The 71,206-nt window shown below is 43.5% G+C and overlaps 1 protein-coding gene and 1 pseudogene across 2 annotated transcripts in view; both read left to right on the top strand.

Annotated features, from left to right (window-relative positions):
• Positions 1-8,085, top strand: part of LOC311216496 (ubiquitin carboxyl-terminal hydrolase 42-like) — a 9,364-nt pseudogene extending 1,279 nt beyond the window's left edge. Inside the window, exons 3-14 of the transcript in view lie at positions 492-602; positions 762-864; positions 1,069-1,136; positions 1,293-1,363; positions 1,873-1,955; positions 2,852-2,963; positions 3,341-3,481; positions 3,676-3,776; positions 4,240-4,381; positions 5,062-5,769; positions 6,149-6,237; positions 7,239-8,085. The product of the transcript in view is annotated as a ubiquitin carboxyl-terminal hydrolase 42-like (transcript). The remainder of the gene's footprint in view (positions 1-491; positions 603-761; positions 865-1,068; positions 1,137-1,292; positions 1,364-1,872; positions 1,956-2,851; positions 2,964-3,340; positions 3,482-3,675; positions 3,777-4,239; positions 4,382-5,061; positions 5,770-6,148; positions 6,238-7,238) is intronic.
• A 55,531-nt stretch (positions 8,086-63,616) lies between these two features.
• LOC311216495 (ubiquitin carboxyl-terminal hydrolase 42-like) lies at positions 63,617-70,680 on the top strand (the record flags this gene model as incomplete). The annotated part of the gene is made up of 12 exons (XM_084298022.1): positions 63,617-63,845; positions 64,594-64,794; positions 65,387-65,497; positions 65,657-65,759; positions 65,964-66,031; positions 66,188-66,258; positions 66,781-66,863; positions 67,754-67,865; positions 68,243-68,383; positions 68,578-68,678; positions 69,142-69,283; positions 69,964-70,680. The coding sequence occupies 12 exons, from the start codon at positions 63,617-63,619 to the stop codon at positions 70,678-70,680; spliced, it is 2,079 nt and encodes a 692-aa protein (XP_084154148.1).
• Positions 70,681-71,206: the final 526 nt, after the last annotated feature.

Raw genomic sequence — 71,206 nt, 5'->3', positions numbered from 1 at the left:
TAGAAGCTGGCTTTGAGCACTGTATTAGCAGTGGGCTCCGAATAGCATATGGAGTGCAATTAATGCACCATGGTTTATTTATTTAGTTATTTATTTGATTGTTTGTTTGTTTGTTTATTAAAGGATCATTTATTGCTTCATGGGAATAATGAAGTGCATTGGACAGTAATGCATTTAGTAGTAATTTTAGAGAGTAATACATTTTGCAGGCTGTGGAGTTCACATTCCTGTCAGCCTTTACAACTGCGACTTTGCAGTAGTCTTTTAGATTTCTCATCACAACATGCATTTGAATACAGGCTTAGTGGATATTTTTATTCTGTAAAGTTGTGTGAAATGAAATGTTACAAGACTGTTGGGACATTGGCATCTTGGGAGAATAGAATGTAGCAAGGAGAGTGGATATTGTATCTATAGTTTAAATTGTACTTAGATGTTTGTAGTTGTGGATATTTCGCTGGACTGGGATGCTTTGTTCTTTCACTCTTCAGGTCGTGAACAAGATTTTTGCATGATGTGCACGATGGAGACTCACATTAACCAGGCCCTGCGTTGCACTGTTGATGCCATCGAGCCTACGCATGTTATCAGTAATCTCAGTCGTAAGTGGCTTCAGATGTGTTTCTTTTCGATAGCTTGTAATCTTCAAATAATCATTTGATGTGTCTAAGTGGTTTTAACACTCAAATGAAGAGAGATTTTAGAAATACAAGAACGATTTCATTTTTAAATGAGGTCAATACTATCATCTTCTTATTTAGGAATAGGACAACATTTCCGTTTTGGCAGTCAAGAAGACGCACACGAGTTCTTGCGCTATACTGTTGATGCTATGCAGGAAGCGTGCTTGAACGGAAGCACCGAGTAAGCATAAACAAGTTCACTTTCATACATTCTCTAGCACCTTCTAGTCCTTTATTTACTCTCAGAAATGATCTCTAGCACCTTTTAGTGCCTTATTTACTATCAGCAACGAAAGTCTACATCATCCTTGGTTTTCATCAAACTCTTTGAAGAGTTAACTCTGTGCCTTAAATCTTCTGAGGTCTGATTATAATTTATTTCCAGATTGGACAGATCTTCTCAAGCTACCACCATCATTCATCAAATATTTGGAGGATTTCTAAGATCGAGAGGTACTTGAAAAAATATTCCTGTCCTTAGAACTGATCTGTGTCTTTTGTCGGTAGTAAAGCAGTCTGTAGTTTGTCTAAAGTAGTATCTGTCAACAACTTGAATTTGGACAGTTAGTCTCCTTCACATAATGTTAAGCATTTATATTTTGCTTCCAGTGAAGTGCTTGAATTGCAAAGCAGTTTCGGATACGTATGAGGCATTTCTTGATATCACTTTGGATATAAAGGTAAGATGTTTTCTAAATATAATTCATGATGTTTAAGTACATGCATGACTTTCTAAATTAAACTTGTTTAACTTAAAAAAACAAACCACATATAAGAGCTTGGTGGTGCTAAGGAAGTGGATTGGACTTTGTCCTTCCATGGAACCCATGTAAATAGTCTCCACATTTGCATTGGGTTTAAGGGGAAAGAATTCTCTTTCTGCAAAAATTATAATGCTGTCATACTTCTTTGTTGTTCTACCTGAATATACATCTAATTGTTAGACTGATGAATTTGTCCCCAGTATTGATGACAAAGCACATTATAGATGCTGTCTAGGCAACTGGAAAAGTATTTGTTCCAAAGTCAAATGCCTTCCAGGTGAGGTCAATGCTGAGCATGCTCTTTCTGCCTCCTTCTTCACAGTAGATCGCTTGAGTATGTTAGTAAGATTCTCTTATAAACTACTAGTATGTCTGTGGAATTCTGAATTACGGTGACTTTACGCTCTTCTTTCTCACTGCTCTAGGCGGTTTCATCTGTTAGCAGAGCTCTGGAACTCTTTGTGAAACCTGAAGAGCTGGATGGAGAGAATTGCTATAAATGTAGCGAGTAAGATTTTGACGTCAGTTTTCTATGTTGCATGACTCTGTTGGACTACCTCTAAACTTTGGATCTACTTACAAGTTTTGTGGAAGTTTATAAAAGACTTGGATTTTTGTTTCTTTGGAGGGGGGAAGTCTTGTTCATAGGCATTCCCTATGGGTTTGCAATTCTCTGGCTTGTATTTTGCCATCAGAATTCAAAAAGAGCTACTTTTGTTCTTTCTATTTATTAGCTCTCGACAGTACTTTTCTTGATGTAAACTGCCCAGTTTCCGTTGTTCTCTGGGCTAGTGGCTAATTTTCACTGCTTACACCGTAGGTCCTACCTTGGAGCGGGCAATGTGTCAAACTGAACTATTTTGTTTCAAAGGATGGCAGATGGTTTCAGTGTCTTTCCAGACAAGCTCAGTACATGAAGACTTCCTACTGTTAAATGTTTCCCTCCTGTAGAATGACCATGTGCTTCTGTTGTATTTTTGATGTTGATAGTCGACCTATGTTGGAGATTATTTGCAATTTCTAGTCCTGGGGACCAAGGCTCTCTCGTTCCGCTTTCAGTATTTGTATTTCCCTTGAAAGCTGAAAGAATGTATCCAGGACTGGAGTTCAAATAGCCACTTTTGTAGACCAAGAAATGGTACCTTGCCATCCAACCTGGTAATACCCTTTCGTGAGAGATTCCTGTTCCCCCTATGCTCTGAGTTGTTGGGAAAATTTACCTTCTTCTGTGTATTAACAAACCTGACACGCAGTGCGTGGGTTTATGAAAAGAAAAAAGACCAACCTATTATGCAAGTAAATATCATTCAAATAGCATAGGCATGCGTGAGACATTAAAAGGAGTTTGTTTGGGGGGCGAAAAAAGAAGATGCCTTCAAACACTTATCTCTGCTTGTTTTTAAGGTGTAAAAAGATGGTTCCTGCGTCCAAGAGATTTACCATACACCGTTCTTCCAAGGTTCTCACAATATCACTGAAAAGATTTGCAGATTTCACAGGTGGAAAGATCAACAAGGTATATTTACCACTGTAATGCAACTATATCATTGTGTAATGGGACATCCCCCAAAGCTGAAAGTTGTTAATATTTTCAGACAATAATTGTAGACTAACGACTATGGCTTATTCTTTCTCTTAATATCAATAAAGTTCCCGCTTGACAAGAAGCATATGCTTTCCTCTGAGAAGGCTGATTCATCAGGAAACAGTTCTCTGCAACTTCTAGTCTTAACCGTTGTTTATGGGAAGACTTATTTGTAGTGAATCAAGAAATATATTCTAGAAATATATTCTAGAAATAAATTCTAGTCTGTGTTTTTTGGAAGTGTTTTTCTCCGGCTAGTCCACGAAGTACTCTGGGATAATTTTTCTATCTTCTTGGTGTCTCTTTAGGAGGTGAAATATCCGGAGTATTTGGACCTGAGAGCCTACATGTCGCAGTCAATGGGAGAACCACTGCTCTATGCCTTATACGCGGTGCTGGTACATCACGGTGTCAGCTGTCACTCAGGACACTATATATGCTATGTAAAGGTAGAAGTCAACAGCATTTCTAACAGGGTAAAGGTTGTGCTGGCAAACCAATTAAAGCATGACTAGCAGCTACTGTTTCTAGGGAAAAAGATTTCATTATATTTTTATTTGACATGTGTGTATTTTGTTCCTATCCGTGATTTCAATTGGAAAACGTGCAATTCACCTAAAGAAATCGTTGTCTTTATTTGCAGGCTGGTAATGGACTTTGGTATCAGATGAATGATGCTAAAGTAGTGCGTACTGACATTAAAAGAGTTCTTGGTCAGCAAGCTTACATACTTTTTTATATCAGGTAATAACAAATCTTAAAATGTGTTCAGAAGAGATTTACTTTCCTGTTATTGATATTTTTCTGTTTTGCAAGTGTTTTTCTTGCTATCCCAGGAGAAGATTATTATTTGTCTAATTCAGTTCTGTCTAACCTGAAATTCTCTGTGTCGTTTATTATCTTTTGTTGCTTGGCCTTAAACTGCAGCACTTGTGTAAATTGCTATCTATGTGTTATCTGTAGCTGGCTAATTTAGAGAAGGAGAGAAATGAAGGTCATCTGTGGTGTAAGAATGAATTCTTGCTGTGCAAGTGATAGTCTTAGTAGGAAGACTGTTCTCTACTTTTCAGTCTGTAGTCTTGGCGAAGCCTTCTGTAGAGAAGGCTTCCATATCGTATGAGCTGTTCCTCTAAAATGATAGGATGGGATTTAATCCAAGAGTAGGCTGAAAGAAAAACTAAACTACGATCACTGCTCTTTTCTGAAGGCGCTATGATTTGACACTTGGAGAACGTGCGTTTTACTTGCCAGCACCATCTTATCCCTGTTCATTCCCTCCGGGTCAGCAGGGGGCTAATAGTAAGCAGGCTGGATTTATGGGACCACGACTTCTTCCTCATATGATTAAGGTAATTCAGGGAAGCGGGAGGGCAGATAACGGCACCAAACTGCTAGTGGGTTTGGGGTTTGGTGTGGGGTTTTTTGTTTGGTTTTCGGCATCTTAGTTTTGTTTTCCTTCCCACGCCGCAGCTTTCTTCACAGCCCTCATGCTACAGCCAGAGTCATTCAAACAGTGGTTACTGCTAAATTGTGCAGCCATGCGACTCCATTACTTTATAGCTCCAAGACAGCTTTCTAAAGCACAGAGAGCTACGCTCTTTGACTATTTAAGCAGAGTGTACTAATCCTCAAATCATTTAAAAGAGGACTTGTTTTTCCTATCATCGTCACTTTAGCTAAGACAGGGAAAACTCATTGTCTTATTCCTGAGCACCAGAACGATTACTTCAGGCTTTTCAGGGTATGTTCAAAGGGGAAAATAAATATATTTGGGAATAGCAGCAGGTAATGTTAAGTTGCTTGGCTGGTTTTCAAAGATGATGTTAATTTGATACCAATCTGCAGTAAACCAAAAGCAGGAATTGAATATGCTTATTGGACTTGCATTTATCCTTAAAGGGCAGCGTGTTTTTCTTTTTAGGTGTTAAGACCATTTGTAGAAACACTCAGTAGGAGAGTTTTGTGTTTCAAAATGTTACATGCAGTGTTTGCGTTAATCCATCTTGCAATTTCTTCTTTTTAAATACAGAATTCAAGCCGTTTAAATGGAAATGGATCCATAAAAGAGGACGCAAAGACCACTGGTATCACCCTAAAAAGGCCATCTTCAGCACCACCAATGGCCTGTGTTCAAAACCAGGCAATTACCAGGCCTTCAATGACTGATACGTCAAGAAAACAGAAGATCACCATCAGTATTCACAATAAATTGCCTGCTCGTCAGACTGTGTCACAGCCTGACTTTCTTAGCAGTGCTGTGGAGGATGAAGATCTCTACCAGGCTGTTCCTTCATCCACAATTACAAATTCGGTAATGCAAATGAAGCAAATGCAAACAAACAAAAAAGTTTCTGATGAAATTTTTGTGGAGCCAACAGTGAATGAAAATCCTAAACTCAGCTCTGATAACACAGTCCCTTATGGTGCAGAATCTTCAGGAAAATCTGAGGAGGAGTCAAAGGGCTTATTTCAAAGGAATTTGAAATGCAATGCAATGTCCTCTAATGGAATTTTGGTTGGAAAGGTAGTCCGTACATTGCAGCATTCCAATTCTTCCTGTCAGAATGCTGACAAAGGAAGATCCCAGCATGAGCTGCCAAAAAGAGATTCACTAAATGGTGCTATTAGGTTAGTTAATGAATCTAAAGAAAACGGACTGAAACTTGATGATTCCACTTGCCGAGTTGAACCTGTTAAACCTTCTGAGATGTTCTTTTCTAAAACAAATGGATTGCTTGAAACATAGATTTGCTCCATCGAGAATTTCTCACCTACGATGTATTCGGGAGTGTTTATTGTGTTCCTAATTCAGGTGAAATACTGAGAAAACACAGCACACATGTGATCGTAAGACTTTGTGGTATTATCCCCTTAGAATTTGCAGACCTGAGCTTATATTAGAACTTGTCAACTTAAGCTCAGCTGAGATAAAAATTCCTAAGTTTCATAAAGTAGATTTTGGGGGGTGAGTCGGGGTTATCTTTGAAGTGTAGATAATGCATACAACTCACAGCGGTCTTGCTTACCATTTAATGGAGAAATTCTGACAAGACTAGTCCTCAGTACTACTACAAATAGTATTTTTTTGTCTGCTGACTTGTGCGTTTTAATTGCAGATGCCTGGAGCTATGCCTTCAGTCAATCGAGAAGTCATCACGGAGTCCTTCACAGCCAGCCAGCTGAACAGCTTGTCAGAGGAAATGAGGTAAAATGAGCACAGTCTGATTAAGACAAGACTTTATGGAAGTTCGTTACAGTTTTATCTGTCTACTAATAGTATTTAATGGAAGGATTTAAATTAGTACAATTCCATACTGTGTGTCCAGTGTCACGAACAGAACTAATGATCAGCACTGAGCATATCACTCTGATGCAGGTTGGTGCCTCAAGGAGAACTTGTGTTCCTTTATAGAATGTTTTTCCATTTTTCTCCACTGTCTGGAGAAACACTGGCTGTTCCCCGCTCGCCCCTATGCCTTTTTTCTCAGAGCATCAGGTGGAAGGAGACAGATGCGTTTGCTTTTTTAGTGCAATGGCTTCAGAAGCAAGAGGGGAAAAAGCACTTTCTCTGGGAGCTGAAGAAGGTGTCCTAATCACAGGAGAGGTTTCTAAATGGCATATCTTTGCGAGCGTTCCTGTAGTCCGGAGGTTTTTGTTTGTTTGCCTTTGGAAGGTTTTACTCTTAATATTCACGTCCTTCAGCAGAAGTGAGAAATGGGTTTTTATTTTATGCAGTGTTGCGGAACCTCCGAAATCTCCTGGGAATGATGAATACCTCGCCCAGTACCAATGTGATGACCGTGGAGACAAGGAGAAACCAAGAAGATCAAAAGAATGTGACCTCATTTCAAAAGAAAATGTTTTGTATGGCAAAGACTCTTCTGAGCCTGGTGAGAAATTGCGGCAAACTTCCTCTCTCAAGTCTGACACTGAATGTAGCTCTAACAATCTTTCTTCCTTAGCTATTGCAGATAGACGCCAAGATACAAAGGACAAGACTAAAACCACTGACAAAGAGCATTACCGAAGAAAGAGGGAACATGCTCCTAGTGAAGAGAAGGAGAGTCAAAAAGCAGGTCCTTCCAGCAAGAGGAGGTGTTCTCAGAGCGTGGAATTTGTTGAGCAAAAGAGTCACAAGCAGGAGTACTGGGAGGGAAGCAGGTACAGATCTTTCCCTCGTGAAAGAAACAGCCCTGAGAATGGCAGAAGAGCAGTCAAATATTCAAAGTACAGATCTGGCAGCGGAGGAAGATCAGAACAAGGTAGCAATAGGTACTACCGATCCAAAGGGGAAAGAAGTTGGAGCAGAGAAAGATACTATCGAGACAAAGCACGGAGATGGGAAAGATGTAGCTATTACAAGGATTACTATTCACCTCATGCGACAGGAGACAGTAGAGAGAGAAAGTTCTCTCATGGCGATGCAGCCTTTGACAGATTGACTGCAACTTACTACAGCAGGTCACATAAGCATTATCATTACAAAAGCGGATGGCCTCACGGTTCCCTCTTGAGAGAGGAAGATGTACGTCGCTTTAGCACACCCCGAGCAGACTTGCATCGTTGCTCGGTACCTCAGCAACATTCCAGAAGACATTCTCGTGAAAGACATGCGCTTCCACCTGTGTCAGCTCATTTGGAGAACTGTCGCCAGAAAAATGAAACAGAAGGAAACAGAAAAAGAAAATATACCCGTGCAGAAGGTAGTGAAAGTGAAATAGAAAGGAAAGACAGAAAGATAGAAAAGGAGCTTTTAGGTGGTGAAAAAAATGCAAAAATATCACAAGTTCTGGAAGAAAAAGAAGTCTAAGGATAAACATGGAGAGAAGGATTCCAAGTAAGCAAGGATTCCAGCATACTCTGCATTTTTTATCCTAAGTCTTTTCTGGGTGCTTCTCATGTCTTCCTTTTTTTTTTTTTTTTTTTTTTTTTTTTTTCTGGTAGTTTCTAAGTTATTTAGATAGCATCAGCTGGCTGGGGATCATGTTGTTAGGTTGATCAGTGAAGACAGGAAAGCTCTTGCTGAATTGTGTCAGAGCACTAGCTTTGGACCACATAGTTTGAATCACATCCGTACACCATTCCAGATTAGGTTAAAAGATTTTTTCTGCTTGCACATATTCCAGAGCTAGCCGTTGTTAATGATCTGTGTACAAACCAGGACCTATGGTCCTTCAATCTGACGGCTTAAGTTTGCTGCATCTAAAGTAAGTTGCGTGTGCACAAAGCACCACAAAATAGCTGACATGCTGCAAATCATCACCTGTGGTAAAATAAATCAAGTTTCATATAGGCAACAAGTGCCACATCTTTTTTTCCCTTTTTAACTTGCATGTTTCTTTCAGACTTCATGATTTGTGTTTCTGTGCGCTTCACTTTGACAATGCCAATCGCAAGCGTAAGAAAAAGAAGAAAAAGGAGAAGAAAAAGGAGAAACACCAGGAAAACGAAAGGCTCCTTGGAACACTTAGATCCTCGTTTCCAGAAGATAACGCGGGAGAAGAAGGAAGAATCCCATCCTCCAGATGGCTCTTCATGTCAGTAATGCAGAAGTGAGAGCAGTAAACAACCTTACAAGGAAGGGAAGACTTCCAGTGCAGGCGAAAGCAAGAAATACAGCTCCATCACATCCAACGACTATACTAAAGGTAAGCGGCCGCAGCATGTGTGAGGAATTCCTTTTATATTAATCTCGAGATTATTTCAAACAGTCTTGAAGTGCTTGATGACTTAACAGTCTGCAGATTTATTATCAAATCAAAAAAAAACCCCACTTGGTAGACTATTTTTTTCCCAGTTTTGAATGGCCACTAGGAAAGAAGGCCTGAAATAAAGAGGTTAAAGGCAAATGGTTTTCATTTGGTTTGATGATGAAGTGGCAAACAAGAGGAAGAGTTGCAAGCTCCCTTCTTAAATTCAGTCCAGCCAAGTAGGAATAGGTATTTAAAAAGTTCACCTTCTCCAGCACAAATGGGGAAAGTAAAATAAATAAATAAATAAATAGAGCAGTCCTAAATCATCAAAACTGGCCAAAGAATTAGAAGAAGCACTATTTTTCCAAGGCTGCGATGTTTTCCATTCATCTCACTGGGCCAGCAGAGCACTAGAGAGCTGGATGCACTGAACTCCTGGCTGATACCCTAAATGACCTGCAGGAAGATCTTCTTATCTCTGTCCCCCCGTTTCTCCTTTCAATCTCTGTTCTGTCTGTTTGTATCACTAGCTATCAAAGCGCTACTGAGATATGCACGTGCAGCACCCAGCACAACCTTGTTTCAGGCTCCAGTGGGACCTTTAGGCATTACCATCCTATAAACAAGTCACAGTGATAGTGAGTGTAATTACAGTCGTCAAACTATTCCAGCTCCACATCATTAGCCATGCCCTGAGCTAAATAACATTTAATCAGTTTGATATGTCATCTGTGGCTTTCTTCACTGTCACTTGCAATCCAGCAAACTCCTTCCTTCATGTTGCTAGATTAGACAGAGGGTTCTTAACTGCAGACATCCACTTCCCTGTTCAGGAAGCAGTGAGACCTTTCATCTTCACCCAGAATTAAGATGATATCCAAGCATCATGAGACACAGCGCGTATGTCTCCCAGGCCCATCCCATAAGAGCAGGACATTTACCTCACATGAGAAGAAGACTTAATGCAGAGGCAAAGCAAGATACTCGGTGTCAAAGCCATGTCTGGATGATCATTAAAGACAGACCAAAATTACCCAGTACAGGAGGAAAATCTATCATTCGAAGAAGATTATGGTCTCTGATTATTAGTTTCAAAATTAGTTTTTTCTTTGGATTTCCTCTGAACTTAAACTTAGTTTGGAATGCCTTTGGTTTTGAATAGTTCTGAAATTGTATTACTTCTCCTAAGTAAGTTGATAGTCTGTTCTATTTAGGTGAAATTCAAATAATATAGTGAAGGATCTGCCATCAGTTTTACTGTGTGCCAGGCTGAGAGCCTTCCTGTACTTAAAGGCAACCTATAGGAAAGCTGGGGAGGGGGTCTTTATGAGGGCCTGGAGTGACAGGACATGGACTAATAGCTTTACACTGAAAAGTTAGATTTCTGATATATGTTAGGAAGAAATTCTTTACTGATTTCGGCAGGGCAGAAAGTCCTCCCAAGAAGGGGAAGGAGCAAGAGGAAGGCGAGGCAGCCTACCCCAAGGTAGGGCCATCCCAGGGCACAGGAGGCTGTTGGAAAGGAGAGCAGAGAGAAAAGCAGCTGGAAGCAGGTGATCCCCATCCCTGGGCGAGCTGCGAGCCATGGGACAAGATTGCAGCTGTCCTCCAGGCGAGCACATTGTCAGCTGGCTGCTGCGCTGCTGGGATAGCAGCTGCGGGAGCCTGGCAGCAGAGGGCAGGGAAGCCAAGCAGCTGGGATCCTTCTCTGGGGAAGGGGGCACTGAGAAAGCGCTTGCAAACGGGGCACAAGCCCTCAGCCTCTAGAGGCGGCGCCTGTCAGGCGTGCAGGAAAGGGATCCCTTCTGGGAAGATGCTGTGGGCTTGCTGAGGCTCGAAGAACAGACGGTGCTGGCTGCTACCAGCGTGCTGCAGCAGCGGCAAGACAGAGCCGTGGTGGTTTTCCTCAGCTGGGCAGCTGAGCTCCAGCACAAGCGCTCTCTCCCTGCCCCTCCTCCAACGCCAAGGGGAGAAAAGAGGCTGGCAAGGGCTCAAGGGCTGCCAGAAGGACAGGGAGATCACTCCACAAGGAGCGTCACGGGCAAAGCAGGCTCAGCACAGCCTGTTCCAGTCCAGCCCGGGGCCTGCTCCTGCGGGGGCTCTCCACAGGCCGCGGCCTCCTCCAGGCCACAGCCACCTGCTCCACCGGGGGCTCCTCCAGCCACAGGGGGGCTGCAGCGTGGAGATCTGCTCCACGGGGGACCCATGGGCTGCAGGGGGACAGCCTGCTCCACCAGGGGCCTCTCCCTGCACAGGCCGCAGGGGAAGTGCTGCTGTGAGCCTGGAGCACCTCCTGCCTCCTGCTGCACGGACCTTGGGGGCTGCACAGAGCTTTCTCACTCCTCCCTGAGCCAGACGCTGCTGGGCAGCAGCTTTTGTTCCCTTTCTTAGATGCAAGACACCTTCTTAAATTCAGTCCAGCCAAGTAGGAAAAGTAAATGTGGACAGCTGTATCTTGGCAAAGAAGATAGTAGGGAGCAAGGAGGTTCAGCAGTCAAGATGGAAGGTGATGCCATGAGGCTTACAGGCTAGTAATGTTCTAGTGAAACCCAGCCTGAAGAAGAAGAAACCTGCCTGACTACTTGATGTGAATAACAGACTCTGTTCAGCTCTTTCCTAACATAGAAATGGTGCTGACTGCTTCTTCAGAGTAACAGAAGTTCGTGATACTACTGAAATAGTTGTGGTTCAGATGTAGATCTGATTTCTCCTAAGCACACTGAATTCACAACTGTTGATCCTCCAGAGGAGGCTTTGCAATTGAACACCTGGAGAATAGGTAAATTTCCCGCTGTTGTTCTCCTCTCCTCTTGTTTTGTTTTGTTTTGTTTTGTACCTAGTAGCATAGGCTTAAGACTCTGAAGAAACAGGCTGCTTTTTTTCATTTCCAGCACTGGCTGTTCCTCCTGAGCCCCGCCTTCTATTTTTGCAGTCATAGGATATGTGAATGTAAATTCGTGGAGAGAGGTAGAAAACTCTTTCAACTGGTGTTTTTTCGGCTATGTGGGGAGAACAAATAGAGTGGCTTTGAATATTCTGGCTCTTATTCAGAGCAGCAGGTGGAGGGAGACAGATGCGTTTGCTTTTTTAGTGCAATGGCTTCAGAAGCAAGAGGGGAAAAAGCACTTTCTCTGGGAGCTGAAGAAGGTGTCCTAATCACAGGAGAGGTTTCTAAATGGCATATCTTTGCGAGGGTTCCTGTAGTCCAGAGGTTTTTGTTTGTTTGACGTTGGAAGGTTATACTCTTAATATTCACGTCCTTCAGCAGAAGTGAGAAATGTGATTTTATTTTGTGCAGTGTCGTGGACCCTCCAAAATTTCCTGGGAATGATGAATACCTCGCATAGTACCAATGTGATGACGGTGGAGACAAGGAGAAAGCAAGAAGATCAAAAGAACGTGACCTCATTTCAAAAGAAACCGTTTTGTACGGCAAAGAGTCTTGTGAGCCTGGTGAGAAATTGCGGCATACTTCCTCTCTCGAGTCTGACACTGAATGTAGCTCTAAAAACCTTTCCTCCTCAGCTGTTACAGAGAGATGCCAAGATACAAAGGACAAGACTAAAACCACTGAGAAAGAGCATTACCAAAGCAAGAGGGAACATGCTCCTAGTGAAGAGAAGGAGAGTCAAAAAGCAGGTCCTTCCAGCAAGAGAAGGATAAAGTTGAATACAAAGAATACAAACTTGAGCTCCTGATTGGCTTCATGCTGAACTCTGTGCTGTTCTTGTCCTAATCTTGGTCTCTCCATAGATAATATGGTTTAAATCCAAATAGAATCGTGCGATGAGGAAGATCTCACTGCAACAAATTCAACATCTAAAATCAAAGTTGACATTTTCCGTGATTTTCTTCCTGAGCAGAAGATTGCAGTACTCCTTTTATATTAACGTAGAGATTATTTCAAACTGTCTTGAAGTGCTTGATGACTTAACAGTCTGCAGATTTATTATCAAATCAAAAAAACCCCGACTTGGTAGACTATTTTTTTCCCAGTTTTGAATGACCACTAGGAAGAAGGTTATTCCGGCATCAAGAAAGTCATGTGGAATGTAACAAAATTTACTGAACCAGTAAGTAAAACTGATATTTTTCTATTAGTTCCATTGTTTCAACTCTTCAGACACTTATGGATGGCATAGATAACAGAGGGGAGATCGTGGTAATCGGAGCTACCAACAGACTGGATTCTATAGATCCTGCTTTACGAAGACCAGGACGCTTTGGCAGACAGTTCCTCTTCAACTTGCCAAATAAAGAGGTGAGAACTTAAATTCAACGTTAGTGCTACCATGGCAAAGTCCAACTTTATAGGAAAAAAAAATAATTGACAACTTGAACAAAAGAGTGATACGTGGAGACACTGCGTTGTTCCATGGAGGGCAAATCTGGTACTGGATATATATGGTCAGGATGATACCACCAAGTAGTTAGTTCTATAATCAAACCTTTCATTCCCAAAGTTGTACCTGTTTGCTTAATTATTTAGTCCACTTGGGTGTTTTCATCATGAAGTTGTGTTTTTGGTCTCAATCCTTCACTTATGAATGAATAGGGGACGTGTTTGCATTTGATTGTGCCCCTGCTCAGTGGTAGTAGTTTGAGTCATAATTCTTTTCTTCTTTATAGTAATTGTAGCAATTGGAAGCATTGTGCCAGAAGTGCTTTCTGTGAATTTACTGACTGGAAAGCAAATGTGATGAAGTAATGAGACTGTCCCAATGAAAGCTTGCTAAGCTTTAGAGAAGTTTTTTGGACAGCAAAGAAATGTTTCTGGATAAATTTTTCATTACAGTATTTTCCTCTGGGTCCTTAGGTCTCGTAGTTTGGAAACTTGTTATTGAAGCTATAAATGCCTTTTCTTTCATTGTAGGTTCCTAGAAAAAGTTCAGTATAACAAATAAGAAATATTCAATTTCCTGGTTGACAATGCAGAGTGTATATTAAATAACTGTAAAATACTTGAAAGTTGAGCAAGTAAGAAAAGTGTATTAGTAGATGAGGGGTTTTGAGGGAGGACTGTTTTGTTTTTTTGTTGTTTGTTTGTTTGCCTTTTGGTTTGTTTGTTTCTTGCTGGTATTTTTAAGGAAAACTTGGGACAAGCTAAAATGCAATGATTTTGCCTCCAGGCTAGAAAAGAAATTGTCAAGATTCATACTCGTGACTGGACCCCTCAGCCACCGGACATGTTGCTTGATGAACTAGCTGAGAAATGCATTGGTAAGACTGAAACAGAAATGGATTCTTGCTTGTGACCAAGTTGTAAAGAACCTTAGCTTGTACCAGGCAGTACCCATGCTCTTGTGCCTTGTTGCACAACTAGTCAACGAGGCAGCTGGCACGCCTTCATAGCAATCTGAGTGAGATGCTTTCATCTATTTACTCTTTGTTGTCGTTCCTCTTGTTGTTTGAGAACATTAAATGGTTCTGGGGCATCTTCCTCAAGAGTATAGTTTTTGATGAGGAGTCTGCTTCAGCTGCATAAGCGCAGGATATCAGGCAGTGAGCAACATGAAACTTCCCTGCAGAGCGGTAGCACTTTAAATTCCCTGTTAAGCTGTTTGGTTTTGGCATTACAAATTCCTTAAATGTTGCATGTTGTAAACCTGGGCCTTGACTGATGTAACGTTTGATTTTTGTTTGTTAGGATACTGTGGTGCAGATATCAAATCCCTCTGTACTGAAGCTGCGCTGTGCTCTCTACGCCGATGCTATCCTCAGATTTATGCAAGTAGGGAGAAGTTGCTACTAGACGTTAATTCTATTAAAATAAAAGCAAAGGACTTTTTCATGGCTATGAAGAAGGTTGTTCCATCTTCAAACCGGATCAAGGCTTCACCCGTACAAGCACTATCACCCATTTTCAAGCCACTTTTTCAAAGATCAGTAGAGAATATTTTACAAGTTGTGCAGAAGATCTTCCCGCATGCACAGCTTGCACTAAAGGAGGACCGACAGCAAGGTATAACCACAGCATCCACTTCTTTATAATTCTGCTAAAGCAAAAACTTGTGGTTTGTGCAATCAACTTAAACCTTTCAGACGTAATGGTGGTAGAATTTTATTATTTGCATGTGCATGTCTTTCTTTTGGGCAAGTCTGGAATACAACACATAGGTTTTATTGTGGATTCGAAACTGAAATGCCAAATGGAAGTTCTGAATGACTCAATACACAGTAAAGGACGATGCGTTCTCTACTGAAGCATCCTGCTTCTGACGGCAGCTAAGATAATTAGCATTTGTAGAGGTTGACTTGAGGTTTGAAGTATAAGGCACCTATTTTTCTTTAAAAAATCAAAACTCAGATCTTTGGAGGGGAAGCATTTCTAGGTCAATGTTTCTAATTCCTTTCTGAAGAATGTCAGGACCAGGATACAAGTATACCTGGTCTAAGCTAAATATTGTTTTAGCTATCGTCATTTTTAACCAGTCTCCTAATTTAAATGTTTGTGGATCGTACTATACACGTGAGATCAATTAGCATTGATACTTACTAGATGAATGGAATTCTGTGGCCATCACATCCTTTATCCCCGTGCTTTCATTGTGGGAACCTCCTCCAGAAAGAAATGGTCTTGTTTGTTTGTTTGTTTGTTTGTTTGTTTTTTATCTATTTAGCAACTGCAGAAATTGTTCGTAATCTCCTTTATTCTAAGGGGGAGAAAAAAATCACCAAGAGTAGCGTACCTTATACGTACACATCAGTGGGACTTAGTACAGCTTTGTAGGGCCTTGTGCCATCTCCTTAGATCTGTGGTGGGCTGAACTCTAGGAAATAGCTTTCAGTGTGTGCTCTCAAATGAAGAAAGGGTTTTGGCACTGATTTAGAAGCTGTATTAATGGAAGAGAAAGAGACAAAGGCTATTCAGGAAAGTTAACAAACCTCTTTTGCCTTTCAGAGCATTTCAATCCTATTTTACAAGATGATATGTTTGACAGTGATGACGATGCATCCTTGGTTTCTGGAGATGAATTAAAAGATGGAATGCCTAACGGACCAGAGAAAAAATGCCTCTGTTTCAGCAGGTAAAGAAAGATAGATCCCTGTTACGTTTAAATTCTCAGGTCTGCTGAGTCTTTGTAAACAGTTCCAGCTGTTGAAAGTGCGAGGGGTGGTAGACGAAGGGGCAACATCAAGTTTGTGTGTTGAAGGGGTGCTTGGTATTCACAAGAAGAAAGGTTGGAGGGACTAAAGTTGTAATGAAGTTGCTCTGAATGACCAAATTGAAAAGCCCAGGCTTCTCTTCGTAAGCCAAAGTGATCCGTAGACTACCAGAACACGTTGACTTAATCCATGGCATTCTTTGAAAGACTCAAGACCACATAAATGTGCTGTCTGTCCTTTTAGCTAAAAATACCCCAACTTTATGGGTTTGTGTTGCCACCTTTTGCCCTTCTGTTTTCCAGGATTGTTAAACCAGTAGTGAATTATGTAGCAGAAAGAAAACTGAGAAATGGCTTGTTAAAACACCTTGAGAAAAAATTGAATGGTGTCTTTATTTGTTAAGCCACCAAGTTGTGTTAATCTTGTGATATTTTAGTATGGAAGTCATGCAAGCCCACAGTTGGAAAGTTAGATCATGTTGTCACAGCTGGATCTGTTATTTTTCTCAGTTTCTATTGCTGTGCTGTCCAGAAGATTTTCTGTCCTCTAGAGCAAGGCTAAGTCTCTAGCATCTTTGATTTAAGCCAGCGGAGGTACAGCCTGATTGTAGTGGGGAAACAAATGCTCCTCACCAATTTATTTCCTAGTAGTAAAGCAAGATTGCAGGGATATTAATTTGCAGTCTTGGTTTAGTAAGGAATAGGAAACACAAGGGAAGAAGATGAAACAAAGGGAAGACGGTGAAACAGTTGGAATGACTGAATAACTTAACTGGAAATCTTACATGTATTTAATGTACCGCTGCCATTTGGAGTATTTGGGGAAGGAAAAGAAAGTCTATAGGAAAATTACTTGGAACATCTGTGTGTCTATTCAGCACCTCATTTATAAGCTTGTTTTCTTAACTCTTGTTCTAGGAGTGCTTTCTGCGAACCAACATCATGCCAGCCCCGTCTGCTAATAGTAGGAAAAGAAGGGTACGGCCAGGTTTCTTACGTGGCACCCGTGGTGTTGCATGCTTTGGAGAAGTTTCCTGTTCACACCCTGGACCTTTCTGTTCTGCTTACAAACGTTGCACCGCCAGAAGAAATCTGTGGACAGGTACCTTTTTTCTTTTTCTTCTCATCGGATTCACTGACTGTATGTAAAGGATCAATCGAGTTGCAAGTAAGGTGAGCAAAATTAATTGGTAATGGAGGTGGCCTTGTTTTAATGTGCCCGGATGTTTGCTTCTGTCTGAAAATCCCCTTTTCTTTTAGACAGCACCACAAACAATCTGGATGTTGTACATGTCGACATTTTCCATACCCAGTTTTACAGTGAGGCTGTTGCTAGCAGCTCAGGAAGCTGGGCGGTGTTGCTAATAAACATCTCTTTGTGGAAAGAAATGCTGCTCATGTCACTGGGATCCAGAAAGTAGTTCTCATTGCCTCCTAAGACTGTGTGCTCCCAGTAGATGGCTCTGTATCAGACTGCATGTCGGCTACTTTTTGTAGCTTTCTTCTAAATTATATTAGTAAGGCAACCAAGGTTTGGGGCTTCTGTTTGTTTTGTTTTCACACGGACATAAAAAACTTGTGCTGTTGCAGTATGTGCAATAAAAGCATTAACATTCAGAAAACACTTCATTTGCACGGTGATGTGGTTTTAACTAGAAAAAATGAACAGATTTGGTGTTTTTACTTTTAGGCAGGAAATCCATTTTCTTGTTTGGCATCACTACCTTAAAATATTTTTACCTTTAGTGGAAACGTTTGAGAGCCATACAAGTAAGGACAGACATGTTACACGACTGAATACTGATGGGTCCCATAAGAGGGACTTTTCCTTTCTTTGTTATGCGATGATTGTGGCTGTGGCCATATAGCTACGGTGTCTAGCCACTGCCTGAATATATCCTTCCCATCTTCTGACTAGAGTTCTCCAAATACTGATAATCTGAAAGGGTGCACAGAGAAATTCCTTATGTGAAAGGATGCTTGCCACTCTGTTCACGTAGTTTCATTTCATGGGGCAGTCAGATGGCTATGTAGCTATGTATTAAGAGGTTATTGTACGTGTTTTAGTTTTCTTACCCAAGCTTTCCTTTTCACTAGCTGATCCAAAATGCTCAGAAGACAGCACCAAGCACAATTTATGTCCCAGATATCCATTTATGGTGGGACAACGCTGGACCTGCCTTGAAACTTACTTTTCTAACTCTACTACGTAACATTCCAGCATTTTCGCCAGTTTTGCTGCTTGCTCCATCTGATGTACGTCACTCAGATCTCCCAGAAGAGGTATTTGTCAATACTTTCCTTACTATTTCTTCAGTGTCTTGTAATTTATGAATGCTTTCAGCATCAAAATGCTGTGCTTTCTTAAATGCATGCTGTTATTACTCAGGCACCCTAACAAATCACTTAAAATTTGCTTAGAGAAAAAGATACTGTGAAAGCATCTGCTTAAGGTTTTTTCTGAGTCAAGCAAGTGACTTTCACCCCCCTTCTCACACATGCAAATAATAAATTAATACAATAATTCTGGTGGCTACAAAGTGGTTCAGTCAAGAATATGCAGTGCTTGAAATGACAAGAGGATGTTTTTACTGAAGAGATTTCTTCTGACAGTCTGCCATTCCATGCTATGTTGGGTAAACTGCTAATAATGCAATTTAGTAGAGAATTGAAACACTTTGATTAAAAAAAAATAAGTAAATCAGTTTCTTTCTTCATATAGGCCAAAGCTTTCCAAGCTGGAAATCTGAGTTCCAATTTCTGCTAAAGTAACTTTGGAATCAAATTCTAGTTGTATTCCTAAATAAACTGTAGTAAAAGTAGGTGCAGAACTTCATTGACTTCTGAGAGTTTACATTAAGGGAAGGTGCCCAAAACAGGACCACGCTGTTCTCATTCTGATGATTTGGTCTCAGTCACTGGGGGAAGAGAACGGGTCTTACCTAGACGTGTTTATTATCAACTGCTTTGAAAGTGCTTGAGTTCCCACAGAAGTTTTTGTACAGGCTGTAAATTCCTTCTAAAATAAGTAGTGAAATTCCTCACCTACCTTTTATTACTAGAACTTGAAAATGGAGGAAGACGTAGAGGTACTAGCTACTTCAGACACCTTTTGGTAGAGAAATAAAAACTCAGCAAAAAGCCCTCACTTGTCTGCTGAAGCCTTTCTCTTCCCTCTATAGCCATAAAGGTTCTAAGTAAAGGATGCAGCAAGGCAAGTAAATACAAAGGAGGCGCTGTTGGATGTGGTGAAAGCCATTACTTTATCAGTGTAGCGTACAATCCCTTCAGCGAGCTTTAATTCTACAGGTGATTCTTAAAGGTGATATTTGAATTTGCCGTGCCAGCCTGTGAAAATGTAGCCTTTTAAGGCCAGGAAGATAACTTTTTTCAGTTTGTGTTCTTCAGGTTATTCTTAATTTGAAAAGGTACTCGTCTTTTTGGAATAGAAGATGAGTTTTTTGTGGCCTTATATCTGAAATGTCTCTCCTCCTTCTGCTTTAGATCCAAAAATTATTTAATACGGAATTTGGAGAAGTGTGCAATATTGAGTTGCCTGGTAGGGCAGAGAGAGCATCTTTTTTTGAGGACCTAATTCTAAATGAAGTGGCTAAGCCTCCTGTAAAGAAAAGAGGTGAGGAGGATAGGAGAAGTACATCTAAAACTTTCCTATCGAAGTTACTAGCTCTTTGGGCTTTGCTTTGGTGGTCATTTTCTGTCAGTAATTTGTCGTATGCTTGTATTTGAGTACTGTAAATTGGCTAATTCTTCCTGATGAATTGAAGTTGATTGGACATTGGAAGTCGTGCCTGTAGCACCACCAGCTGAGCCTCAGAAGCCACAAGAGGAAGAAGTAGGGATGCTGGAGGAGGAAGAGGAGGATACCTTGCGTGACCTTAGAATTTTCTTGAGGGACGTTACTCACAGACTTGCCACTGACAGACGTTTCAGGGAATTTGCAAAGCCTGTTGACCCACAGAAGGTAAAGTAGTGCTGATCTGTGTGTGTCTGTAACTTCTCAGTGTTCGTACTTCTCAGCGTTTTGGGGAAGGTTCAACTTTGTTTTTAGGGCTGCACTGTTAGGATTTTGCAAGAAGCAGAGGCAGTGCTTTTACTTCTGCTGACTCTCAAATGTGTCTTATGGGATTATTCGCTGAAAGCCCTGGTTTCATTCTAAAAAGCCAGTCCAAATGCCAACACAGTTTGCTCGTGAAAAAGCTTTGATATGTAGGCGTGTCACAGCACTGAAAAGCACAGAGATCTTTCCTTATAATTACAAACAGTATTTACAGGACTACTTGAGTGAAGTCTGAAGCCCTTTCTTGGACTGTCAGTTCCTGTGGGAACAGGAATGGGAGCAGCAGTTTGTCAAAATAAGTTTTGAGATCCTGTTCTCTGTTTCATCTGGAACTCCTCAATAGGAATCAACCATAAGTGCAGTGTGTTTTCTTTTTCCTCCAATTGGCTGCTTAGATGCCTTTTTCTCCTTAATTGATGAGATAAGCCTAAACTAGGGGCGTATATTTCAAAGACAGATGTAACTTGAATATACCTGCGGATCAGCAAAGTCGTCTTCATGTGGGCCTCCACTGGCTTTTCTTCCCCTTTTTTCCTAGGTTCTTGAGCTGTGAAAAATCTAGACAGATACATATGTCCTCATCTGAACTGGTCATTAGTCTCCTCTTCTGGTCTGAGGGAAGAAATGAGCACCTCAGGGCCCAGTTATCTCATTCTAAAGTAGATGCCTGCAATAGGTACTTCACAGGTGCAATTCATGCACCTTTTCCTCAATGTCGACAACAAAGAGAATGCCGGATGGCTTGCTCAGCTTTCACTGTTGTGATTTTCTGAAGCAAAGTGAAATGAATCTCCCACCCTCAGTGTTTCTTCTCTACCATGCACGTGCTTCTGACCTCCCTACTTCTTGTTGTCCTCTCGTGGCCGCGCTAATGAAAAATGAAAAAGCCCTTCCATTTTTGAGAAGCAAACTGGTAAATTTCAGCATCTTCTGATGCATCGCAAATGTTCAGAGTTTTTAGGAAGTCGTTTATTTAAAGTCTTCAGAATAATTTTGGTAGACAGTGTGCAAGGTTAAGAAAACCTCTGAATGCTTGTATTTGATCTGCAGGTACCTGACTATGCCACAAGGATTAAAGAGCCGATGGATCTTTCAACAGTTCTGACTCAAATTGACTCGCGCCAGTACCTCGCTGCCGGAGACTAGCTGAAGGACATCGATCTAATCTGTAACAATGCCTTAGAGTACTACCCGGATCAAAGATCTACAGGTGAGGATGTGCTTTTTAGCCCTAGTTTAAAAAATCTGTCGAACGTATAGATGGATAAATGCTGTGTGCGGACAATAGACTTCGGATGGATTAGATGATTTTGGACGTCCACAGAGTACATCTCTTACCACATTGTAAATATTTTATCATTTTGCTACTTGGGCATGGAATTGTGATATAAGTGTTCCCCAGGAACTTGTGTTTTTGTTTTAATTAACTTCAATGTTGTTATGCTGAAAGTATTCACTGAGAGAACCTTTCGGAACCAAGCTATGAAGAAAGCAATTTTCTTCTGTGATCAAAACAGTTTCATTGGTTGGTAGACAACATTCAGTTAAAGTCTGTAAAATTTCAGATCGTCACAGCGCCTATGTTTTGCAAGACACTGCATATTCAATGGTGAGGAACGAAATGGATACAGAGTTTAGACGACTTTGTGAACAAATTAAAGAATCTCGTGAGAAAAGAGGTACGTGCTTTAACGCTAAGGATTTGAAGACTTGTCTCTGCATTTGTAACTGAAAATGCACGACGAAGATCTTTGGTATCTATTCTTTCTTGCAAGGTCGCACCTCTGCAGCGTGTGCTCCATGCGACAACTCCAAGTCACCACAGCAGAACCCTGCTACTGAAGACGAGAAACCAGATGAAGAGAGTAATGAAAATGAGGAGATGCCAGCGGCACCTGTAGATGCCAGTACACCCATTTCTAATGGCAAGTTGCATTTTATTCAGCTGCTCTTGTCATTCATACCTTCTCCGTTCTTGAGGCGCAACAGGTGTCTCTGATGCCTGGCTCTTTATGGCAGAGGTAGTTTGTTTTCAAATCGACTTCCAAATGGGAGAGAGAAATCCAGAGGTCATTCATTCAATATAGTGATGAATTAAAGTTCAAAGAAAGTTGGTTCATTTGATGTACTCTTACTGGAACTTCATTTTGTAAACAGAACGACTCCCCACTCAAGGATATCACAGCTTCCCACCCATACTAAAAATGATAGTACTCACCCTTGTAGGAGCAGCAATGTGAAGAAGGTCAAGGGCAGTAAGAAGGGTTCGAAACTTTGATATAACAAGCCTTTCACTTTTTTTGACAGAGCTCCTAATAAGCATCTTTAGCAAGGTCTGGAGATGGGAGAAAAACTCAAACTAGATTTTAATTCTAGGATGTATAATGTCAAGCTTGACTGTTCCTCTGAACAGTCAATTGAATTTAATTTTTTTTAATTTAAATTAATTAGTTTAGTTTTTTTAATTTAAATTCAACTGAATTTAAAGTTTTGAATTTAAATTCCAATTGAATTTATTGAAAAAATTCCAATTGAATTTAATGTTTTGTTGTTGTAGTTTTTCACGAAACACTAAGTTTATGTGAAAGGTTTTGCTGCAATATCTTTTTGCCAAGGATATTAAGCTTAAGTTATCCACAAGAAAACGGTGGGGAGAGGGAAGCTTTAGTTTTGAAAGCTTTTTTTTTTTTTTTTTTTTTTTTTCTCTCCAGGTTTTTCTTGAGCACAGCAGCGTTTCAGTGTCTGCCTGCCATTAGTTGCCCCACTACCAAGTCAGGAGGGTCAATTAAACTTGCGTGAGGCAGAATTTCTTTATCTGAATCTACGTGGTTCACATAAATATATTCTTGTTTCCTTCTTTCCCTAGGATTATTCTTCTCCCAGTATTGAATGTTTCAACGGACACTGTTTAAGATCAATGAGCAAAAGCATCCTGCGGTGTTCAGTCTCCAGCTTTGAAGAAAGTATGGCGATACTGAGGGGAAAAGACAAGAGAAGACGCTTTTCAAGGTACTGTATTTCTATATGTTCAATCTCTGTTCGATTTGTAGATTGAAAAGCAAGAGAGAAAGCGTGTGCAGTGAGTTGTGGCCTGATAAACCTCCGGCTAAAATCAGCAGAGGCCTAAGAGCATGCTGATGGCGTACCAGTACCTTAAAACTAGAATCCCTCTTCTCAGTGAAAGTCTTCTGCTTTTCTAAAAAAACCATGTTTTTTTCCCCAACCCCTTTGAGGTGTTGTTGTGGTTTAACCCGGCCGGCAGCAAAACACCACACAGCCCTTCTGCAACCCTCCCACCTCCCTCTCTGGGATGGGGGAGAGAAATGGGAAAGTGAAGCCTGCGAGTTGAGATAAAGACAGTTCATTAAGACAGGAAAATAATAATGATGATGATGATGATGATAGTACTGCTACTAGTAATGTGTACAAAACAAGTGATGTACAATGCAGTTGCTCACTACCCGCTGACCAGTGCCCAGCGTAACCCCTAGCAGCCCGGCTGCCCCGCCCTATCCATGGTGCAGCGTGTTGCCATAAGGCATAGAATTCTTTGGCCAGTTGGGGTCGGCCATCCTGAGTCTGTCCCCTCGCAGCTGTTGCTGTGCGCCGATTCTGATCGCTAGTAGGACAGTGAGACACCGAAAGGTCCTTGGCTTGTTGTAAGTACTGCTCTGCAGCAATCGAAACATCGGGGTGGTATCAGCACTCTTCTAAACATCCTTTCACACATTCTAAGCCAAAACATAGCAACCTACCCGCTACTAGGAGGAGAACTAACTCTGTCCTAACTGAAACCAGGACATGTATCTTTTCCACTTGGGTGCTATTGCTCATAATTTTGAGAATTCAACATGAGCAAGCTAGGAAATGTGGGTACATACAGAACCGCGTGTATATGGTACGCAACAGACTTGGGATGTGGATTCTGCGTGAGGCCTACAGGCTTCTCTTTGTATACCATGGAGCATTGGCTTGTAAACATGGTGAAATTTCCCATCCTTGATGGGTCTAATACAACAAGTCTTTTCTCCCTTCTCTGCCCGGTCCTCTTTCTTAATGTAGGCAGTTGAGAAAGCCAAAATTGGAACGAAAAAAAGAATATAACACAGGTAAGTGGCTGTAAGTCCCCGGGATACCTATTTGCGCTGGTTACTGAAGAGGATGGCACTTGGTCACTCCATGGCTTTCATTTGGCCCCAAAGCCTTCTGTAGTCAGCTGAATTCACTCCTCAGTGACTTTTCTGTGAAGAGAGGTAGGTGCAAATAGGAGATTTTATGAATTCCTTGGGGAGGGAGCAGTGTGAATTGCAGCTTGGTAGGCACAAAGCAAACTGTTCTAATTGTGCAAAGGAAATCGATACTTGATAAGTTCAAACTTAGTTTTATAGCTGGCAAGCACAAAAGTAAACCTTAGCTGTGATCCTAGCAGCACAGTGGTGTAGCTCTTCCCTTCCCCTTGTCCTCTTGGCTCTTTTAATGACAGTGCAAGCAACAAACCTGTGCCAAAGGGTGCTGTATGGCAAACAATGGGCAGGCTTTTTTCTAAAAAGCACGAGTTTGAGTTATCTGGTGTTTGGGTGTTTCTCTTGAAACGATTCTTCCCTCCTTGAGCTGTTAGATCCTAATGCAGGAAATGGAAGTGCTGCATGCATAAACAGAGTAATCAAACATACACCTCTTAGGAAGAGGCTTGCAATGTCATAGTGTTTGTTTTGAGCACTGTTAGATACAGTTTGACATGACTGGAGTGAAAACACCTTAGAGAAAGGTGTTGATTGTTCTCACTTTTCCAAGACAGAAATAACTGGAGTAGATTTCCCTCCTGCATGGAACAAAAGTTGCACGTTTGTTTTTGTCTGGCTAGCTTTCAGTCTCTTTAAAAATTTCCCTACAGGTCCCAGTTTTAAGTAGACAGTTTAAACGTGCAGAGCGATGAAGAAGTGGAATGCAGTGGTTGTGACACCAACTTCTGATCTGAAATGTAAAGAAAACTCAATCCACTTCAGGGTGCCTTTTTTGTTTGTCTGTTTCCATTTTACAAGAGCAACGGTGAAATAAGGAGAATCCCATCTTCACTGTTTCAAAATCCTTTGTTTCTGCGTTTCAGTCACCAGAACATTGAGGAGTAGAGCTGGTGCAAAAACTGTGAGACGAGTCCACGGAGAAAACAGGGACGTGGAGCTGCGCCGCAGCTGTAGAGTCGGACACAGTCGGTACTCGACTACTAACTCGTCCATTCTATTTGACAAACTTATGACAAAGTAAGTCATCTTTTCTTGCAGACCTCTTAGAATGATCTTTCTTAGCAAGCCTTTGCACTATGGCATGATGTTGGCCTCGACTTGCTCTTTATTTTGACAGCAAAGAGGTATGGCTGCTCCTGGCATTTCCTTCATGTTTACAGGGAGATACCGTTACCTGGCTAGATAAACAGATTTTCTTGAAGGTGCTATTTCAGCATATAAGAATTGATTTAAAAAACAACAACAAAAGTGCTTCATGGCTTGCTAGTTTTGTAATCTCACATTTCTCCAGGAATACTTGATTTGCTGCATTTCACCATTGCACTCGTCAGCGCCGCTGATTCTGGTTTATCACTATTTGCATTGCAAATCTCCTTGTCCAAAGCTTTAACTGATGTATGCACTGCTTGAAAACAAAACCTGAAGTTGCAGAGCAGTAGACTCAAGTCATTATGCTAGCCGCTGTGTAACCATACTGCTTTCCAAACATAAGATGTCCAGCTTATTTTGTTTCTATGAAGAGTTTAAACGGCTCCCGTTAAGCAAAGATGTCCCCACACTGATACTATTAAGCAAGGATTCCACCTCCTTTGGCTGAGGTCTGCTCCCTTACTCACATTCAAACATTCATCCAAGTAGCCTGCAATTCCACACTCTCGGGGGAAAGTCCATAGAATAGAAAAGGTTCCTCCAGTCTCTTCCTCAGCCTTTTTTTGAAGCATGCAATAAAGCAAAACATTCACAGGCTGCCCTTCCATGCAAAACAAGGCAAATTAGTAAGACAGGAGCCACAAAACTGATTGTCCTTTAAAGTTAAAATGAGATTTGAAATAGATCGAGTTAGCAAGTGTTGTAAGTCTGTAGCTAAGTCTGGTTTTGCCAATGCAGCACAATTCCCTATCACGTCGCCAGAGCTGCTTCTGTAGCTCCAAGAAGCAAAACTGCTTTGACAAAATACTGTGTCATCAAAGCATTCGTTGGCTCAGTAGGCACGGCTCAGGTTCAACAAGTTTGTGAAAAAATGAGTACTAACAGAAGCAGCAGGGTCCAAAGAAACACTTTATGTCCCCACTGCGAAATGAGGGGCTTTACCTTGAGTGTTATGCACACTGTCAATAGAAAAGCACTGTAACAGAATCTGCCACGGCAGTTTGCATGTTACTGAAAGACCATCAGAGTGGGACTGCAGCAAGATCATTGCGAAGTTGCAAAAAAAACATGTGGGGGTGGGAGTTTAGTTGCGTTAGATAACACAATCTTAGATAAAGATTTTGGTCTTAACGTAAAAGTAAGGATGTCTACTGATCTCTTCAACTCCAACAACTGAAGCCCAAGTCTGAAAAATCGCCTTTAAGAATGCAAAGAAAATATTTAACTCTTCTGTATGTTCATACTTTGCTATCAAGCAAAGGAATGAATGCTGATGCCTTAACTATGTAGGGCTGTAGCTTACAGAGAGACTACACCTTCCTGTTTTTTTCCCTTTAAAAACGTTAAATGCATGTGAAATTATTTGGGGGTGTTTTCACATGCAAAGCCGAATGCAGTGCATGCAAGCCCTGTCATCTTCTTCCTCTAGTAGTGTCGCGTTAAGGGGTGTAGCCGATTGACCGTCATGGGTCCCGTCGGATTCAGGGTGCTGAACTATCACGGTCACGGATTCACCAACAACGCAGTACGGCCTCGCTCTAGTCGCATTCAAGGAGAACTCTCACAGCTAGGAAGAATGCAATTAAGTGCAATTTCTTACGGCGACAGGTACACAGGTTCTTTGGATAAATTCACTGTCTGCAAAAGCAAGCTAGCATGCATGAAATGCACAGGTACACAGCCTAGGTATTAAGACATTAAAAAGCATCAAAACTCTAGAGATTTCTAAGATTCCACAGAGAGGCCTGGTATAAGCAAGCGTTCAGATCTTACCCCACGGCGTCCCAATGGAGTGGGGGTGGGGGAGTGAGAGGCTCAGCCTGTCGAGTGATGTCAGAAGGAATCCTTCCTGATAGTATCTTCCCTAACATCCCCTTTCTCTTAAAGCAAGTGATATTATTTTCTATCTTTAAGGTGGAGCTTGAGTGACTCTAGTCATGCATATCTTGGTTGTGCTTGGTAGAAATGATCTCACTTGCGTTTAAAGGTACAGGCTCTGAGAAATTCCGAGGGCATGCTCAGTGAGGGGTGGTTGCACCTTGGAGGCGGGTAGCTTTTGGGATGGAGGTGTGCTTATGATGCCTAGTCGCTTAAGGCAATTACTCCACAAGTAGTAACTTAGTGTTGATTTAACTACAGCATATCTAAAACACAAGAAGGATGTTAGTATGGAAGAAGCCGATGAAACCAGTCCTTAAATCTTACTACTTATTGTGCGTGAGCAGACTGGCGTGAGTTTTAGCTATACTGGCAAATATCAAACCACACCTGTGTCGTCCCAAAGCTGGGAAAAAAAAACAAAAACAAAAACAAGGAAATGTTGAAGCAAATAGGGAGGCCTGTAGCTTGTGCAGTCTTTTAGCTGAGAAAATAAAGAAGGAGAGAGACAGGTAGCCTTGAGCTAGCAGAAGCAAGGAAGAGAAGGGCTAAAAGGGAAAAAACAGGAAGGAGAACACCAGCTCCAGACTGACCTATAGTAACCTTTTTCTCATTAAGTGTCATTAGCACATTAAAAATCACACCTGTTAAAATGCTAATCTATGCTAATGTGGGATTCGGTGTGTGTCCCCCCTCTCCTGTTCCCCCTCCCCCCCGGTATTCCTCTGTAATGCACAAGCTCAGTGGAGATAAGTTAGGTGAGCTGTAATAACCAATCCAAAGGAGCCAAAGAGAGAGTTTTCACAAGTTTCCTGTGTATAAATGACGGTGATTCGAGTCAGAGGTGTGCTTGCTTTGCGAAAGATGGCCAAGTACCTGACTCTGCAGAGTTCTATAAGTAATTATACAATTAAAAGACCTTCGTGTGCATTCCGACTCTGGGTGCTTATTGGCGCGGTGCACTCTGCACGAACCTGCGGACAACATCTGTACTCAGTGTCATGCCTACAGACAACCCTCTGCTGTTTATTTATTCCTGCATATTTTTCTGTGCATTCAACACAACCCCTTTGGCACAACTAGTTAACCACGTAGCTGCCAGTCCACCACTCAGTTGCACTTGTGAAGAGGAAAAGCTATTTCCGTCTACTGTAGGAGCACATCCTCTAAATGCAGGCTTCACTCAGCTGGTCATTTACTGCAGGACAAGATTTGAAAACTGTTGTTGAGTTCTGGGTTTCCTGCTTACAGGAAAAATTAAGTGCTAGATCGCCCTCTACTCCGCTTTGTCTGCTGCATTTAATGGAGATTAAACTGATTTCGTTTGCTCCTCCGTTTATGGACAATGAGCTGAAGGAACAGGTACAGCACATTAGCCTGGAATGCCTTCCCTCCCAACCAAAGTAAACTGGAGCTGTAACTAACACAAGCAAAAGCAAGGCTTCTGTGTTTTAAGCTGAATAAAGTTCCAAAAAAATCATCCTCTGGGATTTGAAGCTTACTTCACATGACATGCCAACGACTCTTTTCCCTCCATTGTAAAGCGGATCCCTGCTGTTAGTTGCTCTAGAAGCAAAGGAATCGTCGGTTTGGTTAACAAATAGCCGCTTCTGCAAACGAGAAGTGTTGTGCTGTCTCTTCCCTTTGAATGACTCCACACTTCTCATCAGCTACTGGATTGCTGACCTAGAATCAGAGAACATCCCAAGGTGGAAAGGACTCCCAATAATCACCAAGTCCAACTCGTGGCTCCACACAGGACCACCCCAAACTGAGACCCGATGTCTGAGAGCATTGTTCAACACTTGTTGACCTCCGTCAGGCTCGGTGCCATGAGCAGTGCCCTGGGCAGCTGTCTCAGTAGCCAGCCACCCCCTCAGCGCAGCACCTGAGGCGCACGGGGCTTGGCGGGGCGGCCCGGGAGGGGAGGACGGCGGGGTGAAGTGGCAGCTCCCTCAGAGCCGTCTCCCCGCCGCCTCGGCCGCATGTCGGGGCTTTTTCGTGTCGGGGCTTTTTCGTGTTGCGCCCTCGGGCTCTCGCCGTGGGTGAGATGCTGCTCCCCAGCGCGGACCCCTTGCGCGTGGGGCCTGCCCGCGGCGGCGGCGGGAGGGAAACCCCAACCCCAAAGCCCTCCCGGCAGGCCGATCCGGCACCGACAGTAAACACACGCCGGAGGAAACGCTCTGGTTTTAGCCGTGAGCAGCGCGGCCAGAAAAGGCGTCGCGTCTACTTCTGCAGAACTAGTGGCTGATGCCATTTCTTTCCCTTCTGTAGGATTTTAATCCATTACAACTCTGGAGTCTTTTTAATATAAAAATGTAGAAGACATTCTCTGAGGGGAATCAGTTATTTATTGATTTCCGGAGTTGCGCAATTATCTGTTAATTAGTACCTATGATCTAATAGATAATTGTTGCAATTATCTATTGCTGGCATTAGTAACGGAACACTATTACTTCACTGCCTGCGTTTTTCTGTTTCGTCTGCACAAAGGTACCCAGAACTCACTGCTACTTTTCTTCTGTCTTTCCAGGGCTCGCCCTCTACCTCACTGTCTACTGCACCAGTCATGAGGGGTTTGTTGTGACTCTATAATGAGCCTAGCTTTTAAATACACCTTTTCTGGGCGTTACTTGGTGATGGCAAGTTAATTTGTGAGGGCTCCTCAGTCTACATCATGCGGTTGCTTTTTCCAGGTGAAAAAGCGGAGCCGTAAGTGGCAGTACACTAAAGCCCTGGCATGTTGAGATCCAAGAGGAGAGATGTTTGGCCCTCCTTTTCACTCCTGGGAACCATATACCTCAAAACCCACAGAGGATGGGCTATATCTCAGAGAAATCTTGGGAAAGGAGAGCATGAAGAGCATGTTTGCAAATTTATTTCTCCCTGGGCTTCTTCTGCTTCTCCAAGAAAGACGAGTTTGAATATAACTTTGGCAGCAGTACTTCTGGTGTTTTACTCCTACCACATTTAAAACTCCTACGACAAACTGAAAAGTTAGACTAAAAAGCAGCTCTTTCCGTTCTCCTTTCTAAAGTTGCACGTTTTCCTCATGCAAAACAACAGGGGAATGTAAGCTAGAAATGGAAATGCTGAATGTAAAACAAAACAAAACAAACCTCAGCCCTCCAGGACAAAAGCCAATAACTGCTACAAAGTCCTTTTTAAAATGCTGATTAGGTTTCAAGGTGATACCGCTTTAAATAAGCGTAGTTGTGTGTCCATAGGCAGAAGCTGAATAATGACAGGATGAACTTCTATACTTCATGTTTTGTTACTGTCTTACTGTAGCACACAGGGACTTGTTACCTTCAGGGAAACCACTAACCTCATGGAGGGTTTAAAACATAAGCTAGTTTGTTATACCAAAATGACGGAGAGAACAAAGCATAAAGTGCTTTCAGATTTCTAGCACGCCTTGATTGCTGTCCATTAAACTTCAGACACGTTAAACAAAACACAGTAAATAAGAAAACTCCTAGTCCCACAGCTGGCAAATTGTGTGCAGAGGTTGTAATTAGAACTTTTTTGCCCTGATGTTTTACATTTAAAATTGATTTTAAATCCATTCTATACACACTTTCCATTCCTGAAAAAACAATACGCAAACCTGACAAATGCATTTACATGAGAAATGAAGTCGTCCTTGTCCGATTGGAAGACTAAGGTGACAGCTCCTGGGCTCAGGGATAAGCTCTGATCTTCACCAGTGACAGCTCCTTTTTTAGGATTGAAAGGGAAAATGTTTCAGCAACACATTGGAAACATACTTAAGGGACAAGAAACAAAATCAAGACTGCAGTGAGAAGGAGAACAGAAAAACAATACTGGGGGGAAAGGAAAGGAAAGGAAAGGAAAGGAAAGGAAAGGAAAGGAAAGGAAAGGAAAGGAAAGGAAAGGAAAGGAAAGGAAAGGAAAGGAAAGGAAAGGAAAGGAAAGGAAAGGAAAGGAAAGGAAAGGAAAGGAAAGGAAAGAAGAAAAAAAGAAAAAAAGGGAAGGGAAGGGAAGGGAAGGGAAGGGAAGGGAAGGGAAGGGAAGGGAAGGGAAGGGAAGGGAAGGGAAGGGAAGGGAAGGGAAGGGAAGGGAAGGGAAGGGAAGGGAAGGGAAGGGAAGGGAAGGGAAGGGAAGGGAAGGGAAGGGAAGACCTTGATCTTTATACTGACCAATGAGATAAGCCTTACACATTTTTAAGTTTATTTTTGACAACTGATTGAGGTGTTACCAGGTATTAAGTACGATTCAAGAGCAAATATTAACACTAGAAAGAAGAAATCCGATCCACCACCACTGTTTCAAAATACATCCATTTCTCATTTGGAGATGACGTCTCTCTGGCAAGATAGTAGAAAAACTGTAAATACCGATAGAGCTTCCTCTCCCGATGTTCCATATACATCCCCGCTGTGGGGCAAAATCTGCAGCTGGTGCAGCTCCCCGCTGTGGGGCAAAACCTGCAGCTGGTGCAGCTCCCCGCTGTGGAGCAAAACCTGCAGCTGGTGCAGCTCCCAACTATGGGGCACCAGCTGCAGCTGGTGCAGCTCCCCGCCGGGGGGCAGCTCCCCCACACCGCTCCTCCCTGTGCCCCCGTCCATCAGTGGGGACAGCCCATGGTGACGGGGACACTGGTACCCCACCATGCGCTGGGGCTGGGGCCCAGGGCCGTGCTCCATGGGGAGCTCCTGCACCCTGCAGGCACCTGCCTGTTGCAGGCCCCCGCCCAGCGCAACCCCCCGCCACCCCTCGTCCCGGGGCCTCCGCTGCGGGGACAGGCGCTCCCCACGCCCCGCACCCTGAGCAGCAGCCAGGGGCAGCTGCCGGAGCCCTGCTTGCACGCCGTGGGGCTCAGCAAGGACCAGGGGACCCCGCTGCCCGGCCCCACTCCCCCCGAGCCTGCCCAGGCTCCAAGGACCGCCAGCACCCAGACGGCGACGCCTGACGGTGAGTTTGGGGCTGGCACAGCCGGCCACTGGGTGCCCCACACCCAGGGGCCATGGGAAAGCTGACATCGCCCGTCTTGGGGGATTTTCTTGCTTCGTCCTCAGCGGCGACAGCCCCGCAGGTGCCTGAGGAGCCCCCGCAGCTGCCCGAGCTGGGCCCTGATGCCTTTGCCGAGGCCTTTCCAGAGCTGGCAGGGGACAGCCAGCAGCTGCAGCACATGCAGGACGAGCTCCTGGCTGACCTGGACATCCCCATCCCCGGCATGGAGGAGCTGCTCAGCTGGCTCGATGCCGTGGAGCCCCAGGATGCCTTCCCCGATTTGCCCAGCAGTCCTGCCCTCAGCCGCTTCCTCTCGCAGCTGCCCGACCTCTGCGAGGACATCGAGGAGCCGAGCACGCAGGGACTGGAAGCCACAGGAGCCCTCGGTGAGGTCCCCTCAACCCCTGGGCTGCGCCCCGAGAAGCTTGAGGGTGGGCTGTCGCTGCAGTCCCCCGTCATGCCAGCAGTGAGCCCCCCGCTCAGCCCTGCAGCCAGTCCCCTGCCCAGTGCGCTTAGGAGCCCCCTACCCAGTCCACCCCTGAGTCCCCCCAGGAGCCTCCCTGACACCCAGCTCCTCAGTGCCCTTAGTAGACCCCTGCCCCAACCCCCCCAGCATTCCCTCAAGACCCGCTCCAACCCCAAGGTCCCCAGTGCCCTTAGTAGACCCCAGCCCCAACCCCCCCAGTGTTCCCTCAAGACCCGCCCCAACCCCAAGGTCCCCAGTGCCCTTAGTAGACCCCAGCCCAAATCCCCCCCGAGTTCTCCCAAGAAACGCCCCAACCCCAAGGGCCGCAGTGACCATGGGAGACCCCTGCCCAAACGCCCCCTGGGTCCCCTCAAGAGCCCCCCGCCTGCCCCTGCGTCCACCGGCACCAAGCGGGGGGCCAAGCGCCCTGCGCCCAGCAGCACCCCCGGGACAGCGCAGAGCTGCCAGCACAGGAGGCCGACGACAGAGAACCCCCCCGGCAAGGAGAGGAAGACGCTGCTGGGCCAGGCTGGCCAAGGCCGCAAGAGACCGTGCCAGGGGAAGACGGGTGGCAGCAGCACGGTGGCTGGCAGCAGCAGGGAAGCAGGCAGCAGCGGGCAGCAGCTGGCGATCAACAGCACCACGGCACCCAGCAAGAGAGCGCGAAGCCCGGGGGCTGCAGGGGGGCAAGGAGCAGCGGCACCACCTCCCCGCAGAGCGCGGCTGCTGCCGGAGACTCCGAGTGGGGAGCCCCGTGCCGTGCGGCCCCAGGACAGGCTCTGTCCCCAGGCCAGCGGGGCCAAGACGCTGCAGCGCCAGCAGCCGGGGACAAAGACCCCCAGCGAGACTTTGCAGCCGCTGGGGGCCAGGGCCAAGGCGCTGGGGCCAGCGTGCCAGCTGGCCTGTGTGCAGCCGCAGCCCACCTCCAGCAGCCCCAGCAGCATGCCCAGCGCCCCGCCGACAGTGCCAGGCTCCAGCGCTGTGCCCGCTGCCCCCCGGCCCCCAGCTGGCGGCAAGGAAAAGGAGGTGCCAGCACCACCAGGCAGCACAGCATGAACAGGGAACGCTGCCATAGAGCCGGCGCCCAGAGAGCTGGGCCTGCCAGCCGTGGGGGGCCAAGCGCAGCGTCCAGCTCTGCCCATGCAGCCGCGCACGCTGCAGTGTCCGGCGCAGCCCCGCGTGGACTACGTGCCCTGCGTGGGGCCTTGGGCGGGCCGCGACGCAGCGCCCACGCCGCTGGAGGAGCAGGAGGAGTCGGTGCCCATCACGCCGCAGCAGCGTCCCGAGCGGGAGCGCCTGAAGAAGCTGGCCCAGGAGGAGCGGCAGCGGGCGGCCCACCAGACCAAGATCGGCCCCGTGCAATTCTTCGTGCAGCGGCAGAAGGACCACGCCATAGCCTACTATTACGGCTACCCGTGACCGACCTCGGGCTTCTCCTCGACGGCCCCTGCAGCACCCAGGCAGGCACAGAGACCTCTGCAGGCACCTGCTCCAGCTTCAGCCACGCTCCTCAGCCCTTGCCCCTCTCGCTTGCCCTCTCCCCTCTCTCGTGCTGGAGCTAGGGGATGGGCTTGCCACTCTCAGGGATGGGCAACAGCGCCAATGGCAAATGCGCGCGCGCCTCACCCAGGAAGGTGGCAATGGCAAGCTGGGGAGATGCTGGCAGCAGCTGGGCTGGGAAAGCTTGGCCATGGCAACTGCTGCTTGGGACACCAAAGGGCTGAGAGACAAGACTTGGTTCTTCTTTCGGGGCATTGCTCTTCTTTCCTGCCTTCTGGATTAAATTCCTCTCCTTAGGTGGTCACTCAGCAAGGCCTCTGCCTGCAGCTCTTCTTGCACTGGCATGCCAAGGGGATAAGAACTGGGAGGTCTTTGGGACAGCAAATGATCAGTGGGATGGGAAGTGATGATGGGGATAGCAATTCACTGGAATGGGAAAAATGGGTTTTATTTGTATTAAATTTAAATTTTTTAATTTTCATTTAATTTATTGGTTTTCTTATTTAATTAAATCCACTTTATTGACTGTGTTGTACAGTATGGCATTGTTTTATTTTTATAAAATTATAAGTATTTAATAGTATTAAATATTTTTATATATTAATATATTATAAACTATAAGTATCATTATTTATTATTTTGTTGGTTTTTATTCTTTTTCTACCCTATTAAACTCTCTTTATCACAACGCACTGGTTTGGACTTTATTTTTCCTTCCAAGTCATTCTGGATTCACTCCGGATGGGGGGACACTAGCGAACGCCTGTGTGCTTCAGATCCAAGGTCACCTTTGCCCTCAACTCAAGATAAATATTTGCATCTGTTGTTGTGAAACAAAATTAACAACAGGAACAATAAAGTTACCTACTTGCTAGCAGCAGCTCTACATTTGCTGGGGTCTGCTCTATGCATTTTGAAGACCATTCCATGCTCTTCAGCCCCTCCAGGAGGAAATGTATGGTTCTAGGAAAATGCGTCTTGACCTAATGCAAAGCTGTGACGCAGCCTGCAGCCCCTGCAAGCCCTGGCATTTTACCTGCAGCCCCTCCAACAACTCTGATGTTCCCTGCATCGACTTCAACCACTGCGGCAGGACCTGAGGCCCCTCAAAGCATTGTCACTCACCCTGCAGCCCCTCGAGCCCCTGGCATGTTCCCTGCAGCCCCTCCAGCCCCTGGCATGTTCCCTGCAGCCACTCCAAGCCTGGCACAGGCCCTGAGAGCTGGCTCCGGTGACGACCCTGTTGCTGTCTCAGGCGCCAATACACACAAGGGGAAGGAATGCATGCAGAAGTCATCTCGTTTCGGCAGGGCAGAAAGTCCTCCCAAGAAGGGGAAGGAGCAAGAGGAAGGCGAGGCAGCCTACCCCAAGGTAGGGCCATCCCAGGGCACAGGAGGCTGTTGGAAAGGAGAGCAGAGAGAAAAGCAGCAGGAAGCAGGTGATCCCCATCCCTGGGCGAGCTGCGAGCCATGGGACAAGATTGCAGCTGTCCTCCAGGCGAGCACATTGTCAGCTGGCTGCTGCGCTGCTGGGATAGCAGCTGCGGGAGCCTGGCAGCAGAGGGCAGGGAAGCCAAGCAGCTGGGATCCTTCTCTGGGGAAGGGGGCACTGAGAAAGCGCTTGCAAACGGGGCACAAGCCCTCAGCCTCTAGAGGCGGTGCCTGTCAGGCGTGAAGGAAAGGGATCCCTTCTGGGAAGATGCTGTGGGCTTGCTGAGGCTCGAAGAACAGACGGTGCTGGCTGCTACCAGCGTGCTGCAGCAGCGGCAAGACAGAGCCGTGGTGGTTTTCCTCAGCTGGGCAGCTGAGCTCCAGCACAAGCGCTCTCTCCCTGCCCCTCCTCCAACGCCAAGGGGAGAAAAGAGGCTGGCAAGGGCTCAAGGGCTGCCAGAAGGACAGGGAGATCACTCCACAAGGAGCATCACGGGCAAAGCAGGCTCAGCACAGCCTGTTCCAGTCCAGCCCGGGGCCTGCTCCTGCGGGGGCTCTCCACAGGCCGTGGCCTCCTCCAGGCCACAGCCACCTGCTCCACCGGGGGCTCCTCCAGCCACAGGGGGGCTGCAGCGTGGAGATCTGCTCCACGGGGGACCCATGGGCTGCACGGGGACAGCCTGCTCCACCAGGGGCACAGCCTGCTCCACCAGGGGCCTCTCCCTGCACAGGCCGCAGGGGAAGTGCTGCTGTGAGCCTGGAGCACCTCCTGCCTCCTGCTGCATGGACCTTGGGGGCTGCACAGAGCTTTCTCACTCCTCCCTGAGCCAGACGCTGCTGGGCAGCAGCTTTTGTTCCCTTTCTTAGATGGGCTCTCCCCCAGGCGCAAACATCATCCTTTTGCTCTGCGTTCTGGGCAGCAGCGGGTGGGTCCCTCCTGGAAGGAGCCTCCTGGCAGCGGCCCTGAGCTCCCATGGGGTAGCTGCTGCATTCTCCTCACAGAGGACACCCCTGCAGCCCCCCGCTCCCACAGCCTGGCCATGCAAACCCAAGCCAAGACACCGAGCGAGCCTCCCTGATTGCCAGCCAGCAGCTGGCTCAGCCTGGGACCCCAGGCCAGTGCCCACAAGACTCTCCTGGGCCTTGAAAAGCAAGCCTTGTGGGGACGGAGCACCCGCAAAGAACAGACTCACACAACAGGACTCCTTGCCAAGACCGCCTCACAGACACCTGGGCCTTGAGCGGGTAGCTCACCTTGAGCGAGCTCATTTCCTTCCCAGTAGCTGAAATGTGCCCTTTCGGGGGCATTTGGGGGCTACAGCGTGCTGCTGAGAGGGATGTTGGAGCTCCTGCAGGGCAGTGCTTCCACTAAGGCAAGGCCTTTTCTGCATCTTCTACTGCCCTGCAAGTGAGGATGCTTGGGGCACACAAGGAGCTGGCAGGGGACACAGCTGCAGGGATTGCAGGGATTCCTAAAGTCATAGCCAAATACAAGAAAGACAGGAGGACGTGATGCTTTTGATAGAAAGGAGCTGGGTTTTGGGTCAAAATCCATCCCTTTTTCTATCCCGGAGACCCCCAAGGGCGTAGGACAGCAGCACTGCAGGGCAGCAAGAGATGCTGTGCATTTCTCTCATCCCCCTGAGACAGCCACTGGGTGACGATGGTGCCAAGTGTCTGGAAAGAGACCTTGCTTTCTCAGGCCCAGGTGTCCAGCTGCACACTAAGGCTGTCCCTGGCTTCCAGGCGCAGTTGCCAGGCCCAAGGCCGAGCTCCCCTGCGAACCCCCAGCCCAGCAGACCTTGCTCCTGGCATTGTGGAGCAGCCATTTCACGGCAGCCTTTTCTCCTGGCAGTCAGCTTAGCGCCGAAAGCTCTGTCACTGGGACAGCCGAGAGCCGTGGTAGCTCAGCAGAGAGTCACTGTCAGCCTTGGAGCTCACAAAGGTGGGTGGCCACAAGTGCCCTGAGCGTCCAGCTCGCAATGAGGACTGCTGTGGCACTCAAATTGTCACCTGTTTGCTGCGATGCTGGGATACCTGCTCCGGTAGCCTGGCATCAGAGGCCAGGGAAGCCAAGCAGCTGGGATCCTTCTCTGAGGCAGGGGACACTGAGAGTGGAAATGGAAATGGGGCACAAGCCCTCCGCCTCTCAAAGGAACCCCTCAGATGTTTAGGTATAGTAAACTTATGTATATCTGTGTGACTCTAGACCACAACATGTTAGTGTTCTGGTTTGTCCACTGCTTTGTTGTGGGGGCTTTGAGTTGGCCTCTACTCTTTAGGTGAATGCTGACTTCATATCTATGGTGCACTTTATTCTTAAAATGGGAAGTTTCTACCAATTTCCTGTCCAAAGTTCCTCATAAGCCAACTGCAATCATCATTTCAGATGTATCTCCCAACTTACACATTTCCTAATTCTCCTTGATATTTACTCAAGAAATGCATTTTCACAGAGACATCATATTTTTCTCTCAGCTGGCATCTGGCTGAGCAGAATGATGTCCTTTAATTCCCTTCCACACAATAGGCAACTTGTTCCTTTTGTCTTGTGAACACTTCCTCCTAAGTTCAATGTGAATACAAGTGGCAGAATTTTGCCTCATGTCTTAAATGTGTGGCAGGGCTGCCCTGTCAGGTATATTTATACTGGAGAAAAAAAAAAAAAAAAAAGAATAGCCATACATACCATATAACCACTTAACTTCTTCAGTTCTTCCGTTAACAGTGCATGAACATGGGGTTTTGTTGTTTTATTGTTTGTTTTAAACTCCTGACTGCCATATAGCAAACATGACAAAAAACAAACAAACAAAAAAAAAAAAAGCAAAAAAAAACACCCTTTGTTGAGAATCTCTAAGCATGGCTCTACTTTGTATTATCAAATGTCACTTCACCTGAACCATTTCAATCACAAGGGATATCCTTCTGTCAGGCTCGGTAGGACTTCCCAACTTTATGTCACCTGGAAATCTCAAAGCTCATATGTAATTTTTAGTCTTCGGCCACCACGTCCATACTGAACATACCTAAATTTGAAGTCATCTCTGCTCTGAATAGGATGTTGGGTTTTCAGAGCTCCCTTCCAGCCTACATTTCTCCATGAGTCTTTGCCTCCTTAGCAGCTGCAGTTTCAGAACTGTCTCTGAGAATCACTACAGGGAACCTCTCCTTTGCCGGTAATTCCCCCTTTGAACAGTGTGAACAATTGCAAACTCCCTTGATTCACTTGCAGCCCCAAAGCCCAAATCCATAGCTAAGGTATCAGAAGCTCACAGAAAGTGAAATAGATGTAGTTCATCCCCTGTGTAGGGGAGCACTGGTCCTACAAAGGCAAGCTACTAAATTCTCTGGAAACAAATTAGCTTTAATAAATTATCTTGTAAATTCCACATTACCCGCTACTTCCCTAGTCTTATCTCTTCTTGCTACAAAACTTTGCCCAGCATTGATGTCAAACTAACAGGCCTGCACTTGTCTGGATCACTCTTTACATTCTCCTGGACAGAAGTATATTTGTTACTCTCCCATTCTGGGGACTAGCCCTGATTTGCACAATTGTGATATATTTTTTCTACTTGAGTTGTTGTTCTGTGTGCCAATGCTGTTAATAGGCTAGGTAGATATCAGCTTGTCATTTTTCACTTGAATCACTGTAGATTTTTATTTCACCTCAGATGATGTTGTGCCTAGTGCCCTACCCTCATTTGCAATGGGAATCCTGTCACTGCCCTTAATATCACATTGTTGTTGCTGTTAGATGCAGGAAATAAGATTTGCAGCATTTGAGACATCATTAACTTTTGATCTATTTTTGCCTCGAGTATGCAACTGTCCTAATTTGTTCTCTTTGTTCCCCCTGGTTTCTGTGGCTTAAGTATCATTTACTATTATTGTTTAATTTCCTATGTGAAGGAGGTTTTGGGTCATTCGTACTTTATTTTTGCAGTTTTTAACCTCTGAAATGTACCTTTTCTCATTGCTTTTTTCCCATCTGAATTTTGAATTTTAACTCTGCCTTCTCTGCACTCCAGTCCCAGAGATGCTTAGTCAGACTCAATTATTCATTTCCTTAGATTTCAAAGTTTGTATTTGTAAGCCTCAAAAATTTCATTCTAAGCCTGGTTTTGTTTTATGTTTTGTTTTATCAGTTTTATGGTATGATAAGCTTTTGCTTCCACTGAAGGGTAGAAGTCATTATGAATAGTGCCAACAAAACAGAAACATAACAATGAAAATGATATTTGAATTCAGAATAGGTATTTAAAAAGTTCACCTTCTCCAGCACAAATGGGGAAAGTAAAATAAACAAAATAAATAAATAGAGCAGTCCTAAATCATCAAAACTGGCCAAAGAATTAGAAGAAGCACTATTTTTCCAAGGCTGCAATGTTTTCCATTCATCTCACTGGGCCAGCAGAGCACTAGAGAGCTGGATGCACTGAACTCCTGGCTGATACCCTAAATGACCTGCAGGAAGATCTTCTTATCTCTGTCCCCCCGTTTCTCCTTTCAATCTCTGTTTTGTCTGTTTGTATCACTAGCTATCAAAGCGCTACTGAGATATGCACGTGCAGCACCCAGAACAACCTTGTTTCAGGCTCCAGTGGGACCTTTAGGCATTACCACCCTATAAACAAGTCACAGTGATAGTGAGTGTAATTACAGTCGTCAAACTATTCCAGCTCCACATCATTAGCCATGCCCTGAGCTAAATAACATTTTAATCAGTTTGATATGTCATCTGTGGCTTTCTTCACTGTCACTTGCAATCCAGCAAACTCCTTCCTTCATGTTGCTAGATTAGACAGAGGGTTCTTAACTGCAGACATCCACTTCCCTGTTCAGGAAGCAGTGAGACCTTTCATCTTCACCCAGAATTAAGATGATATCCAAGCATCATGAGACACAGCGCGTATGTCTCCCAGGCCCATCCCATAAGGGCAGGACATTTACCTCACATGAGAAGAAGACTTAATGCAGAGGCAAAGCAAGATACTCGGTGTCAAAGCCATGTCTGGATGATCATTAAAGACAGATCAAAATTACCCAGTACAGGAGGAAAATCTATCATTCGAAGAAGATTATGGTCTCTGATTATTCGTTTCAAAATTAGTTTTTTCTTTGGATTTCCTCTGAACTTAAACTTAGCTTGGAATGCCTTTGGTTTTGAATAGTTCTGAAATTGTATTACTTCTCCTAAGTAAGTTGATAGTCTGTTCTATTTAGGTGAAATTCAAATAATATAGTGAAGGATCTGCCATCAGTTTTACTGTGTGCCAGGCTGAGAGCCTTCCTGTACTTAAAGGCAACCTATAGGAAAGCTGGGGAGGGGGTCTTTATCAGGGCCTGGAGTGACAGGACATGGAGTAATAGCTTTACACTGAAAAGTTAGATTTCTGATATATGTTAGGAAGAAATTCTTTACTGATAGTACTTCACATCCAGGCACTCCAGCCCCTGGCATGTTCCCTGCAGCCCCTCCAAGCCTGGCACAGGCCCTACAGCTGGCTCCGGTGACGACCCCGTTGCTGTCTCAGGCACCAATACACACAAGGGGAAGGAATGCATGCAGAAGTCATCTCGTTTCGGCAGGGCAGAAAGTCCTCCCAAGAAGGGGAAGGAGCAAGAGGAAGGCGAGGCAGCCAACCTCAAGGTAGGGCCATCCCAGGGCACAGGAGGCTGTTGGAAAGGAGAGCAGAGAGAAAAGCAGCTGGAAGCAGGTGATCCCCATCCCTGGGCGACCTGCGAGCCATGGGACAAGATTGCAGCTGTCCTCCAGGCGAGCACATTGTCAGCTGGCTGCTGCGCTGCTGGGATAGCAGCTGCGGGAGCCTGGCAGCAGAGGGCAGGGAAGCCAAGCAGCTGGGATCCTTCTCTGGGGAAGGGGGCACTGAGAAAGCGCTTGCAAACGGGGCACAAGCCCTCAGCCTCTAGAGGCGGCGCCTGTCAGGCGTGAAGGAAAGGGATCCCTTCTGGGAAGATGCTGTGGGCTTGCTGAGGCTCGAAGAACAGATGGTGCTGGCTGCTACCAGCGTGCTGCAGCAGCGGCAAGACAGAGCCGTGGTGGTTTTCCTCAGCTGGGCAGCTGAGCTCCAGCACAAGCGCTCTCTCCCTGCCCCTCCTCCAACGCCAAGGGGAGAAAAGAGGCTGGCAAGGGCTCAAGGGCTGCCAGAAGGACAGGGAGATCACTCCACAAGGAGCGTCACGGGCAAAGCAGGCTCAGCACAGCCTGTTCCAGTCCAGCCCGGGGCCTGCTCCTGCGGGGGCTCTCCACAGGCCGCGGCCTCCTCCAGGCCACAGCCACCTGCTCCACCGGGGGCTCCTCCAGCCACAGGGGGGCTGCAGCGTGGAGATCTGCTCCACGGGGGACCCATGGGCTGCAGGGGGACAGCCTGCTCCACCAGGGGCCTCTCCCTGCACAGGCCGCAGGGGAACTGCTGCTGTGAGCCTGGAGCACCTCCTGCCTCCTGCTGCACGGACCTTGGGGGCTGCACAGAGCTTTCTCACTCCTCCCTGAGCCAGACGCTGCTGGGCAGCAGCTTTTGTTCCCTTTCTTAGATGCAAGATCTTAAATTCAGTCCAGCCAAGTAGGAAAAGTAAATGTGGACAGCTGTATCTTGGCAAAGAAGATAGTAGGGAGCAAGGAGGTTCAGCAGTCAAGATGGAAGGTGATGCCATGAGGCTTACAGGCTAGTAATGTTCTAGTGAAACCCAGCCTGAAGAAGAAGAAACCTGCCTGACTACTTGATGTGAATAACAGACTCTGTTCAGCTCTTTCCTAACATAGAAATGGTGCTGACTGCTTCTTCAGAGTAACAGAAGTTCGTGATACTACTGAAATAGTTGTGGTTCAGATGTAGATCTGATTTCTCCTAAGCACACTGAATTCACAACTGTTGATCCTCCAGAGGAGGCTTTGCAATTGAACACCTGGAGAATAGGTAAATTTCCCGCTGTTGTTCTCCTCTCCTCTTGTTTTGTTTTGTTTTGTTTTGTTCCTAGTAGCATAGGCTTAAGACTCTGAAGAAACAGGCTGCTTTTTTTCATTTCCAGCACTGGCTGTTCCTCCTGAGCCCCGCCTTCTATTTTTGCAGTCATAGGATATGTGAATGTAAATTCGTGGAGAGAGGTAGAAAACTCTTTCAACTGGTGTTTTTTCGGCTATGTGGGGAGAACAAATAGAGTGGCTTTGAATATTCTGGCTCTTATTCAGAGCAGCAGGTGGAGGGAGACAGATGCGTTTGCTTTTTTAGTGCAATGGCTTCAGAAGCAAGAGGGGAAAAAGCACTTTCTCTGGGAGCTGAAGAAGGTGTCCTAATCACAGGAGAGGTTTCTAAATGGCATATCTTTGTGAGGGTTCCTGTAGTCCAGAGGTTTTTGTTTGTTTGTTTGACGTTGGAAGGTTTTACTCTTAATATTCACGTCCTTCAGCAGAAGTGAGAAATGTGATTTTATTTTGTGCAGTGTCGTGGACCCTCCAAAATCTCCTGGGAATGATGAATACCTCGCATCGTACCAATGTGATGACGGTGGAGACAAGGAGAAAGCAAGAAGATCAAAAGAACGTGACCTCATTTCAAAAGAAACCGTTTTGTACGGCAAAGAGTCTTGTGAGCCTGGTGAGAAATTGCGGCATACTTCCTCTCTCGAGTCTGACACTGAATGTAGCTCTAAAAACCTTTCCTCCTCAGCTGTTACAGAGAGATGCCAAGATACAAAGGACAAGACTAAAACCACTGAGAAAGAGCATTACCAAAGCAAGAGGGAACATGCTCCTAGTGAAGAGAAGGAGAGTCAAAAAGCAGGTCCTTCCAGCAAGAGAAGGATAAAGTTGAATACAAAGAATACAAACTTGAGCTCCTGATTGGCTTCATGCTGAACTCTGTGCTGTTCTTGTCCTAATCTTGGTCTCTCCATAGATAATATGGTTTAAATCCAAATAGAATCGTGCGATGAGGAAGATCTCACTGCAACAAATTCAACATCTAAAATCAAAGTTGACATTTTCCGTGATTTTCTTCCTGAGCAGAAGATTGCAGTACTCCTTTTATATTAACGTAGAGATTATTTCAAACAGTCTTGAAGTGCTTGATGACTTAACAGTCTGCAGATTTATTATCAAATCAAAAAAACCCCGACTTGGTAGACTATTTTTTTCCCAGTTTTGAATGACCACTAGGAAGAAGGTTATTCCGGCATCAAGAAAGTCATGTGGAATGTAACAAAATTTACTGAACCAGTAAGTAAAACTGATATTTTTCTATTAGTTCCATTGTTTCAACTCTTCAGACACTTATGGATGGCATAGATAACAGAGGGGAGATCGTGGTAATCGGAGCTACCAACAGACTGGATTCTATAGATCCTGCTTTACGAAGACCAGGACGCTTTGGCAGACAGTTCCTCTTCAACTTGCCAAATAAAGAGGTGAGAACTTAAATTCAACGTTAGTGCTACCATGGCAAAGTCCAACTTTATAGGAAAAAAAAATAATTGACAACTTGAACAAAAGAGTGATACGTGGAGACACTGCGTTGTTCCATGGAGGGCAAATCTGGTACTGGATATATATGGTCAGGATGATACCACCAAGTAGTTAGTTCTATAATCAAACCTTTCATTCCCAAAGTTGTACCTGTTTGCTTAATTATTTAGTCCACTTGGGTGTTTTCATCATGAAGTTGTGTTTTTGGTCTCAATCCTTCACTTATGAATGGATACGGGACGTGTTTGCATTTGATTGTGCCCCTGCTCAGTGGTAGTAGTTTGAGTCATAATTCTTTTCTTCTTTATAGTAATTGTAGCAATTGGAAGCATTGTGCCAGAAGTGCTTTCTGTGAATTTACTGACTGGAAAGCAAATGTGATGAAGTAATGAGACTGTCCCAATGAAAGCTTGCTAAGCTTTAGAGAAGTTTTTTGGACAGCAAAGAAATGTTTCTGGATAAATTTTTCATTACAGTATTTTCCTCTGGGTCCTTAGGTCTCGTAGTTTGGAACCTTGTTATTGAAGCTATAAATGCCTTTTCTTTCACTGTAGGTTCCTGGAAAAAGTTCAGTATAACAAATAAGAAATATTCAATTTCCTGGTTGACAATGCAGAGTGTATATTAAATAACTGTAAAATACTTGAAAGTTGAGCAAGTAAGAAAAGTGTATTAGTAGATGAGGGGTTTTGAGGGAGGACTGTTTTGTTTTTTTGTTGTTTGTTTGTTTGCCTTTTGGTTTGTTTGTTTCTTGCTGGTATTTTTAAGGAAAACTTGGGACAAGCTAAAATGCAATGATTTTGCCTCCAGGCTAGAAAAGAAATTGTCAAGATTCATACTCGTGACTGGACCCCTCAGCCACCGGACATGTTGCTTGATGAACTAGCTGAGAAATGCATTGGTAAGACTGAAACAGAAACGGATTCTTGCTTGTGACCAAGTTGTAAAGAACCTTAGCTTGTACCAGGCAGTACCCATGCTCTTGTGCCTTGTTGCACAACTAGTCAACGAGGCAGCTGGCACGCCTTCATAGCAATCTGAGTGAGATGCTTTCATCTATTTACTCTTTGTTGTCGTTCCTCTTGTTGTCTGAGAACATTAAATGGTTCTGGGGCATCTTCCTCAAGAGTATAGTTTTTGATGAGGAGTCTGCTTCAGCTGCATAAGCGCAGGATATCAGGCAGTGAGCAACATGAAACATCCTTGCAGAGCGGTAGCACTTTGAATTCCCTGTTAAGCTGTTTGGTTTTGGCATTACAAATTCCTTAAATGTTGCATGTTGTAAACCTGGGCCTTGACTGATGTAACGTTTGATTTTTGTTTGTTAGGATACTGTGGTGCAGATATCAAATCCCTCTGTACTGAAGCTGCGCTGTGCTCTCTACGCCGATGCTATCCTCAGATTTATGCAAGTAGGGAGAAGTTGCTACTAGACGTTAATTCTATTAAAATAAAAGCAAAGGACTTTTTCATGGCTATGAAGAAGGTTGTTCCATCTTCAAACCGGATCAAGGCTTCACCCGTACAAGCACTATCACCCATTTTCAAGCCACTTTTTCAAAGATCAGTAGAGAATATTTTACAAGTTGTGCAGAAGATCTTCCCGCATGCACAGCTTGCACTAAAGGAGGACCGACAGCAAGGTATAACCACAGCATCCACTTCTTTATAATTCTGCTAAAGCAAAAACTTGTGGTTTGTGCAATCAACTTAAACCTTTCAGACGTAATGGTGGTAGAATTTTATTATTTGCATGTGCATGTCTTTCTTTTGGGCAAGTCTGGAATACAACACATAGGTTTTATTGTGGATTCGAAACTGAAATGCCAAATGGAAGCTCTGAATGACTCAATACACAGTAAAGGACGATGCGTTCTCTACTGAAGCATCCTGCTTCTGACGGCAGCTAAGATAATTAGCATTTGTAGAGGTTGACTTGAGGTTTGAAGTACAAGGCACCTATTTTTCTTTAAAAAATCAAAACTCAGATCTTTGGAGGGGAAGCATTTCTAGGTCAATGTTTCTAATTCCTTTCTGAAGAATGTCAGGACCAGGATACAAGTATACCTGGTCTAAGCTAAATATTGTTTTAGCTATCGTCATTTTTAACCAGTCTCCTAATTTAAATGTTTGTGGATCGTACTATACACGTGAGATCAATTAGCATTGATACTTACTAGATGAATGGAATTCTGTGGCCATCACATCCTTTATCCCCGTGCTTTCATTGTGGGAACCTCCTCAAGAAAGAAATGGTCTTGTTTGTTTTTGTTTTTTTTTTATCTATTTAGCAACTGCAGAAATTGTTCGTAATCTCCTTTATTCTAAGGGGGAGAAAAAAATCACCAAGAGTAGCGTACCTTATACGTACACATCAGTGGGACTTAGTACAGCTTTGTAGGGCCTTGTGTCATCTCCTTAGATCTGTGGTGGGCTGAACTCTAGGAAATAGCTTTCAGTGTGTGCTCTCAAATGAAGAAAGGGTTTTGGCACTGATTTAGAAGCTGTATTAATGGAAGAGAAAGAGACAAAGGCTATTCAGGAAAGTTAACAAACCTCTTTTGCCTTTCAGAGCATTTCAATCCTATTTTGCAAGATGATATGTTTGACAGTGATGACGATGCATCCTTGGTTTCTGGAGATGAATTAAAAGATGGAATGCCTAACGGACCAGAGAAAAAATGCCTCTGTTTCAGCAGGTAAAGAAAGATAGATCCCTGTTACGTTTAAATTCTCAGGTCTGCTGAGTCTTTGTAAACAGTTCCAGCTGTTGAAAGTGCGAGGGGTGGTAGACGAAGGGGCAACATCAAGTTTGTGTGTTGAAGGGGTACTTGGTATTCACAAGAAGAAAGGGTGGAGGGACTAAAGTTGTAATGAAGTTGCTCTGAATGACCAAATTGAAAAGCCCAGGCTTCTCTTCGTAAGCCAAAGTGATCCGTAGACTACCAGAACACGTGGACTTAATCCATGGCATTCTTTGAAAGACTCAAGACCACATAAATGTGCTGTCTGTCCTTTTAGCTAAAAATACCCCAACTTTATGGGTTTGTGTTGCCACCTTTTGCCCTTCTGTTTTCCAGGATTGTTAAACCAGTAGTGAATTATGTAGCAGAAAGAAAACTGAGAAAGGGCTTGTTAAAACACCTTGAGAAAAAATTGAATGGTGTCTTTATTTGTTAAGCCACCAAGTTGTGTTAATCTTGTGATATTTTAGTATGGAAGTCATGCAAGCCCACAATTGGAAAGTTAGATCATGTTGTCACAGCTGGATCAGTTATTTTTCTCCGTTTCTATTGCTGTGCTGTCCAGAAGATTTTCTGTCCTCTAGAGCAAGGCTAAGTCTCTAGCATCTTTGATTTAAGCCAGCGGAGGTACAGCCTGATTGTAGTGGGGAAACAAATGCTCCTCACCAATTTATTTCCTAGTAGTAAAGCAAGATTGCAGGGATATTAATTTGCAGTCTTGGTTTAGTAAAGAATAGGAAACACAAGGGAAGAAGATGAAACGAAGGGAAGACGGTGAAACAGTTGGAATGACTGAATAACTTAACTGGAAATCTTACATGTATTTAATGTACCGCTGCCATTTGGAGTATTTGGGGAAGGAAATGAAAGTCTATAGGAAAATTACTTGGAACATCTGTGTGTCTATTCAGCACCTCATTTATAAGCTTGTTTTCTTAACTCTTGTTCTAGGAGTGCTCTCTGTGAACCAACATCATGCCAGCCCCGTCTGCTAATAGTAGGAAAAGAAGGGTACGGCCAGGTTTCTTACGTGGCACCCGTGGTGTTGCACGCTTTGGAGAAGTTTCCTGTTCACACCCTGGACCTTTCTGTTCTGCTTACAAACGTTGCACCGCCAGAAGAAATCTGCGGACAGGTACCTTTTTTCTTTTTCTTCTCATCGGATTCACTGACTGTATGTAAAGGATCAATCGAGTTGCAAGTAAGGTGAGCAAAATTAATTGGTAATGGAGGTGGCCTTGTTTTAATGTGCCCGGATGTTTGCTTCTGTCTGAAAATCCCCTTTTCTTTTAGACAGCACCACAAACAATCTGGATGTTGTACATGTCGACATTTTCCATACCCAGTTTTACAGTGAGGCTGTTGCTAGCAGCTCAGGAAGCTGGGCGGTGTTGCTAATAAACATCTCTTTGTGGAAAGAAATGCTGCTCATGTCACTGGGATCCAGAAAGTAGTTCTCATTGCCTCCTAAGACTGTGTGCTCCCAGTAGATGGCTCTGTATCAGACTGCATGTCGGCTACTTTTTGTAGCCTTCTTCTAAATTATATTAGTAAGGCAACCAAGGTTTGGGGCTTCTGTTTCTTTTGTTTTCACATGGACATACACAACTTGTGCTGTTGCAGTATGTGCAATAAAAGCATTAACATTCAGAAAACACTTCATTTGCACGGTGATGTGGTTTTAACTAGAAAAAATGAACAGATTTGGTGTTTTTACTTTTAGGCAGGAAATCCATTTTCTTGTTTGGCATCACTACCTTAAAATATTTTTACCTTTAGTGGAAACGTTTGAGAGCCATACAAGTAAGGACAGACATGTTACACGACTGAATACTGATGTGTCCCTTAAGAGGGACATTTCCTTTCTTTGTTATGCGATGATTGTGGCTGTGGCCATATAGCTACGGTGTCTAGCCACTGCCTGAATATATCCTTCCCATCTTCTGACTAGAGTTCTCCGAATACTGATAATCTGAAAGGGTGCACAGAGAAATTCCTTATGTGAAAGGATGCTTGCCACTCTGTTCACGCAGTTTCATTTCATGGGGCAGTCAGATGGCTATGTAGCTATGTATTAAGAGGTTATTGTACGTGTTTTAGTTTTCTTACCCAAGCTTTCCTTTTCACTAGCTGATCCAAAATGCTCAGAAGACAGCACCAAGCACAATTTATGTCCCAGATATCCATTTATGGTGGGACAACGCTGGACCTGCCTTGAAACTTACTTTTCTAACTCTACTACGTAACATTCCAGCATTTTCGCCAGTTTTGCTGCTTGCTCCATCTGATGTACGTCACTCAGATCTCCCAGAAGAGGTATTTGTCAATACTTTCCTTACTATTTCTTCAGTGTCTTGTAATTTATGAATGCTTTCAGCATCAAAATGCTGTGCTTTCTTAAATGCATGCTGTTATTACTCAGGCACCCTAACAAATCACTTAAAATTTGCTTAGAGAAAAAGATACTGTGAAAGCATCTGCTTAAGGTTTTTTCTGAGTCAAGCAAGTGACTTTCACCCCCCTTCTCACACATGCAAATAATAAATTAATACAATAATTCTGGTGGCTACAAAGTGGTTCAGTCAAGAATATGCAGTGCTTGAAATGACAAGAGGATGTTTTTACTGAAGAGATTTCTTCTGACAGTCTGCCATTCCATGCTATGTTGGGTAAACTGCTAATAATGCAATTTAGTAGAGAATTGAAACACTTTGATTAAAAAAAAATAAGTAAATCAGTTTCTTTCTTCATATAGGCCAAAGCTTTCCAAGCTGGAAATCTGAGTTCCAATTTCTGCTAAAGTAACTTTGGAATCAAATTCTAGTTGTATTCCTAAATAAACTGTAGTAAAAGTAGGTGCAGAACTTCATTGACTTCTGAGAGTTTACATTAAGGGAAGGTGCCCAAAACAGGACCACGCTGTTCTCATTCTGATGATTTGGTCTCAGTCACTGGGGGAAGAGAACGGGTCTTACCTAGACGTGTTTATTATCAACTGCTTTGAAAGTGCTTGAGTTCCCACAGAAGTTTTTGTACAGGCTGTAAATTCCTTCTAAAATAAGTAGTGAAATTCCTCACCTACCTTTCAATACTAGAACTTGAAAATGGAGGAAGACGTAGAGGTACTAGCTACTTCAGACACCTTTTGGTAGAGAAATAAAAACTCAGCAAAAAGCCCTCACTTGTCTGCTGAAGCCTGTCTCTTCCCTCTATAGCCATAAAGGTTCTAAGTAAAGGATGCAGCAAGGCAAGTAAATACAAAGGAGGCGCTGTTGGATGTGGTGAAAGCCATTACTTTACCAGTGTAGCGTACAATCCCTTCAGCGAGCTTTAATTCTACAGGTGATTCTTAAAGGTGATATTTGAATTTGCCGTGCCAGCCTGTGAAAATGTAGCCTTTTAAGGCCAGGAAGATAACTTTTTTCAGTTTGTGTTCTTCAGGTTATTCTTAATTTGAAAAGGTACTCGTCTTTTTGGAATAGAAGATGAGTTTTTTGTGGCCTTATATCTGAAATGTCTCTCCTCCTTCTGCTTTAGATCCAAAAATTATTTAATAAGGAATTTGGAGAAGTGTGCAATATTGAGTTGCCTGATAGGGCAGAGAGAGCATCTTTTTTTGAGGACCTAATTCTAAATGAAGTGGCTAAGCCTCCTGTAAAGAAAAGAGGTGAGGAGGATAGGAGAAGTACATCTAAAACTTTCCTATCGAAGTTACTAGCTCTTTGGGCTTTGCTTTGGTGGTCATTTTCTGTCAGTAATTTGTCGTATGCTTGTATTTGAGTACTGTAAATTGGCTAATTTTTCCTGATGAATTGAAGTTGATTGGACATTGGAAGTTGTGCCTGTAGCACCACCAGCTGAGCCTCAGAAGCCACAAGAGGAAGAAGTAGGGATGCTGGAGGAGGAAGAGGAGGATACCTTGCGTGACCTTAGAATTTTCTTGAGGAACGTTACTCACAGACTTGCCACTGACAGACGTTTCAGGGAATTTGCAAAGCCCTTTGACCCACAGAAGGTAAAGTAGTGCTGATCCGTGTGTGTCTGTAACTTCTCAGTGTTCATACTTCTCAGCGTTTTGGGGAAGGTTCAACTTTGTTTTTAGGGCTGCACTGTTAGGATTTTGCAAGAAGCAGAGGCAGTGCTTTTACTTCTGCTGACTCTCAAATGTGTCTTATGGGATTATTCGCTGAAAGCCCTGGTTTCATTCTAAAAAGCCAGTCCAAATGCCAACACAGTTTGCTCGTGAAAAAGCTTTGATATGTAGGCGTGTCACAGCACTGAAAAGCACAGAGATCTTTCCTTATAATTACAAACAGTATTTACAGGACTACTTGAGTGAAGTCTGAAGCCCTTTCTTGGACTGTCAGTTCCTGTGGGAACAGGAATGGGAGCAGCAGTTTGTCAAAATAAGTTTTGAGATCCTGTTCTCTGTTTCATCTGGAACTCCTCAATAGGAATCAACCATAAGTGCAGTGTGTTTTCTTTTTCCTCCAATTGGCTGCTTAGATGCCTTTTTCTCCTTAATTGATGAGATAAGCCTAAACTAGGGGCGTATATTTCAAAGACAGATGTAACTTGAATATACCTGTGGATCAGCAAAGTCGTCTTCATGTGGGCCTCCACTGGCTTTTCTTCCCCTTTTTTCCTAGGTTCTTGAGCTGTGAAAAATCTAGACAGATACATATGTCCTCATCTGAACTGGTCATTAGTCTCCTCTTCTGGTCTGAGGGAAGAAATGAGCACCTCAGGGCCCAGTTATCTCATTCTAAAGTAGATGCCTGCAATAGGTACTTCACAGGTGCAATTCATGCACCTTTTCCTCAATGTCGACAACAAAGAGAATGCCGGATGGCTTGCTCAGCTTTCACTGTTGTGATTTTCTGAAGCAAAGTGAAATGAATCTCCCACCCTCGGTGTTTCTTCTCTACCATGCACGTGCTTCTGACCTCCCTACTTCTTGTTGTCCTCTCGTGGCCGCGCTAATGAAAAATGAAAAAGCCCTTCCATTTTTGAGAAGCAAACTGGTAAATTTCAGCATCTTCTGATGCATCGCAAATGTTCAGAGTTTTTAGGAAGTCGTTTATTTAAAGTTTTCCGAATAATTTTGGTAGACAGTGTGCAAGGTTAAGAAAACCTCTGAATGCTTGTATTTGATCTGCAGGTACCTGACTATGCCACAAGGATTAAAGAGCCGATGGATCTTTCAACAGTTCTGACTCAAATTGACTCGCGCCAGTACCTCGCTGCCAGAGACTAGCTGAAGGACATCGATCTAATCTGTAACAATGCCTTGGAGTACTACCCGGATCAAAGATCTACAGGTGAGGATGTGCTTTTTAGCCCTAGTTTAAAAAATCTGTCGAACGTATAGATGGATAAATGCTGTGTGCGGACAATAGACTTCGGATGGATTAGATGATTTTGGACGTCCACAGAGTACATCTCTTACCACATTGTAAATATTTTATCATTTTGCTACTTGGGCATGGAATTGTGATATAAGAGTTCCCCAGGAACTTGTGTTTTTGTTTTAATTAACTTCGATGTTGTTATGCTGAAAATATTCACTGAGAGAACCTTTCGGAACCAAGCTATGAAGAAAGCAATTTTCTTCTGTGATCAAAACAGTTTCATTGGTTGGTAGACAACATTCAGTTAAAGTCTGTAAAATTTCAGATCGTCACAGCGCCTATGTTTTGCAAGACACTGCATATTCAATGGTGAGGAACGAAATGGATACAGAGTTTAGACGACTTTGTGAACAAATTAAAGAATCTCGTGAGAAAAGAGGTACGTGCTTTAACGCTAAGGATTTGAAGACTTGTCTCTGCATTTGTAACTGAAAATGCACGACGAAGATCTTTGGTATCTATTCTTTCTTGCAAGGTCGCACCTCTGCAGCGTGTGCTCCATGCGACAACTCCAAGTCACCACAGCAGAACCCTGCTACTGAAGACGAGAAACCAGATGAAGAGAGTAATGAAAATGAGGAGATGCCAGCGGCACCTGTAGATGCCAGTACACCCATTTCTAATGGCAAGTTGCATTTTATTCAGCTGCTCTTGTCATTCATACCTTCTCCGTTCTTGAGGCGCAACAGGTGTCTCTGATGCCTGGCTCTTTATGGCAGAGGTAGTTTGTTTTCAAATCGACTTCCAAATGGGAGAGAGAAATCCAGAGGTCATTCATTCAATATAGTGATGAATTAAAGTTCAAAGAAAGTTGGTTCATTTGATGTACTCTTACTGGAACTTCATTTTGTAAACAGAACGACTCCCCACTCAAGGATATCACAGCTTCCCACCCATACTAAAAATGATAGTACTCACCCTTGTAGGAGCAGCAATGTGAAGAAGGTCAAGGGCAGTAAGAAGGGTTCGAAACTTTGATATAACAAGCCTTTCACTTTTTTTGACAGAGCTCCTAATAAGCATCTTTAGCAAGGTCTGGAGATGGGAGAAAAACTCAAACTAGATTTTAATTCTAGGATGTATAATGTCAAGCTTGACTGTTCCTCTGAACAGTCAATTGAATTTAATTTTTTTTAATTTAAATTAATTAGTTTAGTTTTTTTAATTTAAATTCAACTGAATTTAAAGTTTTGAATTTAAATTCCAATTGAATTTATTGAAAAAATTCCAATTGAATTTAATGTTTTGTTGTTGTAGTTTTTCACGAAACACTAAGTTTATGTGAAAGGTTTTGCTGCAATATCTTTTTGCCAAGGATATTAAGCTTAAGTTATCCACAAGAAAACGGTGGGGAGAGGGAAGCTTTAGTTTTGAAAGCTTTTTTTTTTTTTTTTTTTTTTTTTCTCTCCAGGTTTTTCTTGAGCACAGCAGCGTTTCAGTGTCTGCCTGCCATTAGTTGCCCCACTACCAAGTCAGGAGGGTCAATTAAACTTGCGTGAGGCAGAATTTCTTTATCTGAATCTACGTGGTTCACATAAATATATTCTTGTTTCCTTCTTTCCCTAGGATTATTCTTCTACCTGTATTGAATGTTTCAACGGACACTGTTTAAGATCAATGAGCAAAAGCATCCTGCGGTGTTCAGTCTCCAGCTTTGAAGAAAGTATGGCGATACTGAGGGGAAATGTCAAGAGAAGACGCTTTTCAAGGTACTGTATTTCTATATGTTCAATCTCTGTTCGATTTGTAGATTGAAAAGCAAGAGAGAAAGCGTGTGCAGTGAGTTGTGGCCTGATAAACCTCCGGCTAAAATCAGCAGAGGCCTAAGAGCATGCTGATGGCGTACCAGTACCTTAAAACTAGAATCCCTCTTCTCAGTGAAAGTCTTCTGCGTTTCTAAAAAAACCATGTTTTTTTCCCCAACCCCTTTGAGGTGTTGTTGTGGTTTAACCCGGCCGGCAGCAAAACACCACACAGCCCTTCTGCAACCCTCCCACCTCCCTCTCTGGGATGGAGGAGAGAAACGGGACAGTGAAGCCTGCGAGTTGAGATAAAGGCAGTTTATTAAGACAGGAAAATAATAATGATGATGATGATGATGATAGTACTGCTACTAGTAATGTGTACAAAACAAGTGATGTACAATGCAGTTGCTCACTACCCGCTGACCAGTGCCCAGCGTAACCCCTAGCAGCCCGGCTGCCCCGCCCTATCCATGGTGCAGCGTGTTGCCATAAGGCATAGAATTCTTTGGCCAGTTGGGGTCGGCCATCCTGAGTCTGTCCCCTCGCAGCTGTTGCTGTGCGCCGATTCTGATCGCCAGTAGGACAGTGAGACACCGAAAGGTCGTTGGCTTGTTGTAAGTACTGCTCTGCAGCAATCGAAACATCGGGGTGGTATCAGCACTCTTCTAAACATCCTTTCACACATTCTAAGCCAAAACATAGCAACCTACCCGCTACTAGGAGGAGAACTAACTCTGTCCTAACTGAAACCAGGACATGTATCTTTTCCACTTGGGTGCTATTGCTCATAATTTTGAGAATTCAACATGAGCAAGCTAGGAAATGTGGGTACATACAGAACCGCGTGTATATGGTACGCAACAGACTTGGGATGTGGATTCTGCGTGAGGCCTACAGGCTTCTCTTTGTATACCATGGAGCACTGGCTTGTAAACATGGTGAAATTTCCCATCCTTGATGGGTCTAATACAAAAAGTCTTTTCTCCCTTCCCTGCCCGGTCCTCTTTCTTAATGTAGGCAGTTGAGAAAGCCAAAATTGGAACGAAAAAAAGAATATAACACAGGTAAGTGGCTGTAAGTCCCCGGGATACCTATTTACGCTGGTTACTGAAGAGGATGGCACTTGGTCACTCCATGGCTTTCATTTGGCCCCAAAGCCTTCTGTAGTCAGCCGAATTCACTCCTCAGTGACTTTTCTGTGAAGAGAGGTAGGTGCAAATAGGAGATTTCATGAATTCCTTGGGGAGGGAGCAGTGTGAATTGCAGCTTGGTAGGCACAAAGCAAACTGTTCTAATTGTGCAAAGGAAATCGATACTTGATAAGTTCAAACTTAGTTTTATAGCTGGCAAGCACAAAAGTAAACCTTAGCTGTGATCCTAGCAGCACAGTGGTGTAGCTCTTCCCTTCCCCTTGTCCTCTTGGCTCTTTTAATGACAGTGCAAGCAACAAACCTGTGCCAAAGGGTGCTGTATGGCAAACAATGGGCAGGCTTTTTTCTAAAAAGCACGAGTTTGAGTTATCTGGTGTTTGGGTGTTTCTCTTGAAACGATTCTTCCCTCCTTGAGCTGTTAGATCCTAATGCAGGAAATGGAAGTGCTGCATGCATAAACAGAGTAATCAAACATACACCTCTTAGGAAGAGGCTTGCAATGTCATAGTGTTTGTTTTGAGCACTGTTAGATACAGTTTGACATGACTGGAGTGAAAACACCTTAGAGAAAGGTGTTGATTGTTCTCACTTTTCCAAGACAGAAATAACTGGAGTAGATTTCCCTCCTGCATGGAACAAAAGTTGCACGTTTGTTTTTGTCTGGCTAGCTTTCAGTCTCTTTAAAAATTTCCCTACAGGTCCCAGTTTTAAGTAGACAGTTTAAACGTGCAGAGCGATGAAGAAGTGGAATGCAGTGGTTGTGACACCAACTTCTGATCTGAAATGTAAAGAAAACTCAATCCACTTCAGGGTGCCTTTTTTGTTTGTCTGTTTCCATTTTACAAGAGCAACGGTGAAATAAGGAGAATCCCATCTTCACTGTTTCAAAATCCTTTGTTTCTGCGTTTCAGTCACCAGAACATTGAGGAGTAGAGCTGGTGCAAAAACTGTGAGACGAGTCCACGGAGAAAACAGGGACGTGGAGCTGCGCCGCAGCTGTAGAGTCGGACACAGTCGGTACTCGACTACTAACTCGTCCATTCTATTTGACAAACTTATGACAAAGTAAGTCATCTTTTCTTGCAGACCTCTTAGAATGATCTTTCTTAGCAAGCCTTTGCACTATGGCATGAGGTTGGCCTCGACTTGCTCTTTATTTTGACAGCAAAGAGGTATGGCTGCTCCTGGCATTTCCTTCATGTTTACAGGGAGACACCGTTACCTGGCTAGATAAACAGATTTTCTTGAAGGTGCTATTTCAGCATATAAGAATTGATTTAAAAAACAACAACAAAAGTGCTTCATGGCTTGCTAGTTTTGTAATCTCACATTTCTCCAGGAATACTTGATTTGCTGCATTTCACCATTACACTCGTCAGCGCCGCTGATTCTGGTTTATCACTATTTGCATTGCAAATCTCCTTGTCCAAAGCTTAAACTGATGTATGCACTGCTTGAAAACAAAACCTGAAGTTGCAGAGCAGTAGACTCAAGTCATTATGTTAGCCGCTGTGTAACCATACTGCTTTCCAAACATAAGATGTCCAGCTTATTTTGTTTCTATGAAGAGTTTAAACGGCTCCCGTTAAGCAAAGATGTCCCCACACTGATACTATTAAGCAAGGATTCCACCTCCTTTGGCTGAGGTCTGCTCCCTTACTCACATTCGAACATTCATCCAAGTAGCCTGCAATTCCACACTCTCGGGGGAAAGTCCATAGAATAGAAAAGGTTCCTCCAGTCTCTTCCTCAGCCTTTTTTTGAAGCATGCAATAAAGCAAAACATTCACAGGCTGCCCTTCCATGCAAAACAAGGCAAATTAGTAAGACAGGAGCCACAAAACTGATTGTCCTTTAAAGTTAAAATGAGATTTGAAATAGATCGAGTTAGCAAGTGTTGTAAGTCTGTAGCTATGTCTGGTTTTGCCAATGCAGCACAATTCCCTATCACGTCGCCAGAGCTGCTTCTGTAGCTCCAAGAAGCAAAACTGCTTTGACAAAATACTGTGTCATCAAAGCATTCGTTGGCTCAGTAGGCACGGCTCAGGTTCAACAAGTTTGTGAAAAAATGAGTACTAACAGAAGCAGCAGGGTCCAAAGAAACACTTTATGTCCCCACTGCGAAATGAGGGGCTTTACCTTGAGTGTTATGCACACTGTCAATAGAAAAGCACTGTAACAGAATCTGCCACGGCAGTTTGCATGTTACTGAAAGACCATCAGAGTGGGACTGCAGCAAGATCATTGCGAAGTTACAAAAAAAACATGTGGGGGTGGGAGTTTAGTTGCGTTAGATAACACAATCTTAGATAAAGATTTTGGTCTTAACGTAAAAGTAAGGATGTCTACTGATCTCTTCAACTCCAACAACTGAAGCCCAAGTCTGAAAAATCGCCTTTAAGAATGCAAAGAAAATATTTAACTCTTCTGTATGTTCATACTTTGCTATCAAGCAAAGGAATGAATGCTGATGCCTTAACTATGTAGGGCTGTAGCTTACAGAGAGACTACACCTTCCTGTTTTTTTCCCTTTAAAAACGTTAAATGCACGTGAAATTATTTGGGGGTGTTTTCACATGCAAAGCCGAATGCAGTGCATGCAAGCCCTGTCATCTTCTTCCTCTAGTAGTGTCGCGTTAAGGGGTGTAGCCGATTGACCGTCATGGGTCCCGTCGGATTCAGGGTGCTGAACTATCACGGTCACGGATTCACCAACAACGCAGTACGGCCTCGCTCTAGTCGCATTCAAGGAGAACTCTCACAGCTAGGAAGAATGCAATTAAGTGCAATTTCTTACGGCGACAGGTACACAGGTTCTTTGGATTGTCAGTGATAAATTCACCGTCTGCAAAAGCAAGCTAGCATGCATGAAATGCACAGGTACACAGCCTAGGTATTAAGACATTAAAAAGCATCAAAACTCTAGAGATTTCTAAGATTCCACAGAGACGCCTGGTATAAGCAAGCGTTCAGATCTTACCCCACGGCGTCCCAATGGAGTGGGGGTGGGGGAGTGAGAGGCTCAGCCTGTCGAGTGATGTCAGAAGGAATCCTTCCTGATAGTATCTTCCCTAACATCCCCTTTCTCTTAAAGCAAGTGATATTATTTTCTATCTTTAAGGTGGAGCTTGAGTGACTCTAGTCATGCATATCTTGGTTGTGCTTGGTAGAAATGATCTCACTTGCGTTTAAAGGTACAGGCTCTGAGAAATTCCGAGGGCGTGCTCAGTGAGGGGTGGTTGCACCTTGGAGGCGGGTAGCTTTTGGGATGGAGGTGTGCTTATGATGCCTAGTCGCTTAAGGCAATTACTCCACAAGTAGTAACTTAGTGTTGATTTAACTACAGCATATCTAAAACACAAGAAGGATGTTAGTATGGAAGAAGCCGATGAAACCAGTCCTTAAATCTTACTACTTATTGTGCGTGAGCAGACTGGCGTGAGTTTTAGCTATACTGGCAAATATCAAACCACACCTGTGTCGTCCCAAAGCTGGGAAAAAAAAACAAAAACAAAAACAAGGAAATGTTGAAGCAAATAGGGAGGCCTGTAGCTTGTGCAGTCTTTTAGCTGAGAAAGAAGGAGAGAGACAGGTAGCCTTGAGCTAGCAGCAGCAAGGAAGAGAAGGGCTAAAAGGGAAAAAACAGGAAGGAGAACACCAGCTCCAGACTGACCTATAGTAACCTTTTTCTCATTAAGTGTCATTAGCACATTAAAAATCACACCTGTTAAAATGCTAATCTATGCTAATGTGGGATTCGGTGTGTGTCCCCCCTCTCCTGTTCCCCCTCCCCCCCGGTATTCCTCTGTAATGCACAAGCTCAGTGGAGATAAGTTAGGTGAGCTGTAATAACCAATCCAAAGGAGCCAAAGAGAGAGTTTTCACAAGTTTCCTGTGTATAAATGACGGTGATTCGAGTCAGAGGTGTGCTTGCTTTGCGAAAGATGGCCAAGTACCTGACTCTGCAGAGTTCTATAAGTAATTATACAATTAAAAGACCTTCGTGTGCATTCCGACTCTGGGTGCTTATTGGCGCGGTGCACTCTGCACGAACCTGCGGACAACATCTGTACTCAGTGTCATGCCTACAGACAACCCTTTACTGTTGGGACCTGCATATTTTTCTGTGCATTCAACACAACCCCTTTGGCACAACTAGTTAACCACGTAGCTGCCAGTCCACCACTCAGTTGCACTTGTGAAGAGGAAAAGCTATTTCCATTTACTGTAGGAGCACATCCTCTAAATGCAGGCTTCACTCAGCTGGTCATTTACTGCAGGACAAGATTTGAAAACTGTTGTTGAGTTCTGGGTTTCCTGCTTACAGGAAAAATTAAGTGCTAGATCGCCCTCTACTCCGCTTTGTCTGCTGCATTTAATGGAGATTAAACTGATTTCGTTTGCTCCTCCGTTTATGGACAATGAGCTGAAGGAACAGGTACAGCACATTAGCCTGGAATGCCTTCCCTCCCAGCCAAAGTAAACTGGAGCTGTAACTAAAACAAGCAGAAGCAAGGCTTCCGTGTTTTCAGCTGAATAAAGTTCCAACAAAATCATCCTCTGGGATTTGAAGCTTACTTCACATGACATGCCAACGACTCTTTTCCCTCCATTGTAAAGCGGATCCCTGCTGTTAGTTGCTCTAGAAGCAAAGGAATCATCGGTTTGGTTAACAAATAGCCGCTTCTGCAAACGAGAAGTGTTGTGCTGTCTCTTCCCTTTGAATGACTCCACACTTCTCATCAGCTACTGGATTGCTGACCTAGAATCAGAGAACATCCCAAGGTGGAAAGGACTCCCAATAATCACCAAGTCCAACTCGTGGCTCCACACAGGACCACCCCAAACTGAGACCCGATGTCTGAGAGCATTGTTCAACACTTGTTGACCTCCGTCAGGCTCGGTGCCATGAGCAGTGCCCTGGGCAGCTGTCTCAGTAGCCAGCCACCCCCTCAGCGCAGCACCTGAGGCGCACGGGGCTCGGCGGGGCGGCCCGGGAGGGGAGGACGGCGGGGTGAAGTGGCAGCTCCCTCAGAGCCGTCTCCCCGCCGCCTCGGCCGCATGTCAGGGCTTTTTCGTGTCGGGGCTTTTTCATGTCGTGCCCTCGGTCTCTCGCCGTGGGTGAGATGCTGCTCCCCAGCGCGGACCCCTTGCGCACGGGGCCTGCCCGCGGCGGCGGCGGGAGGGAAACCCCAACCCCAAAGCCCTCCCGGCAGGCCGATCCAGCACCGACAGTAAACACACGCCGGAGGAAATGCTCTGGTTTTAGCCGTGAGCAGCGCGGCCAGGTTCAAAAGGCGTCACGCTGGAGCTCCAAGTTCGGTGGTGTTCTGAGGCCGTTGTGGCGGTTGTGGAGACGGCCCCGGCTGAGGTGGCTGCTGCTGTTGCTGCTGTCCCCTCTGTCCCTGCTGTTGCCGCTGTTGCTGCTGTTCCCGGACCTTGGAGACCCCCGGCGGCTCCCTGTGCCAGGCCCTGTGGCCCCGGGGAGCTGCCCGCCGCCTCGTCGGCCAGCCCGGCAGCAATCCTGCCAGCACAGAATAGCCCACTGCGTTTCAGGGTAAAGTGACGATTAATTTCTATTTCCTGGCCTGGGTGCTGCTTTCTTCTTTAAGGAAGCTTCAAGGTTAAAGGTTCAACTCAGTTATGTCAGGGTTCAACTCCGTTTCGTGAAGGGGCTCTTGTACGAAAGCTTAAGCTGGGATTGACTCTCTGCTAAGCGGAGGCCAAACGTGGACCTACTGAGAAGCAGGTCCTAAGTGATAACATTTTCTAAAGAGACTGCTAAACACATCTGAACAGTGCTGCTGCAGAACTCTGAATGGGGGGATAGCAACTGTCTTAACTGATCTGGAATCTTGAATTTACTTTTCAATGGACAAGAGGTGTGTCTCTCAAGGCAAACAAAGAGAGGAGTAACACCCTCTCTTGTCACTCATGTCAACATAAATTTATGCTCAGAGCGTAGGTGTAGGAACAGCATCGGTATGTATATGGAACATCGGGAGAGGAAGCTCTATCGGTATTTACAGTTTTTCTACTATCTTGCCAGAGAGACGTCATCTCCAAATGAGAAATGGATGTATTTTGAAACAGTGGTGGTGGATCGGATTTCTTCTTTCTAGTGTTAATATTTGCTCTTGAATCGTACTTAATACCTGGTAACACCTCAATCAGTTGTCAAAAATAAACTTAAAAATGTGTAAGGCTTATCTCATTGGTCAGTATAAAGATCAAGGTCTTCCCTTCCCTTCCCTTCCCTTCCCTTCCCTTCCCTTCCCTTCCCTTCCCTTCCCTTCCCTTCCCTTCCCTTCCCTTCCCTTCCCTTCCCTTCCCTTCCCTTCCCTTCCCTTCCCTTCCCTTCCCTTCCCTTCCCTTCCCTTCCCTTCCCTTCCCTTCCCTTCCCTTCCCTTCCCTTTTTTTCTTTTTTTCTTTTTTTCTTTTTTTCTTTTTTTCTTTTTTTCTTTTTTTCTTTTTTTCTTTTTTTCTTCTTTCCTTTCCTTTCCTTTCCTTTCCTTTCCTTTCCTTTCCTTTCCTTTCCTTTCCTTTCCTTTCCTTTCCTTTCCTTTCCTTTCCTTTCCTTTCCTTTCCTTTCCTTTCCTTTCCTTTCCTTTCCTTTCCTTTCCTTTCCTTTCCTTTCCTTTCCTTTCCTTTCCTTTCCTTTCCTTTCCTTTCCTTTCCTTTCCTTTCCTTTCCTTTCCTTTCCTTTCCCCCCAGTATTGTTTTTCTGTTCTCCTTCTCACTGCAGTCTTGATTTTGTTTCTTGTCCCTTAAGTATGTTTCCAATGTGTTGCTGAAACATTTTCCCTTTCAATCCTAAAAAAGGAGCTGTCACTGGTGAAGATCAGAGCTTATCCCTGAGCCCAGGAGCTGTCACCTTAGTCTTCCAATCGGACAAGGACGACTTCATTTCTCATGTAAATGCATTTGTCAGGTTTGCGTATTGTTTTTTCAGGAATGGAAAGTGTGTATAGAATGGATTTAAAATCAATTTTAAATGTAAAACATCAGGGCAAAAAAGTTCTAATTTCAACCTCTGCACACAATTTGCCAGCTGTGGGACTAGGAGTTTTCTTATTTACTGTGTTTTGTTTAACGTGTCTGAAGTTTAATGGACAGCAATCAAGGCGTGCTAGAAATCTGAAAGCACTTTATGCTTTGTTCTCTCCGTCATTTTGGTATAACAAACTAGCTTATGTTTTAAACCCTCCATGAGGTTAGTGGTTTCCCTAAAGGTAACAAGTCCCTGTGTGCTACAGTAAGACAGTAACAAAACATGAAGTATAGAAGTTCATCCTGTCATTATTCAGCTTCTGCCTATGGACAGACAACTACGCTTATTTAAAGCGGTATCACCTTGAAACCTAATCAGCATTTTAAAAAGGACTTTGTAGCAGTTATTGGCTTTTGTCCTGGAGGGCTGAGGTTTGTTTTGTTTTGTTTTACATTCAGCATTTCCATTTCTAGCTTACATTCCCCTGTTGTTTTGCATGAGGAAAACGTGCAACTTTAGAAAGGAGAACGGAAAGAGCTGCTTTTTAGTCTAACTTTTCAGTTTGTCGTAGGAGTTTTAAATGTGGTAGGAGTAAAACACCAGAAGTACTGCTGCCAAAGTTATATTCAAACTCGTCTTTCTTGGAGAAGCAGAAGAAGCCCAGGGAGAAATAAATTTGCAAACATGCTCTTCATGCTCTCCTTTCCCAAGATTTCTCTGAGATATAGCCCATCCTCTGTGGGTTTTGAGGTATATGGTTCCCAGGAGTGAAAAGGAGGGCCAAACATCTCTCCTCTTGGATCTCAACGTGCCAGGGCTTTAGTGTACTGCCACTTACGGCTCCGCTTTTTCACCTGGAAAAAGCAACCGCATGATGTAGACTGAGGAGCCCTCACAAATTAACTTGCCATCACCAAGTGACGCCCAGAAAAGGTGTATTTAAAAGCTAGGCTCATTATAGAATCACAACAAACCCCTCATGACTGGTGCAGTAGACAGTGAGGTAGAGGGCGAGCCCTGGAAAGACAGAAGAAAAGTAGCAGTGAGTTCTGGGTACCTTTGTGCAGACGAAACAGAAAAACGCAGGCAGTGAAGTAATAGTGTTCCGTTACTAATGCCAGCAATAGATAATTGCAACAATTATCTATTAGATCATAGGTACTAATTAACAGATAATTGCGCAACTCCGGAAATCAATAAATAACTGATTCCCCTCAGAGAATGTCTTCTACATTTTTACATTAAAAAGACTCCAGAGTTGTAATGGATTAAAATCCTACGGAAGGGAAAGAAATGGCATCAGCCACTAGTTCTGCAGAAGCGAAAAGTAATACTGATAGAGTTTAGATGGAAATTTTCACTTTGTGTGTTTAGTTTGGGGATTCTTTTTAAATCATTCATACCAGCGATTTAGTTCTTAAGGCTGTTTCTTTGAGATTAAGTGACAGGACTTCTGTTACTCTTTTCTTCTTGGAATGCTTCTTGATATTCTTACGTCAACCAGAACTTCTGTCTCTGTTGCAGATGTGAACAATGACCGTAGCTAAGAAGCCCAAATCTTCAAAGCCTAAAAAGCCCTCTTCAAGGCGGTCTGGCAAATCCAAGAAACCAAGTACTAAAATACTGATGTCACGCACCGCCAACTGGGGCCGGATAGTGCCTGCAGAAGATTCAAGCCAAGTCTCTGTGGCCCAAGGACATGGAGGTGCTATTTACTGTAGATCATCTGAAAAATCTAAGGCTTTTGCCCCAAGAGATCTAAGTAAGTGTGCGTTTTATCCTGCCTCCATTGTCTTCAAAGCAAAAGTAGAAAATGCAGTTCTTACTTGTTGCACTGATAGAGAAGGGGACTACTGTGAACAAAGACTTCAAAAGTGAATCCCCTAAGGCAACTGAAGTGACTGATGTTACAGAAATTAATTTTGATATATTTACAGTCAACAGAGAAATATGGGGAGCTTTTTGTAATGCACAGATTCCTCCATGTCTTTTCTGTTTTGCAAAGAAAAGTGTTTGATTGTTGCTATTCACAGCTTCCATTTTTCACAGGTTTTTTGAATGATAACATTGCTCAGGAAAAGATCTGGTATCTGTAGGGGTACTGTCATTCCTAGTTCCTAGTTTTTACGTTTTTACCATATAATTTCAAGTCTAAGTTTGTGGTTTAAGTTATAATAAGGAAAAAAACAGTAGTTGAGTTAATCAGGTTAAAGATTATAGATGGAGAGGAACTTGGCATTAGGTGCTACAAACAGAATGGCAGTTAGCCTTGCCTTAGAAAAATTAAAATGGTTGACTAAAGTTGTTTTTTTTTTTTTTTTTTTTTTTTCCCAAAACATTGTGTTGACCAGCCAATTTGAATTTGGTGGTATTAAAGCTGTCTGCAATAAGTTTTTCTGGTTTGGATTGTAGCTAGCCCCTGTAGGTGCTCCTGCAGAATAGTATTTTTTTAAATACCTTTCTTAGAAACAAACAAACAAGATCTCTTTTTAAATTTAACTTTCTTGCAGTCGTTAATGATGGAATTGCTCCGCCACAGAGCATTCTTTTTCCACCTGAGAAGATTTGTATGGATTGGCGAGAAACACAAAGTGTTGGAGTTGGCCTGTACAATCTTGGCAACACATGTTTTCTTAATGCTACTCTACAGTGTTTGACCTACACACCCCCACTTGCCAATTACATGCTTTCTCTTGAGCACAGCCAGTCATGTGAGTACTTTCTAACAGTATTTTGAATCTGTTGGATAGCTCTGAAGGTGAAAGAACAGCAGTGATTCTGTGAGATAAGCTTATTTGCCTGATTTTACCTGTAGAAGCTGGCTTTGAGCACTGTATTAGCAGTGGGCTCCGAATAGCATATGGAGTGCAATTAATGCACCATGGTTTATTTATTTAGTTATTTATTTGATTGTTTGTTTGTTTGTTTATTAAAGGATCATTTATTGCTTCATGGGAATAATGAAGTGCATTGGACAGTAATGCATTTAGTAGTAATTTTAGAGAGTAATACATTTTGCAGCCTGTGGAGTTCACATTCCTGTCAGCCTTTACAACTGCGACTTTGCAGTAGTCTTTTAGATTTCTCATCACAACATGCATTTGAATACAGGCTTAGTGGATATTTTTATTCTGTAAAGTTGTGTGAAATGAAATGTTACAAGACTGTTGGGACATTGGCATCTTGGGAGAATAGAATGTAGCAAGGAGAGTGGATATTGTATCTATAGTTTAAATTGTACTTAGATGTTTGTAGTTGTGGATATTTCGCTGGACTGGGATGCTTTGTTCTTTCACTCTTCAGGTCGTGAACAAGATTTTTGCATGATGTGCACGATGGAGACTCACATTAACCAGGCCCTGCGTTGCACTGTTGATGCCATCGAGCCTACGCATGTTATCAGTAATCTCAGTCGTAAGTGGCTTCAGATGTGTTTCTTTTCGATAGCTTGTAATCTTCAAATAATCATTTGATGTGTCTAAGTGGTTTTAACACTCAAATGAAGAGAGATTTTAGAAATACAAGAACGATTTCATTTTTAAATGAGGTCAATACTATCATCTTCTTATTTAGGAATAGGACAACATTTCCGTTTTGGCAGTCAAGAAGACGCACACGAGTTCTTGCGCTATACTGTTGATGCTATGCAGGAAGCGTGCTTGAACGGAAGCACCGAGTAAGCATAAACAAGTTCACTTTCATACATTCTCTAGCACCTTCTAGTCCTTTATTTACTCTCAGAAATGATCTCTAGCACCTTTTAGTGCCTTATTTACTATCAGCAACGAAAGTCTACATCATCCTTGGTTTTCATCAAACTCTTTGAAGAGTTAACTCTGTGCCTTAAATCTTCTGAGGTCTGATTATAATTTATTTCCAGATTGGACAGATCTTCTCAAGCTACCACCATCATTCATCAAATATTTGGAGGATTTCTAAGATCGAGAGGTACTTGAAAAAATATTCCTGTCCTTAGAACTGATCTGTGTCTTTTGTCGGTAGTAAAGCAGTCTGTAGTTTGTCTAAAGTAGTATCTGTCAACAACTTGAATTTGGACAGTTAGTCTCCTTCACATAATGTTAAGCATTTATATTTTGCTTCCAGTGAAGTGCTTGAATTGCAAAGCAGTTTCGGATACGTATGAGGCATTTCTTGATATCACTTTGGATATAAAGGTAAGATGTTTTCTAAATATAATTCATGATGTTTAAGTACATGCATGACTTTCTAAATTAAACTTGTTTAACTTAAAAAACCAAACCACATATAATGTTAAAACATAAGAGCTTGGTGGTGCTAAGGAAGTGGATTGGACTTTGTCCTTCCGTGGAACCCATGTAAATAGTCTCCACATTTGCATTGGGTTTAAGGGGAAAGAATTCTCTTTCTGCAAAAATTATAATGCTGTCATACTTCTTTGTTGTTCTACCTGAATATACATCTAATTGTTAGACTGATGAATTTGTCCCCAGTATTGATGACAAAGCACATTATAGATGCTGTCTAGGCTACTGGAAAAGTATTTGTTCCAAAGTCAAATGCCTTCCAGGTGAGGTCAATGCTGAGCATGCTCTTTCTGCCTCCTTCTTCACAGTAGATCGCTTGAGTATGTTAGTAAGATTCTCTTATAAACTACTAGTATGTCTGTGGAATTCTGAATTACGGTGACTTTACGCTCTTCTTTCTCACTGCTCTAGGCGGTTTCATCTGTTAGCAGAGCTCTGGAACTCTTTGTGAAACCTGAAGAGCTGGATGGAGAGAATTGCTATAAATGTAGCGAGTAAGATTTTGACGTCAGTTTTCTATGTTGCATGACTCTGTTGGACTACCTCTAAACTTTGGATCTACTTACAAGTTTTGTGGAAGTTTATAAAAGACTTGGATTTTTGTTTCTTTGGAGGGGGGAAGTCTTGTTCATAGGCATTCCCTATGGGTTTGCAATTCTCTGGCTTGTATTTTGCCATCAGAATTCAAAAAGAGCTACTTTTGTTCTTTCTATTTATTAGCTCTCGACAGTACTTTTCTTGATGTAAACTGCCCAGTTTCCGTTGTTCTCTGGGCTAGTGGCTAATTTTCACTGCTTACACCGTAGGTCCTACCTTGGAGCGGGCAATGTGTCAAACTGAACTATTTTGTTTCAAAGGATGGCAGATGGTTTCAGTGTCTTTCCAGACAAGCTCAGTACATGAAGACTTCCTACTGTTAAATGTCTCCCTCCTGTAGAATGACCATGTGCTTCTGTTGTATTTTTGATGTTGATAGTCGACCTATGTTGGAGATTATTTGCAATTTCTAGTCCTGGGGACCAAGGCTCTCTCGTTCCGCTTTCAGTATTTGTATTTCCCTTGAAAGCTGAAAGAATGTATCCAGGACTGGAGTTCAAATAGCCACTTTTGTAGACCAAGAAATGGTACCTTGCCATCCAACCTGGTAATACCCTTTCGTGAGAGATTCCTGTTCCCCCTATGCTCTGAGTTGTTGGGAAAATTTACCTTCTTCTGTGTATTAACAAACCTGACACGCAGTGCGTGGGTTTATGAAAAGAAAAAAGACCAACCTATTATGCAAGTCACTCAAATAGCATAGGCATGCGTGAGACATTAAAAGGAGTTTGTTTTGGGGGCGAAAAAAGAAGATGCCTTCAAACACTTATCTCTGCTTGTTTTTAAGGTGTAAAAAGATGGTTCCTGCGTCCAAGAGATTTACCATACACCGTTCTTCCAAGGTTCTCACAATATCACTGAAAAGATTTGCAGATTTCACAGGTGGAAAGATCAACAAGGTATATTTACCACTGTAATGCAACTATATCATTGTGTAATGGGACATCCCCCAAAGCTGAAAGTTGTTAATATTTTCAGACAATAATTGTAGACTAACGACTATGGCTTATTCTTTCTCTTAATATCAATAAAGTTCCCGCTTGACAAGAAGCATATGCTTTCCTCTGAGAAGGCTGATTCATCAGGAAACAGTTCTCTGCAACTTCTAGTCTTAACCGTTGTTTATGGGAAGACTTATTTGTAGTGAATCAAGAAATATATTCTAGAAATATATTCTAGAAATAAATTCTAGTCTGTGTTTTTTGGAAGTGTTTTTCTCCGGCTAGTCCACGAAGTACTCTGGGATAATTTTTCTATCTTCTTGGTGTCTCTTTAGGAGGTGAAATATCCGGAGTATTTGGACCTGAGAGCCTACATGTCGCAGTCAATGGGAGAACCACTGCTCTATGCCTTATATGCGGTGCTGGTACATCACGGTGTCAGCTGTCACTCAGGACACTATATATGCTATGTAAAGGTAGAAGTCAACAGCATTTCTAACAGGGTAAAGGTTGTGCTGGCAAACCAATTAAAGCATGACTAGCAGCTACTGTTTCTAGGGAAAAAGATTTCATTATATTTTTATTTGACATGTGTGTATTTTGTTCCTATCCGTGATTTCAATTGGAAAACGTGCAATTCACCTAAAGAAATCGTTGTCTTTATTTGCAGGCTGGTAATGGACTTTGGTATCAGATGAATGATGCTAAAGTAGTGCGTACTGACATTAAAAGAGTTCTTGGTCAGCAAGCTTACGTACTTTTTTATATCAGGTAATAACAAATCTTAAAATGTGTTCAGAAGAGATTTACTTTCCTGTTATTGATATTTTTCTGTTTTGCAAGTGTTTTTCTTGCTATCCCAGGAGAAGATTATTATTTGTCTAATTCAGTTCTGTCTAACCTGAAATTCTCTGTGTCGTTTATTATCTTTTGTTGCTTGGCCTTAAACTGCAGCACTTGTGTAAATTGCTATCTATGTGTTATCTGTAGCTGGCTAATTTAGAGAAGGAGAGAAATGAAGGTCATCTGTGGTGTAAGAATGAATTCTTGCTGTGCAAGTGATAGTCTTAGTAGGAAGACTGTTCTCTACTTTTCAGTCTGTAGTCTTGGCGAAGCCTTCTGTAGAGAAGGCTTCCATATCGTATGAGCTGTTCCTCTAAAATGATAGGATGGGATTTAATCCAAGAGTAGGCTGAAAGAAAAACTAAACTATGATCACTGCTCTTTTCTGAAGGCGCTATGATTTGACACTTGGAGAACGTGCGTTTTACTTGCCAGCACCATCTTATCCCTGTTCATTCCCTCCGGGTCAGCAGGGGGCTAATAGTAAGCAGGCTGGATTTATGGGACCACGACTTCTTCCTCATATGATTAAGGTAATTCAGGGAAGCGGGAGGGCAGATAACGGCACCAAACTGCTAGTGGGTTTGGGGTTTGGTGTGGGGTTTTTTGTTTGGTTTTCGGCATCTTAGTTTTGTTTTCCTTCCCACGCCGCAGCTTTCTTCACAGCCCTCATGCTACAGCCAGAGTCATTCAAACAGTGGTTACTGCTAAATTGTGCAGCCATGCGACTCCATTACTTTATAGCTCCAAGACAGCTTTCTAAAGCACAGAGAGCTACGCTCTTTGACTATTTAAGCAGAGTGTACTAATCCTCAAATCATTTAAAAGAGGACTTGTTTTTCCTATCATCGTCACTTTAGCTAAGACAGGGAAAACTCATTGTCTTATTCCTGAGCACCAGAACGATTACTTCAGGCTTTTCAGGGTATGTTCAAAGGGGAAAATAAATATATTTGGGAATAGCAGCAGGTAATGTTAAGTTGCTTGGCTGGTTTTCAAAGATGATGTTAATTTGATACCAATCTGCAGTAAACCAAAAGCAGGAATTGAATACGCTTATTGGACTTGCATTTATCCTTAAAGGGCAGCGTGTTTTTCTTTTTAGGTGTTAAGACCATTTGTAGAAACACTCAGTAGGAGAGTTTTGTGTTTCAAAATGTTACATGCAGTGTTTGCGTTAATCCATCTTGCAATTTCTTCTTTTTAAATACAGAATTCAAGCCGTTTAAATGGAAATGGATCCATAAAAGAGGACGCAAAGACCACTGGTGTCACCCTAAAAAGGCCATCTTCAGCACCACCAATGGCCTGTGTTCAAAACCAGGCAATTACCAGGCCTTCAATGACTGATACGTCAAGAAAACAGAAGATCACCATCAGTATTCACAATAAATTGCCTGCTCGTCAGACTGTGTCACAGCCTGACTTTCTTAGCAGTGCTGTGGAGGATGAAGATCTCTACCAGGCTGTTCCTTCATCCACAATTACAAATTCGGTAATGCAAATGAAGCAAATGCAAACAAACAAAAAAGTTTCTGATGAAATTTTTGTGGAGCCAACAGTGAATGAAAATCCTAAACTCAGCTCTGATAACACAGTCCCTTATGGTGCAGAATCTTCAGGAAAATCTGAGGAGGAGTCAAAGGGCTTATTTCAAAGGAATTTGAAATGCAATGCAATGTCCTCTAATGGAATTTTGGTTGGAAAGGTAGTCCGTACATTGCAGCATTCCAATTCTTCCTGTCAGAATGCTGACAAAGGAAGATCCCAGCATGAGCTGCCAAAAAGAGATTCACTAAATGGTGCTATTAGGTTAGTTAATGAATCTAAAGAAAACGGACTGAAACTTGATGATTCCACTTGCCGAGTTGAACCTGTTAAACCTTCTGAGATGTTCTTTTCTAAAACAAATGGATTGCTTGAAACATAGATTTGCTCCATCGAGAATTTCTCACCTACGATGTATTCGGGAGTGTTTATTGTGTTCCTAATTCAGGTGAAATACTGAGAAAACACAGCACACATGTGATCGTAAGACTTTGTGGTATTATCCCCTTAGAATTTGCAGACCTGAGCTTATATTAGAACTTGTCAACTTAAGCTCAGCTGAGATAAAAATTCCTAAGTTTCATAAAGTAGATTTTGGGGGGTGAGTCGGGGTTATCTTTGAAGTGTAGATAATGCATACAACTCACAGCGGTCTTGCTTACCATTTAATGGAGAAATTCTGACAAGACTAGTCCTCAGTACTACTACAAATAGTATTTTTTTGTCTGCTGACTTGTGCGTTTTAATTGCAGATGCCTGGAGCTATGCCTTCAGTCAATCGAGAAGTCATCACGGAGTCCTTCACAGCCAGCCAGCTGAACAGCTTGTCAGAGGAAATGAGGTAAAATGAGCACAGTCTGATTAAGACAAGACTTTATGGAAGTTCGTTACAGTTTTATCTGTCTACT

This window comes from Netta rufina, assembly GCF_964035555.1.
Source record: "Netta rufina genome assembly, chromosome: 18".
Taxonomy (NCBI): domain Eukaryota; kingdom Metazoa; phylum Chordata; class Aves; order Anseriformes; family Anatidae; genus Netta; species Netta rufina.
The sequence above is the reverse complement of the archived record's forward strand: the minus strand, read 5'-3'. Positions and strand labels throughout refer to the sequence as shown.